Source organism: Tamandua tetradactyla, chromosome 8 (genome assembly GCF_023851605.1).
Source record: "Tamandua tetradactyla isolate mTamTet1 chromosome 8, mTamTet1.pri, whole genome shotgun sequence".
In the NCBI taxonomy this organism is placed as follows: Eukaryota; Metazoa; Chordata; class Mammalia; order Pilosa; family Myrmecophagidae; genus Tamandua; species Tamandua tetradactyla.
This window is the reverse complement of record NC_135334.1, coordinates 75883657-75955745: the sequence shown is the minus strand read 5'-3', so window position 1 is coordinate 75955745 and position 72089 is coordinate 75883657. Positions and strand designations below refer to the sequence as shown.

At 35.9% G+C, this 72089-nt stretch overlaps 2 protein-coding genes and 2 pseudogenes across 2 annotated transcripts; 2 read left to right on the top strand and 2 right to left on the bottom strand.

Moving 5' to 3' along the window:
- Positions 1-12505: 12505 nt before the first annotated feature.
- LOC143643503 (olfactory receptor 52B4-like) lies at positions 12506-13450 on the bottom strand. Its single transcript, XM_077112124.1, has one exon. The coding sequence runs from the start codon at positions 13448-13450 to the stop codon at positions 12506-12508; it is 945 nt and encodes a 314-aa protein (XP_076968239.1).
- An 11262-nt stretch (positions 13451-24712) lies between these two features.
- LOC143645145 (olfactory receptor 52B4-like) lies at positions 24713-25489 on the bottom strand. Its single transcript, XM_077114725.1, has one exon. It carries the CDS (start codon positions 25487-25489, stop codon positions 24713-24715), a length of 777 nt encoding a protein of 258 aa, XP_076970840.1.
- Positions 25490-36161: 10672 nt separating this feature from the next.
- On the top strand, positions 36162-37121 carry LOC143643502 (olfactory receptor 51F1-like; annotated as a pseudogene).
- A 16098-nt stretch (positions 37122-53219) lies between these two features.
- On the top strand, positions 53220-54164 carry LOC143643501 (olfactory receptor 52B4-like; annotated as a pseudogene).
- Positions 54165-72089: the final 17925 nt, after the last annotated feature.

Below are 72089 nucleotides of genomic sequence, written 5' to 3'. Positions count from 1 at the left end.
ATTTAGGTTGGATCATATAATGTGCGAATAAATCTGATAAAAATGAACAGACAAAAACAAGTGCTAGAAAAAAGTGAAGAGATGTGCCTATTCACTGTTGGTAGGGAAGCTGAAAGGCACAGCCCCTCAAGAGGGCAGAGCAGTGGCTCCACAAAAGGCTAAGAGTGGGGTTGTCATATGATCCTGCAACCCCGTTGCTAAGTATAAACAGGAAAAACTGAGGGTGGGGACATGAATGGACATTTGCACACTGGTGTTTATGGCGGTAGGGTTCCAGGTGGATGGAGGTGGCCTAAGAGTTCAGCAACTGGGATGGAAGAGGGAATTGTGGTGTTTACATACAGTGAACTACTGAGTGGCTGCACGAAGGAATGAATTTGGGAGGCATCCAACTAGGTGAATGAAATTTAAAGACAGTATGCTGAATGAAATGGCAGAAATAAAAAGACAAATATTATCATGCTTCATATATGGATTTACTATAATATACAAACTCAAAGAATGGAAGCCAAGAACATGGGTTATCAGGTTGGGTCCTACTGTAGAGTGTCCTACATATTAAGCTCTTACAGTAGTCACATATATTCAGGAGCTGTAACTGGTATTTGTAAATGCTTAGATACTGAACTATTTATGCATAAGCTGGTTGGTCTCTGAAACTTCAGGTATGTATATGATACCTGAGAATCTGAGTTAGAGCACTGAAGCTATGAAATTCAGCATTACTCCACATAGCAGTTGTTTAAAAAGTTGAACAAGTGATCAGACTTTGACTAAAGATATGCATGAGGCTTATCCGGATAGGACTAAGGTAAATAAGAATACTGGGTAAAGGCTGTTATAGCACATATTTTAAAACTTCAACTTCTGCATGACACCAAAGGGAGACTTGCTTATTTGGTTCAAAATTTATATTTTGGGAAACTAGCATTGCCTAATTTAACTTGTATGGTCAGTTAGTTGACCACCATAATTACATGGAATCTTGGATACAGCATGAGATCTTGTTGGTTTGTACAGTTTAGTGTGATGCCCTGATATAGCCCAGATAATTTTGCCAGAGAATAAAAAAAATATTTGCAAACTTCCTTTAGAAGACAGGGGAGAAAGAAGGAAATATTAAACTTCCCCATCTGGGGAGTTCCTGATATTCTCACAAGCAGTGGGGACAACTAATTCAATAGTTGAGCCCTTGATCTTGGGGTTTTCCCTATGAAACTTATTCTTGCAAAGGAGAAGCTAAGCCTACTTATAAATATGCTTAAAAGTCATTCCCAGAGAATCTCTTTTGTAGCTAAGATGTAGCCTCTCTCTCTAAGCCAATTTGGAAGGTGAACTCACTTCCCTCCCCAGTGTGTGAGACATGACTCCCAGGAGTATAAATCTCCCTGGCAATTTGAGACAGGATCCAGGAATGAGCCAGGACCCAGCATCTGGATTGGAAAGTCTTCTTTACCAAAAGGGAGAAGAGTGAAAAGAGACCAAGTAAAGTTTTAGTGGCTGAGAGATTTCAAACAGAGTCAAGAGGTTATCCTGTAGTTTATTCGAATGCATTATATAGATATCCTTTTTAGTTTAGGGTGTATTGGAGTGGCTAGAGAGAAGTATTTGAAACAGTTGAACTGGGTTCCAGTAGCCTTGATTCTTGAAGATGATTGTTTAACTATATTGCTTTTATACTGCAACAGTGTGGTTGTGAAAACCTTGTGTCTGTTGCTTTTTGTCCAAGGTATGGAAAGATGCGTTAAAAAAAAAAAACAAGGACAAAAGATAAATAAATAATAGCAGAGGATAAAGGGTAAGGAATTGGGTAAATTGAAATGCCATTGGTCAATGAGAGAAAGGGGTAAAGGGTTTGAGAAGCATAAGTTTTTTCTTTTTTCTTTTTATTTCTTTTTCTGGAATGATGTAGATGTCCTGAAAATGATCAGGATAGTGAATACACAAGTATGTGATGATATCATGAGCCACTGATTTTATACTATGGATGGTCTGTATCATGTGATGATTTCTCAATAAAAATATTCATAAAAAACTCTATAAATCTCATCTGATATTTCTAATAACTGGGTAATTTTCTCTTCTGTTACTTTCTGTTGCTCAATTATCATAAGTTGTTGCCTCTTAAGTTATAGTAATTTTATTCTATGTCTTATATTGTAATAAAACAATTTTGTAGAGAATTAGATAATATGTCCTCCCTTTCCTTTGTTAGCCAAGTAAGAGTAGCAGCTGATAACTTAAATCCATGTGTACTTGAGCTGCCTCAAGACACATGATAGTTTTCCTCAGATTCAGTCTAGCTCTTCAATTCCCCATATTCCAAAGGCAGGAACCAACAGAAATTTTGATGAGAACCTAGAGGTTTTCTTCCCTAAATCCAAAATGTAACTGTAGAAGGTTCAGTTTTTCACTTCAGATGTCTTTGAATTTAGATCTTTATACTTCTATTTTGGATTGCTAAAGCTGCCAGAATATACACCAGAAATTGGTTGGCTCTATCAAAGCCATAGATATTAGATTACAAATATATAGTTCTAAGGCTATAAAAGTGTCCAAACTAAGGCATCCAGATAAATAGACATGACTCTGAAGTAAGACTGATGACATCCAGGGTCCCTCTGTTATATAGGAAGGCACATGGTAATGCCTGTGGGTCCTACTCTCCTGGATTGGATTCAAAATGGCTCTTCCACCTCCTGTGGGTCCTTCTGGCTTCTCCTGGGCATTTTCTTTCTCTGACTATCTCCAAAATATCTCCCCCTTAAAGGAATCCAGAAGATGGATTAAGATCCACCTTAAGGGTAAGGTCATATCTCCATGGAAAAAATCTGATCAAAATGTCAAATCCAACAATAGTCCTGTTCCCACAAGGTTATATTAAAAGAACATGGCTTTTTTGGAGTACATAATAGATTCAAACCAGCACATTCCACTCTCCAAAATACATGTTCTTCCATATGCAAAATACATTCATTCCATCACAAAATCACAAAAAACCCTTATATCATTTCGCTAAAATACAAAGTAAAAACAGTATCGAGTTTCATCAAAATCAACTACAGTCTTGGTTTGTCCTAAGACAAAATTCTCCTCTGGCTGTGGACATGTGAAACTTAGAACAAGTTATCTGCTGCCACTATACAAAGGAAGGAAAGTCATAGGACAAATGTTCATTGCCATAGGGAGATATTGAAAGTAAAACAGGGGTCACTGGACCCAAATTGTTTCAAACACCTGCAGGGCATACTTCACTTGGTTTTAAGGGCTGAGATTCATCTATAGAATGATATTTAACCTCAGCGCTTGAACAAGGGCTTATACAGCACCCCAGCTCACTCCAAACACTGGGTGGAGGGTTTTAACATATCCAAGCACAGGGAGACAACCTTGCTCTTGGCTCCATTCTCTTCAAGCATTATTACAACACCTAGACACTCTGCCATCTATGGGCCCTACACTTAAGCCCTTCAGAATAATGGGGTGGTGGCCAGGCTCTCCCCAATCCCAATGGAATGTGCTCCACTTTCTCTGAGGCCTGGGTTACCAAAACCATTTAGATCTACCTTGAGTATAGGGTCAAATCTCCATGGAAACAATCTAATCAAAAGGTCCCACCCTACAACAGATCTGCCCCCACAACATTGGAATGAAAGAACATAGGCTGGGTGGGCAATGATGGCTCAGAGGCAGAGTTCTCGCCTGCCATCCCAAAGACCCAGGCTCAAATTCTGGTGCCTTCCCGTGCAAAAAAGTATTTAAAATAAAAAAATAACATAGGGTTTCTGGGGGTAAATAACAGATTCAAACGAGCATAGATCAACATTATGCAGCTACATAATTTGAAAAATTATATAAAGGGGAGCTTGGTCATATATTTTAGACATTTCACAACCCTGGTAGATATTTCTTTCCAAAGATTCACAGGAATGCCAGAGGTTTCAAAACAACTTTTAGACACTGTCATCATCATTGCCAGCATCAAGCACAGTTCCAGAAATAAGTAAATGTTCCTTAGTTTAAGAAAAAAAATAGCAATATATTTGAGGGCCCTCAAGTTTTCAATATTTTACTCCAGTCCTATATGGTCAATAAAAAGCATGGCTTGTTCTCTTTCCCCCACCAAAGACCTTCTGACTTCTGCCTCAGCCGGAGACTCTGTGACTTCTGCATAGCCATGCCCAGAATCAAGAAATAGTTCTGGGAGAGAAAAGAAGTCTGGTGATTTTCAAATTACTTTTGAATCGTTCTACTTTCTCTTGAATTCTAATTAATTTAGCTTTTGTTCTTTCACACCTCTCCCGTGTTTTCATATATGAGATTTTTTCTTTCATGAGACTGCCTAATGCGTGTCTTAAAAATATAAAAAACAAATATAAAAGCAAATCAGTAAAAGATTGACTGAAGAGAATAAATATCTTTACTTTGGGGGCAAGAAATATTTCTCTTTTCAATCAGGAGCAAAAAAAGGGTTAAATATTTTTTAAATATGTTTGAGATGTATTTAATTATAGCTTTTAAGAATTCCCCACCTAATTTTAATATTTACATTATGCAAAATAAAGTAGTTTGAAACTCTTGTGTCCCCAGAAAAGACCATGTTCTTTTAATCTATTCCTGTTGTTGGAGAACTATTGCAGCAGGAATTATTTATTAGATTATTTCAACTGATATGAAACCATCTAACTCAGCGTGTCTTAATCCTCTTGCTAGAATCCTTTAAAGAAGGATAAAGCAAATACAGAATCTAAGAGAGATGAAATTCAGAGAAGTACACAGAAGAAGACAGAAGCTGAAGAAGAGGGCACAGATGGAAAAGTCAGGATTTGAAGGCAACAAAACCTAGGAGAGAAGGGCCGTCAGACATTGCCATGTTCCTAGTCATGTAGCTGAGGAGTCCAGATTGCCAGCAGCCTTTCTTTATAGAAGCATTGTCCTGTTCTGCCTTAATGGGGGCATTTTTGTCATCTTAGAACTGTAAATTTGTAAGCAAATAAATCTCCAGTTTAAAAGCCAACCCATTTCTGGTATATTGCATTCCTGCAGCTATAGCAAAACAAAATACAAAGTGAAATACTTTCCTTTGAATCTCACCTGAACTGAGAATACACAGAAGAAAGGAACCAATTTACCCTAGCATTTTCAAAGCACAGATTATACAGATTATACAGCTGGACCTAATAAATTTTGGCTCAACACTTTCCTTTCTGTGTAATTTTCTGTAAACCTAAAGCTGCTTTTAAAAATAAAGTCTATTAAAAAGAAGATAGGGACAATCAAAGGAAAAGCCTCAAAGGAAAAAACTAAGCTTACTTATAATTATGCCTAACAGTCACCCTAGAGAACTTCTTTTGTTGCTCAGATGTGGCCTCTCTAAGCCAACTCTATAAATAAACTCACTATTATCCTGCCGGTATGGGACAGGACTCCCAAGGGAGTAAATTCCCTGGCAATGTGGAACATGACTACCAGGGATGAGCCTGGCCCTGGCACTGCAGAAGTGAGAAAGCCCTCTTGACCAAAATGGGGCAAAGAAATTAAACAAAATAAAGTTTCCGTGGTCAAGAGATGTCAAATAGAAATGAGAAGTTCTCCTGGAGGTAATTCTTAGGCATTATATAGATACTGCTTTTTAGTTTCTATTGTATTCGAATAGCTAGAAGCAAATACCTGAAACTGTTGAACTGTAATCCAGTAGGCTTGATTCTTGAAAATGACTGTGTAACTATACAGCTTTTATGGTGTGTATTAGTTTGCAAGCTGTTGGAATGCAATGTACCAGAAGTGGAACAACTTTTGAAAAGGGGAATTTAATAAGTTACAAGTTTACAGTTCTAAGGAAGTAAAAAATTCCAAATTTAGGTATCAATACGAGATTACCTTCACTCAAGAAAGACTGATTGGTCTGGAACACCTTTGCCAACTGGGAATTCATATGGCTGGCAACTGCTGGTCCCTTGCTCCCAGGCTCCATTGCTTTCAGTCTCTGTCCATATGGAGGTTTCTCACTCTGCTTCTCCAGGGTTGGCTTTCATCCCTTACCTCCCCATGGCGCTCTCCAGGTTCTGGCTTGCTTGACATTTCATGATGACATCTGCTGGGGTCCAAGCATCTCAAAACATCTGTGTCTGTTCTCCACATGTCCAAATCTGTGTCAGCTCTGATGTGAATTTCTGTCACCTTTGAAGCTTCTGTCATTTCCATCCGCTCAGTCATATCTGAGGTTTCTCCAAAATATTCCTTCTTTTAAATGATTCCAGTAAACAAATCAAGACACACCTAGAATGGGTGAAGTCACATTTCCACCTAAAGCAAAAGGTCACAATCACAATTGGGTGTGTCACATCCCCAAGGAAATAATTTAATCAAAAGATTCCAACTAGAGTTTGAATTGGGATTAAAAGAAACAGTTGATCCCATAAGATTGGATCACAATTGAAATATGGCTTTTCTGGGGTACATAATACTTTCAAACCGGCATATGGTGTGACCATACGATTATGAAAACCTTCTGGCTGACACTCTCTTTATCCAATGTATGGGCAGATGAATAAGAAAATAAAGACAAAAATAAATAATGTGGGAGCATAAGGATATGGAATGTTTTGGATGTTCTTTTTATTTTTTTTTTTAATTTGTTCGAGTAATGGAAATGTTCCAAAATAGATTGTGGTGATGAATGCACAATTATATGAAGACACTTTGAACTATTGATTGTAAACTTTGAATGATTATATGGCATGTGAATATATTTCAATAAAATTGCATAAAAAATTTGGAGGGACACTCAAAGGAAAGACTGATGGTTTTAATGTAGGTCCTCCTGTATAACTAAAATTAAAGGATAGATCAAATGAGGAAATGTCTGCAATGAATATTACTACTTCAGAAAACTGGATGAAGAAGTGAAATGTATTATATGTTAAACATGGAATGTTTGGGTACATTACAATAAATCCTAAAATTGTCATAAATCACAGCAAGTAAAAATTAGTGTCAATATAGTACAACTTTCATTAAATTTAATAAAACACTCAGAAATGTACATGAAAGTAACAGGCCATAAGAATTTGAATAAATTTTTGTTTCAAATATATAAAAAAAATTAAAGTACATTGATAAAATGGAATTATACCGTAAACAGGAATCACAATTTCAGCATTTCCAAAATTATCCACATAAGAACTTCATGTTTGCTCTTTAGGAAAAAAATGTTATTTGCTTTATGTAGTAGATAATATTAGATGTTACATGCCTTGTTTTCCCAGCTACTTTGACAATTACCAGAGCTAGTGTTGGCTTAGACAATGAAAGTTTATAGGCTCATGGTTTTTGGAGGCTGGAAGGCTTGCTTCTTCCCAGGGTCAGTAGCATTCTCACTGGCCCGCAATCCTTGGGCTCCGTGGCTTTACTGTCACATGGGGAATGCCCTTTCCATTCTCTTCTGGGTTCCACTGACTTTCTATTTCACTCTTCCATATTGCTTTCTCTTATAAGCCTCCAGTTACACAATTAAGTACTAACCTCATTTCATTGGGCACACCCTAACTAAAAATTACATCTTCAAAAGCTCCAAATTACCATGTGTTCTCATGTACAGAATGGATTAAGATTAAAAACATGCTATTTTTTTCTGCTGAGCTGCATAATTCAACCTACCATGTAATAGGTATAAGAAAAACAGCTTTTATATAATGCTGACATAGCTGTTCTTTCCGCTTCCCCTCTCTCACACAAAGACACACACAAACATTGTTAATAAAATGTTAGTAACAATGATATATCAGAGTGGAATAAATGAGTGATTTTGTAATAATTTTATTTCCACTAGGTTATATTGATTGATTTTTTCAAAGTGAACATGATTTATCCAAATAATTAAATGTATTTTTTAAATATTTTATTTTAAAAATTGTCAAGCATGCAGAAAATGTGAAAGAATTACACAACAATCCAGCACAACCCCATCACCTAGACACTTCCATTAACAGATCCTCCACTTCCTTTTTCTCCCACCTACTAATCTTTCCATTCATCCTTCAATCCACATCATCTTTGATGCATCAAAAACAATTTAAATATTTAACCTTTAATCCTTCTATAGTGCATTGAACTGCAGACCCCCAAAAGGTATAGATATGTCTACATCTTAACCCCTGAAACCTGTGACTCTGACCTTATTTTGAAAAAGACTCTTTGCATATGTATTAAGCTTAAAATCCCTAGATAAAATCATCCTGGATTGACCAGGTGGATCCTAAATCTAATGACAAGTGTCATTAGAAGAGACACACAGTTGAGTGACACATGGGAAGAAGGAGTAGGCCTGTGAACACAGAGACAGAGATTAGAGTCATGTAGTCATAAACCAAAGAACACATGGAGCCACCAGAAATTTGAAGAATCAAGAACGCATCCTCTCCTAAAGGCATCGGAGGGAGTATGGCAATTCCAACAAGTTGATTTCAGATTTTTGGCTTACAGAACAGTGAGAGGGTGAGAGAATAAATTTCTGTTGTTTAAAGCCTCCAGGTTTTTCTTATGGCAATCCAAGGAAATTACAGACATCAGTCCACTTTTGTAAAAAAATGTGGTAAGACTGAACTGCATCTTGAAAGATGACTAGAGATTCACATTTAAGTCAAAGGGAAAAAAACCCAGGCACATCAGCAAAACTTTCCATGAACAAAAAGGGATGAGCGTGAAAGAATATGTGCTATGTTTGATTAAGAGATCTGATAGAAGGTGAAATAGAAAATGTTTCTGAAAAGGTAGCTTTTAGCAAGTTGCCCAATATGGCCTTGTTTGCATGGTGGAGGGGGGTAACCTTGAGACACTCCTTCCTTACACATGCAAGTAGTAAGAGTCTCCCATTCCAGAGCATCTTTCCTGAAACCTACACTGTTTTTCCAGACATAGGACACACCAGGCATCAGCATACCAGCTCATTAAAAGCTTTCCCCAGTAGGGGCTTCCAGGGAAGATGGAAGACTAAGGAAATAAAGGACATATCATTCCAACCAGAATTAATATAAACCTGCCCAAAACTCTTCCAAAAATTTGAAAGAGGAAGGAATGCCACCTAACTCATTCCAGTCACCATCCCCTTAATTGCAAAGCCAGATTAAAAATACTATAAATAAAAAAATTACACCAATCTTATAAATAAAGAAGCAAAAATTCTCAACAAAATACTTACAAATAGAATCCAACAGAACATTAAAAGAATTATACACCATTCAAATGGATTTTTTTCCAGGTATGCAAGGGTGGATCAACACAAGAAAATCACTTAGTGTAATACACCATATAAATATAGGATCATGTCATCTGCAAATAATAGGGGAAAAAAGACATGAGCATCTCAATTGATACAGAAAAGGCATTTGACCAAGTCGAACATACTTTCTTGATAAAAACCCTTCAAATATAGGAATAGAAAGAAACTTCCTCAACATAATAAAAGGTATATATGAAAAACCAACACTTAATATAATACTCCATGGTGGAAAACTGGAAGCTTTCCTTCTAAGATTTGGAAAGTCAAGGATACCCACACTCATTCAACAATGTGCTAATAGTTCCAGCTAGAGCTATTAGGCAAGAAAAGAAATAAAAGGCATCCAAATTGGAAAAGAAGAAGTAAAACTTATACTATTTGCAGATGACATGATTCTATATTTAGAAAGTCCCTAAAAACTACAACAAAGGTACTAGAGCTAATAAACAAGTTCAGTAAAGTAGCAGGATACAAGATCAATATGAAAAAATAAGTTGTGTTTGATACACTAGTAATGAGCAACCAAAGGAGGAAATCAAGAAAAAGTTCCATTTACAATAGTAACTAAAACAATCAAATATGTAGAACATATTTAACCAAAGATATAAAGGACATGCATATAGAACACCAAAAACAATTATAAAAAAAAATAAAAGAAGTAAAATTAATGGAAGGACATTCCATGGTCAAGGATTGGAAGATCATTTAGACATCACTTCTACCCAAACTGATTTACAGATTCCATGCAATGCCAATAAAAAATTCAACAGCCTACTTTGCAGAAATGAAAAAGCCAATCATAAATTATTTGAAGGGTAATAGGCCTCAGATAGCCAAAAACATCTTTCAAAAGAAGTACAAAGTTGGGGTACTCAAACTTTCTTATTTTAAAACACATTATAAAGTTAAAGTTGTCAAAACAGCATGATACTGGCATAATAATAATGGATAAATCATGTTCACTTGAAAAAATCAATCAATATAGCCTAATGCAAAGTATGGACTATCACTAAAGGTATTATTTCAGTACACCCTGTTCATTTGTAACAAAGGAAACACACCAAGGCTAAGTGTCAATAAAAGATGAAAATAAGGGGTATAGGAATTATCTTTCAGGAGCAATGAAAATGTTCTAATGATTGTGGTTATTATCACACAATTTTTTTACTCTACTGAAAGCCATTGGTTGTACACTTTGGATGGAGTTCATGGTGCGTGAATAAATCATTTTTTATTTAAAAAGAGCCAAGTCCAGGTTGATACCTTGCTTGCAGCCATCTAAGAGACCCCGAAACAGAGGACCAGTCACATGGTGCCCTGATTCCTGACCCTCAGAAATGGTGAAATAATAAATGCGCCTTGTTTCACGTCGTGGGGAAAAAGTTTTCACCAGCAACTGCTATCATATGATTTATTCATTCAATTATCTTCTGATTCATTCATGCATTCATTCATTCACATAACAAATGTGTCAGGAGTTCTTAAGAACTGTCAGGAACTCTTCTAGGAGCTGCAGAATACAACAGTGAAGAGCTCACAGAGAAGGGTTTTTCTCACTAAACTTATACTTACTTAAAAGAATATGGAAAATAAGATAGAAGACAAAGCTGATATTTAACCACTCCGTATAAGATTTTGCTGTCACCATCACCATCATCAATATTATGTTTTAGAAGAAATATAAATGTATTGAAAGCACAGAGTGCCAGAATGCCAGTGGAGAGATGTCAAAGGAAACACAATCTTAAATAGAATGGCTAGAGAAGGTATCACTGAAGATGTGCTAATTGGACAGTGACCTGAAAGAGGAAAGGGACCAAGTCATGCAAGTCACCAACTCTTTGATGAGAAAATTAAGAGTCTGAATGCTACTTTAATGGTATCATTCTAAAAATGGAAGACTTGGAGAATGATGAAATTGTTCTGGAATTAAATAGCCATGATGGTTACATAATTTTGTTATGTACTGAAAACCAACAAATTGTATACTTTAAAAAGGTATTATATTTCAAGGCAGTTTTTGTAATAAAGTAAAATAGTAGGATGAAAATATACAACATCTAGGTGTTTGTAGGAGGTTAAAAGGCACAAGAAATCACCCCAGTAAGAATATTTAAGTGATATAGTAAATGAGAGAAAGATAGTAACTATGCATGTGCCTAAACAAGTGGAAGAATAAATTTGTGTTTAAATGATAAAGGTTTGACTGTTGGAGAAAGAAGATGGAGGTAATAACAGGAGTTTTGTTTCTGACATATCACATTTAATATCCTATTGAACATAAAAGGAAGTTATACAGAAAATCAGAAGGTTAAGCCTAAGGAACAAAGGAGAGTCTGGAGATTAAAATTGGAAAGTCGTAACAGACTGATGTGTCTAAAGCTATAAGAAAACACGAGATCAGCGAGTGATTGTAGATAAGTGTAGAGGTTCAAGAACTGAACCCTAAGGACTTCCAGAGTTAAAAGAAGTCAGGAGATGAGGAAAACCCATCAAAGGGGTCGGAGGGGCAACCAGTAGATCATAGGAGCTCAGGAAGTGTGTGAGTAAACATTTTCAAGGGAGAGAGACTAGCTGAATATATCAAAATGTTGCTATTATATTGAATATGGTGAGTATGAATTTTTATTATTAACAATTTAAAGATCTTTAGGACTTTCACAAGAACAGTTGCAGTGAGATTTGGCAGGTGAAAGCCAAAATAGACAGGGATCTAGAGAAAAATAAGGAGAAAATTAAAACGTATGAGTGAAAAAACCATTCTAGGTGCTTTGTTCTTACATGAAATGAAGAGAAATGAAGCAGTACCTCAAGGGCTAATTTTTAATTTTGTTTTTGTTTTGCTATGAAACAGATGGGAATGATCCTGTAACAAGCAAAAGGGTAAAGATATAGAGATCATATGGGAGAATGGATGGAAAACTGTTTTAAACTTTATGGAATGAGTAGAAAAGTACAGTCCTTCAAAGCATAAAACACATCAGGCAAGAATAACAGTTCAGCATTTATCCAGAAAACACCACTGTGTCCATTTCTTCTCATTCCAACCCCCCAGTCTAGGGATAAGGGGAGGCTTAGATAAGGACACTTCTTGTTCCCAAGTCTATGAAGTAAGAGCAAATTAAACCCCCAAGGATATCTAAGCATCACCATCTCTTAAAGTTAAAGTCAACCCATGCATAGATAGAATTACTAAGAAAACAATGTCAGCTTCAAACCTCGAGGTTATTTCTGCTTTGTGCACAACACATGAACTATCTGGTCCCGAATCTGTTTGGTCTTGATTCCATAAATGATGGGATTTAACATAGGTGGAGCCAGAACGCAGACATCGGCTAGCAGCACATGGATATGGGGTGAGATGTGGCGTCCAAACCGCTGAGTAAGGGTTGTAAAGATTCCAGGCCCATAAAAGAGGATGATGACACAGACATGAGAGCCACAAGTATTGAAAGCTTTGTGGCGGGCATCATGGGAAGGGATTCGAAAGACAGCACAGAGGATCAGTACATAAGAAATAAAAATTAGCACAATATCTAAGGCCACTGTTGACATCAGAACAAAAAACCCATACCAGATGTTTACTTGGATATCATCACAGGAAACACGGGCCAAAACAATGTGTTGACAACCAGTGTTCATGAGGACATTACTTTTGCAGAAAGTCAATCTTTTCAAAAGAAATATTATGGGGAAAATTGTACCAAAACTTCTCAGAAAGATCATGGCTCCAATTTTCCCAATTAGCGTGCTTGAAAGAATTGTGGTGTATCTCAGTGGATAGCATATGGCAATGTAGCGGTCAAACGCCATCACCAGCAAGATCCCTGACTCAGAGATGAAGGAGGAATGGATGAAGAAGAGCTGAGTGATGCAGCGATCCAGGGAGATCTCCCCAGCGTGGAACCAGAAGATGGCCAGGGCCTGAGGCACCGTGGACGTTGAGAGAACAACGTCTGCTCCGGCCAGCATGCAGAGGAAGAGGAACATGGGTTCATGGAGACTGCGCTTTGTGAGGATAATGGAGATGAGCAGGCTGTTCCCAAGCAGGGCAATGACATAGGAAATGAAGAAGGGGACAGAAATCCACAAGTGCTGGTCCTCTAGGCCAGGGATGCCAAGCAAGTAGAAGACTGTGTGGCTGATGCCAGTGTGGTTTAAGGTAGTCATGTCTCATGAGAATGACCTGGAACCTTACTTGCTATTCACAGAGAAGGAGGAAACTACACTCCTTCTTTGAGTGTAGGACTACACTCAAAGGTTTCTTTGCTGTCACCAGGAACATTTGATACTTACTAAACTCATTCCGTTCTGAAGATGCCAGGAACTTCAATACATAAAAATGAATAAGATATGTTTTTTTCAGAATGAAATCTTAGTCTATTGAACAAAATAGGTAATTATACAACTATCTAAATAAAATGATTAATTTAACATAGTGAAACTAGAATATTTTAATACAGTCACACAGTAGAAGGTTTAATTTACCATTTCTATTATTGAATGGTTTTTAAGAACAATGTAATATTTGAACTCAGCTTTGGAAATAGAGTAAGATGTCATTGGGCTAAGGGAATTCCAACTAGAAAATAGAGTGAATTCAGTAAGGAATTTAAGGAGAAATGTTTAACATACATTTGCAAAGTACGTTTAAAATAGCTTTCAGTTCTGTGAAGTTGTGGCACTGCAAATTTGGAACAACTTGAGAAAAGATGGCAACAAAAGTAGATTGACTATGCATACAAATTAAAGAGTACAAATTTCATCCAGTGAACATAAAGGGTCAGTCATGGTATGTACTGGAAATGAAAGCATTTTGGATATATTAATCTTGCATCTGAGAAGATGGACAGAATGAGAAAGCATGGCAAAAGGGAAATCTGATGCAGCAATTGAGTGTTTACATTACAAAAATATATTAATATATTCCTGGATTACTATCACAGAAATACAGGATTATGAAAGCTCCCTTCTTAGAGTATCTTCTCAATCTTAGACATTGATGTAAAAGTGTAATTTATGGGATGACATTAATTTCTTCTAACAACTCATAATCACCTATTTTTAGAATAGGAATTTGAGACTCAATAATCTTTTCACATCTCAAGAACAGACATGGGATTTGAAACTTCTCTAAATTGACCATACATAATTTCCTAATTTTTTGAACAACTGTAATTGAAAAGCCTTCTGACTGGAGACAGGAGGAGCAAGTTAGAGTAAACAACAAAGAAAGCCCCAAGACAGGAAGCCTCCCCTATCCCTTTACCACAGAATAAAAGCAAGAATAATACTACAAACATTTTGTCATTATTTATGATTAAACCCCACCAGTTTGGGTATTTAGATTCATGTCAATGTGTCTTTAAGCAACAATGGTAAAATATTAATAAAGAACTAAAGCACTTGTAAAACTGCCCCCATATTCATGCCAACTGAGGGCTGAGAGGGTGGGAAAGGGCTCTGTTGCCTGAGGTACTGCAGAATGAGGGGCCAGGTGCTAACACGGAAGGAGGGCAGGTGGGCCCAGCACTAATGACTGGGACAGACGGCAGGGGAAGGAGATAAACTAGATTCCAGAGGAGGCCCAACTGCTTTAGTGGCCAGAGGCAAGGAACAATTATTCCCCTGAAGAGACAAGAAACAATTTATAAAAGAAAACCTGTTTCAGTCTCAGGGTCAACCTCTAGGTCCTATTCTCCCCACCTGGGTGCTGAACTTGGCATCTATTCTTAGATGTGCTGGGTTCAGAACCCAAGTAGTGAGCTCAGAGATCCAAAAGTGAAGCACAGGTGAACTATTATCCATAAATTTCCATTACTTCTGTGTCAGACTCAGGACCTAGCATACATTAAACTCACATAATCCCTTTTCCTCCTCCCCCAGCTTCTATTATCCTAACCTCTAAATATAGCCTCTAGAGTAATAACCCCATTCCTATTTTCATTTCCATATTTCCCTTTAATTAATGGCTAAAACTGAGCTGAAAACACAAACATACAGCAGGCAGGCCAGGGGAGGCTTTGGGGATGTGGGTGACATGAACAGCAACTACTGCTAGGTCAGTCTCAGTCTGTGACCACACAACCACTATGAGAATATATAGTCCCCTGAGGAAAGCCATCCTGCTGCAAAAGATGGAAAAAATCTAAATAAATGCAATAGCACCATGGGAAACTACCTTTGTGCACAATTCTGAAAATGTAATAACAGGAAAAGCAGATGACCAAGCAAAATCGGGCACTAAAAGTGCAGCTAAGGAAGACATTGGATATATTCAAAGTGGCAAAGAGGGTTTTTTTGGGAAAAGAAAATAATAGATGCTAAGGATTTTGATAATTGGGGGCTGCTCTATACATGAAGTTGCATGAACTACAGCTGCTGCTTGTGCAGCTCAAGATCATCTTAAAAATTTTCTCAATTTCTACATGAAGATTTCCTCAGCCTTGATCTAGGCCATTTCAGCCCCTTCAAGAAACTGCCCCTTTGCCCCTGATGTGCTGCTGAGCTAATTACCCCAACTCAGGGCACTTCTCACCACCTGCCCAGGACATCAACAATGCACATTCATCCCCCACCAAGTTACTCCTTTCCTTCTGCACTCACACAGAATTCATTCATCAGACACCTATCTCAGGCACTTGACCTTATCTGATTTTCTGGCAATACTTCCTGATCTGATTGTGAACTTTTAAGGTCTGAATACAGTCTTTTCATTATTTGTGCATTCCCCAGTCTGGCACACTGAAGCCCAATGTAATTCCTCCAAACAGATAATGAAAAAAAATTAATAACATCTATTGCATGGAAAGGATGAAGGATCAAACTAGCAGAGCCACAAGTATCTCCTAATTACCTACCTTAAGCCCCTTGTAAGCCCAGAACTCTTAGTCTATCCCCTGAAATTTCATCACACATCTAAGAAGCCTCAGTCACCTGTCTCAAAAGGAGTCCTCAAGAGCTAGTGTGGGATGAGTCACAGGAGAACTGTGAGTGACAGGCAGCATGCAGCAGAGGTTTTATGCATTTGCCTAAAGACCACAGAGAGAGCTAGTGCCCAAGGGTCCCAGACTTAAAGCCCTTGGGCCAACTCATTATGTCTCTTCAGTCCTACCCATCCCACTCCCTGGTCCCCAACTCCATTCCTGGATTACAAGTACACATGTATTATTTCCAATAAATAAAATGCTAGCATTGCTATACAATATACAGTACTTCTATTTTAATGAAAATTAGAAAATGTCATTTTTATTTTTACCACTGCATATACTTAAAAATCAATATTTGAATTCAAATATTATTTTAATAAACAATTTTCTAAAACAGGTTTATATTTGAAGAAAAATCACATAGTACAGAATTCCCAGGGACACCACCCATTCCTTTCTCCTATAATATCCTATTTATTTGGTGCAATTCCTATAATTAATGAACTGACATTGATAGGTTCTGTATTCACTACGGTTCTTTAGAGAAACAGAATCAGCAGGAGATATATATAAATGCAAAATTTATAAAAGTGTCTTACATAACTGTGGTGATGTAGGGCAGGCCACAAGCTGTCAGCTCCAGTGAAGGGCCTCAATGATTCTCAGGAGAGGCTGGCTAGCTGAAGCAGGAAGAGTGATTGTCTCTTCTGAATTCTCTTTTAAAGCCTTCTGATGATTAAATTCTGTGTCAGTCCTTGCAGAAGACACTCCCCTTAGCTGATTACAAATGCAACCAGCTGTGGATTCAGCCAACTTGATCATGATTTAAGTCCATGAAATGTCCTCATAGCAACAGACAGGCCAGCACTTGCCTAACAAGACAACCAGGCACCACCACCTGGCCACGTTGATACCTGAACATGACCATGACAGGTTCTTAGTAACTGAAGTCCATACTGTTTGGGATGTTAGGTAGAATTCCTTGGGTGATGAGGTACAAACACCACTAGCCAACTGGGAAGGCATGACAGGATAGCTTTGTTGGAAAAGCTTAGGGGCTTTTGCCTTTATTGTGACCAGTATGGGTTGGACTTTCCAGCAGATAATGGGGATTGAAAGTTTCAAACTATACAAAGAGAAAAGCAGAAGGGGCAAGGGTAGTTCTTACCATCCCAGCCATATGGAAATACAGGCCTTCCTAGTAAAATTATGTGGCACAAAAAGGCATATAGGGCCCTGAAGAGAAGCAGCAGCATGGACCATTTCAAGAAAAAGCTGCAGGGGCCATTCAGAGATGCTAAGGGTAGCTCTTATCACCCAAACCATGCAGGCCCTGTTAGCTGTGGTTATATACAGGGTAGGTCTAGCTGGGGTGGAGGCTCAAAATGGAAATTTAGAACTAAGCCAGGCTGGATGACAAAGCACCTGACAAAGCAGATATAATTTCTTTTATGAAATCTCACATATCTTATCCAGATATCTTTTTTTTTTACCTGAAGTTCTTTTTCTGTTCCAGGCTTCCATCTAAGGTAGCACATTATATTAACTTGTCACCTCTTCTTCAGCTCTTCTTGGTGTGACCATTTTTTAGCCTTTCCCTGCCTTTTGACTTTGATGCTTTGGGGGAAGTACCAAGTAGAGAAAAAGTCTTTTTGGAGTTTAAGAAGCCATGTATGTTTAAAATATCCCTCATGTAGTAGTTAGATTCAGTTGTCAACTTGTCCAGGTGAAGGCATATGGCTCTATTGCTACAGATATGAGCCAAGGGTACCTGAATCTCAACTGTTGTTGATTACATCTGCAGTTGGCTACGAGGCATGCCTGCTGCAATGAATGACGTTTGATTTAATTGGCTGGTGCTTAAATGAGAGAGCTCAATGTAGCACAGCCTAAGCAGCTCGGTATACCTCATTTCATCACTTGCCACTCAGCCCAGGCCTTTGGAGGTGCAGGAAGGCATCACCCCAGGGAAAGGTTAGAACCCAGAGGCCTGGAGACCACCCTGTGCCTTCCCACGTAAGAAAGAACCTCAGTTAAAAGTTAGCTGCCTTTCCTCTGAAGAACTAACGAAATAAATCCCCTTTTAGTAAAAACCAATCCATCTCTGGTGTGTTGCATTCTGGCAGCTAGCGAACTAGAACACCTCAATTTGGATTCTTTGGATTTTGTTCTCACAACAAGACTGATGTAATGGGTTTTGGGGAAGGAAATCTACAGAGGTCAAGTGCCATTTTTTTCTCATCACCAAAGGCACATATCCTGCCAACATGACTCTCACTGTGGACGTTACCTGTAGTCACAAGGCCAAGAGCCAATCACCCTTCTGCACTGTAAAGTTACTCCTGTCCCCACTTTCCAGAGTGTCCCCTTCGGAAAGAAGTTGCTACGCATAGCCCCACTGAAGGAGTGGGGCGTTCATCTCCATCTCCTGGAGGATGGAGTACCTACATAAGTTACTTTGAATTCTTCTGCACAGAATATTTGTCCCTAATACCACCTCTATTTATTTATTCAGTAACTGTTCATATCAGTATGAAATCATGGACATTTATTTTATTGATTGGCTTATAATTCAATACTAATCTAATTTTTTAGTCAAATTTGTTCCCCCTTTTGCCCTTGGTAGCACTTTCAGTTGTCTTTTATGTCCCTTTGACATAACCCCATCATTGTGGGTGGTTTTGTTCTTTGAGCACACCCTTATTCTGGCACTTCAAAATGCGTCATGCTCACATTTTATATATCCTGCCCCAGTCCTGGAAGCAGAGACTTCTCCAGTGAGCCCTGCCCTTTCACTGGAGAATGGTCCTGGCAATCAAAATCTGGACAGAAGGTGTGCTTGTTGCTCCTAAGTTATTATTGCTTGCTCTACCCTCTCAACTGACAGAGCAAGGAAATACATGGGTGTATGTTAACCCATGTATATGCACCTGTATACGCAATTGTCAGTATTTCATTAGGCCAAGTATAAGGTAATACTGATTAACCTATGATGTTTCCATCTCTAATTCATTGCCACATGGCTCGTTTGAGCCTATTCCCCTTGTTAGTAGCAAAAAAACAAGTTCTCTGGCCTGGCATAGCATCACATCACACACACACAGAAATTAGGATAGTCACATATGTTGAATACAGGTTAAAATAGCAGAGCATTATATAGACAGGTGTAGTCTTCTGAAAACTGTAGACTGGATCCCCTGGGCTATTCTGGGGAAAAAATAACTACTTTTGTTCTACTGCTTTGCTTAAAAAAAAGTCCAATTTTGAAAGAGCATAGCATGGCTGTGTTTTCTTGTCTTGTTGGCTGAGGCTTTTAACTAGTAGTTCTTGAAAAATGCTGTTGAACTCAAAATAGAATGAGAAATTAAAAATATCTTTTTAGTCTGGATTTTTTCTGCCCTGCCTAAATTTTAAAGGTATAAGCATGGATTGCCAATTTCACTTGATGCAAACAAAACTTTTCGTACATGATATATATATAATAACTTATTGTTACTGTATTAGTCCCGGTTCGAAACACTTGCTAGGCCAGTTACAGACAGTGACATTTCACCTGAGAACTGTATCACTTTTACTGATATTGTAGTTATTAAATGTGTAATAAGTTTACACATGTTCCCTGTCTTGTTACCATTTTGATTTTTGTTGAGACTCCTCCTGCTTGGTAAATGCAAGGATGATTCTGGCCATGTACAATTGAAAACGGAGGCATCCTTGAGTTTTAAAGCATTTGAACAAACTGAAAAATGCAACATACCACATATTGAAGTGAAGGAAAGAAGTATGTGTGTTTGTGTTTGTTTAAGTAATTGCTTTCAAAATGGTAAAAAAAAATTCATGTTGATTAAAGGGAAAAAAGCTCCAAATTGTTTTATAGGTTTTAAAGTTCTGCTGTGTGTTTAATTCCCTTGTGTAACCATTTGTCACCACAGGGCCAGATTCCGGTTTTTAATGTCCATTTTACTTGCCTGGAATTTTAAAGCTCTTCTGACTCACCACTCACAAGAAATTTTCTGGGACCTGTGTCATGCAGAGGTTGCGCGAATATATTTTTTAAAAGGAGTGAACAAAACTGCTTCCATCTGAATTGGGCTTTTAAAATTAGTAGCAACAAATGGGTAATTGGAGCTGAAGGGATACAGACCGTGCAACAGGACTAGATACAAAAAACTCAAAAATGGACAGCACAATATTACCTAATTGTAATGTAATTATGTTAAAACACTGAAAGAAGCTGCATCTGAGCCATAGTTTTGTTTGTTTGTTTGTTTGTTTGTGTTTTTTGTTTTTTTCTTTTCTTTTTCCTTTTTTCTTTTTTATATATTTTTAATTTTTTATTTTTATTATTATTTTTATTTTTTTCTCTATATTATCATTCTACATCTTTTTCTGTTTTGCTAGTTCTTTTCCTAAATCGATGCAAATGTACTAAGAAATGATGATCATACATCTATGTGATGATATTAAGAATTACTGATTGCATATGTAGAATGGAATGATTTCTAAATGTTGTGTTAGTTAATTTTTTTTAATTAATAAAAAAAAATTAGTAGCAACACTTACTTTAAAAAAAACTTTGAAGTTTGTGACTTTCCAAGTTCCTTCCAGAACCCTCAGGCCTCCATGTTCAGTTAAGGCAAAAAGGGAATGCATCTCTTCTGTTTGTCAAAGGTTTTTGAGAGTCTTACTTCTGAATAAAACAATGCGACATTTCATTTTGAATTTTTCACTGAAATTTTCTTGAGTATACAGCTAGAAGTATGTAGTAAGGAATGTCTCCTTAACCTGCTGGGAACCCTAGTGCTCCGTCATATTAACTGACAGCATTTTGTGGACATTGAGTTAATGGGTTTAATTGCCTCGCTACAATCAAGACTTTGGAACAGGTCTCCTTTTGTGCTGTGTTGTAACAGTTAACTCTACTTTGCGCACTCTTTCTCCTTAAGTCCTGACAGAATTTCTTACAGAGCATTTATTTAAAAAAAAAATCTTAGGAGAAAAAAAAGGCCAAAAAAAGGAAAACCTTATGATATTATAAATTGACACAGAAAAAAAATTTGACTCACTCCAATACTCATTCATAATCAAAACACCAAACTAGGAACAAGGGGAAATTTCCTCAACTTGAAAATAGAGCTTTTACAAAAGATAACTCTTGCTAAGATCATAATCAACTGTGAAATACCTATGCATTTCCCTCAAGTTCAAGGCAGCACAAGGAGGCCCACTCTCACCACTCCTTTTCAAGATATTACCGAAAGTTCTAGCCAGCACAATAAAGTAAGAGAAAGAAATAAAACACATACAGATAAAAGAAAGAGAAATAAAATTATTCTGATTTGCAGATGGCATTATTGTCTATGTAGAAACTGCCAAGGAATTAACCAAAACAAAATCAAGGCAAACCCCTAGAATTAATAAGCGTCTTCAGCAAAGTCTTAGGACACAAAATTAATGCACAAAAGATCAAGCACACTTCTATATACTAACAACAAATGTGGGAATAGGACTTTAAAACACTATTCCATTTATAATCACTGCAAAGAAAATAAACTAGTTAGGTATAAATCTATCAAAACATGTAGTGAACCTGTATTCTTTTTTACAATTTATATGGAATACTAAAATACCTAAATTATATAAAACAATTTTGAGAAAGAAATTATGTAGGAGGAGTCACCCTACCAGATAGTAAGGCTTCCTATATAGCTACAATAATCAAAGCAGTATGGTGTTGGCAGCAGACAAATGGAACAAAAGAGAGAACTCAGAAATACACCCCCACATAGCTACCCAACTAATTCTTGACGAATGCAGAAAAACCATTCCATGGAAGAAGGATAGCTTTTACAACAAATGATGCTGAAACAACTGGACCTCTGTAGGCCAAAAAATTAAAATTAAAAAAACAATTGAAACTCAATCTAACCTCATACCTTATTACAAAAATTAACTTACAATGGATCACATACATGAGTGTAAAATATAAAAGTATAAAACTTTTAGGAAAAAAACAAACAGCAGAAAATCCTGAGGACCTAGAAGCCAAGAAAAGAATTTTCAGACTTGACAACAAAAGCATGATCTATAAAAAGAAAATTGATAAACTGGTCCTAGTTTATCTCTAACAAAGACCCTCTGAAGAGGATGAAATGACAAACTACACACTGCAATATTTTATTTGCAAGCTCATATTTAACCAAGGACTTGGATCGGGAATACATAAAGAACTCTCAAAACACAACAGTTTAAAACACTCTATTAAAAAATGGGCAAAAAATGATGAACAGAGATTTCACTGAAGAGAACATACACATGGCAAACATAGACATGCAAGATCTTCAATATCATTAACTATTAAAAAATGCAAAATAAGTCACAATGAAAATCCACGGACAACTGTCAGAAAGGCTGAAAGAGAAAATAGCAGTTCACACCACATAGTGAGGGTGCAGAGAAACTGGATAACTCCTGCATTGCCTGAAGATATACGCAATGGTATAATCAATGAGGATAACAGGCACTTTCTTATAAAATAAACTTTTCATATGACCAAAATTGCACTCTTCAACATTTACTCTAGAAAACCAAGAACCGTTCTTTTTAATTAATTAATACACCAACACCTGTGTATTAATGTTCAAAACAGCTTTATTTATAATGGCAAAGATCTGGAAACAGTCAATTTAACATGTGAATATTTAAAGAAACTGTGGTACAATCTTACCATGCAAATATTACCCAGAAATGAATTATTGATGCATACAACAACTTGGAAGGATCTCAAGGGAATATGCTGAGTAAAATAAAGCTAGTCTCTAAAGGTTACATACCGTATGATTCCATTTATATAACATTCATGAAATAAACTAGTAAAGATGAAAAACTGATTGGTCATTGCCAGAGAGTAGAGATAGGGGAGAGGGAGTTGGATACGGCCATGAAAAGATGTAACACTAGGGAAGCTTGTGGTGATGGGACAGTTCTGTAACTTAATGTGGTGGTGGTTACACCAATCTATGCTTGTGATAAAAGTACATAGAACTACAGATATGCACACACACAAAAGAGTGCATATAAAACTGTTGATATCTCAGAATGATATATGGATCACAACAAAGTCAATTTTCTTACCTTGATTACAGTACTATAATTAGCAGGATACAAGATCAACATGAAAAAATAAGTAGTGTTTGATACACTAGTAATGAGGAATCAGAGGAGGAAATCAAGAAAAAATTCCATTTACAAATGCAACTAAAAGAATCAAATATCTAGAACAAATTTAACCAAACTCTTTCCAAAAATTTGAAAGAGGTGGGAATGCCACCTAACTCATTCCATGAAGCCACCATAAACAATCCAATTTAAAAATGAACACAAGAGTTGAGTAAAAACATTTCCAAAGAATACAAATGGTTAAAAATTACATGAAACCATGCTCAACATCACTAGCTATTAGGGAAATGTAACCCCAAACCACAATGAGTTATCATTTCACACCTACTTGAATGGCCACTATTAATAAAAACAAGCAAACAGAAAGCTCACATGTTAGAGAAGATGTAGAGAAATAGGAACACTTACTCATTCTTAGTGAGAATGTAGAATTGTACAGATGCTGTGGAAGACAATTTAGTAGATCCTCAAGAAGCTAAGTATAGAATTGCCATATAACCCAGCAGTTCATCACCTAGGTATATACTCAGAAGAACTGAAAGCAGGGACACTAACACACATTTGCACACTGCTGTTCATAGCAGCATTATTCACATCAGCCAAAAGATGAAAACAGTAAAGTGTCCATCAATTGACGAATGGATGAATAGAATGTTGTAATAAATACTATTGAATATTATTCAGCTGTAAGAAGAAATAAAGTACTGATGCATGTAACAACATGGATGAACCTTGAGGACATTATGTTGAGTAAAATAAGCCAAACACAAAAGGAAAATATTGTATGAGCTCACTAATATGAACGAATTATAATGAACAGCCTCATGGAATTAATATCCACAATACAGATTAGCAGGAGTTGGAATGAGCATAGAGAATGGAGAGCTCATACTTAATTTGTGCAGAATTTTTATTAAAATGGATTGTAAATGTTTGGAAATGGATAGAGCTCATGATAGCACATTATTGTGAATGTAACTAACAGCAATGAATTGTGTGTGTGATTGTATTTGAAAGGGCAAGTGGAAGTTTACAGTCATGTCAGTCACCAGAACTAATCCAGAGGATGAAACATGGGACTTTAATATCACAGTGAATACATTTAAGTATGATGAATGTGGTTAATAATACAAACATAAGAATGTTCTTCCATGAACTAGAACATATGTATATCACTATGACAAGAAGTTAATAATAGGGTGGTCTATGGAGAAAAATAAACCTAATGCAAACTATGGACTATCACTAAAGGTAATATTTCAGTATACCGTCTTCAGATTTTACTTGAATATCATCACAGGAAACATGGGCCGAAACAATGTGTTTACAACCAGTGTTCATAAAAGAGGATGATGACACAGACATGAGAGCCACAAGTATTGAAAGCTTTGTGGCGGGCATAATGGGAAGGGATTCGAAAGACAGCACAGAGGATCAGTACATAAGAAATAAAAATTAGCACAATATCTAAGGCCACTGTTGACATCAGAACAAAAAACCCATACCAGATGTTTACTTGGATATCATCACAGGAAACATGGGCCAAAACAATGTGTTGACAACCAGTGTTCATGAGGACATTAATTTTGCAGAAAGTCAATCTTTTCAAAAGAAATATTTTGGGGAAAATTGTACCAAAACTTCTCAGAAAGATCATGGCTCCAATTGTCCCAATTAGCGTGCTTGAAAGAATTGTGGTGTATCTCAACGGATAGCATATGGCAATGTAGCGGTCAAACGCCATCACCAGCAAGATCCCTGACTCAGAGATGAAGGTGGAATGGAAGAAGAAGAGCTGAGTGACGCAGCGATCCAGAGAGATCTCCCCAGCGTGGAACCAGAAGATGGCCAGGGCCTGAAGCACCGTGGACATAGAGAGAACAACGTCTGCTCCGGCCAGCATGCAGAGGAAGAGGAACATGGGTTCATGGAGACTGCGCTTTGTGAGGATAATGGAGATGAGCAGGCTGTTCCCAAGCAGGGCAAAGATATAGGAAATGAAGAAAGGCATGGAAATCCACACATGCTGGTTCTCTTGGCCAGGGATGCCGAGCAAGCAGAAGACCGTGTGGCTGACCCCAGTGTGGTTTAAGGTTGTCATGCCTCATGCGAATGACCTGGAACCTTACTTGCTATTCACACAGGTGGAGGAAAATTAGGACTACACTCAAAAGTTTTCTTTGCTGTCTCCAGGAACTTTTGATACTTACTGAACTCATCCCATTCTGAAGATGCCAGGAACTCCAATACATAAAAATGAATAAGATATGGTTTGTTTTCAGAATGAAATCTTACTCTAATGAACAAAATAGGTAATTATACAACTAACTAAATAAAATGATTAAGTTAACATAGTGAAACTAGAATATTTTAATACAGACACGCCATAGAATGTTTAATTTACCATTTCTATTATTGAATGCTTTTAAGAACAATGTAATATTTGAACTTAGACCTGGAAAAAGCATAAGATGTCATTGGGCTAAGGGGATTTCAACTAGAAAATAGGGTGAACTTATTTAGGAATTTAAGGAGAAATGTTTAACATACATGTGCAAAGTACATTTAAAATAGCTTTCAGTTCTGTGAAGTTGTGGCACTGCAAATTTAGAACAACTTGAGAAAAGATGGCAACAAAAGCAGATTGACAGTGCATACAAATTAAAGAGTGTAAATTTCATCCAGTGAACATAAAGGATCAGTCATGGTATGTACTGGAAATGAAAGCGTTTTGGATATATTAATCTGGCATCTGAGAAGATGGACAGAATGAGAAACCATGGCAAATAGTGAACTCTGATGCAACAGTTGAGTGTTTACCTTACAATCAGTTCTGTTGCACATTCTGTTCTCCTTCAGCACCAAATGCCCAATATCTACCTCTTTCTATCTTCGGGTGATCTGTGTTCTTATTGTTAATGAAGAAAGTTCATTCATTAATGTTAGTTCATGTTAGTGAGACCATAAAATGTTTGTCTTAGCTAATTTCACTCAGAATAATATCCTCAAGTTTCATCCATGTTGTTACATTCTTCATGACTTCATTCTGTCTTACAGTTGCATAACATTCCATCATGTGTGTGTACCACAGCTTGTTTAGGCACTCATCCACTGATGGACATTTGAGCAGTTTCCATCTCTTGGCAATCATGAATAATCCTGCTAGAAACATGAGTGTCCAAATATACATTTGTGTCTTTGCTTTCAGTTCTTTTGAATATATACCTACTAATGGGATTGCTGAATCATATGGCAATTCAATACTTAGCTTCCTGAGAAACCAACAAACTGCCTTCCACAGCATTTGCACCATTCTACATTCCCACCAACAGTGAATCAGTGTGCCTCTTTCTCCACATCCTTTCTAGCACCTGCTGTTTCCTATTGTTGATTTTTTTTTTTTTTGATAATGGCTATTCTCATGGGTGTGAGCTGATATCTCATTGTGGTTTTGATTGCATTTCCCTGATAGCCAGCGAAGTTAGAGCATCTTTTCATGTCTTTTAGCCATCTGTATTCTTCTGAAAAAATGTCTATTCGTGTATTTTGCCCATTTTTAAACTGGGTTGTTTATCTTTTTGCGGTTGAATTGTAGATTCTTTATATATTCTGGATATTAAATGCTTATCTGATATGTGGTTTCCAAATATTGTCTCCCATTGTGTAGGCTGCCTTTTTACTTTCTTGACAAAGTTCTTTGAAGCAAAAAAGTGTTTAATTTTGAGGAGATCCCATTTATCTAATCTTTTCTTATTGCTCACACTTTGGGTGTAAGGTCTAGGAAACCACCTCCTATCACAAGATTATTAAGATATTTCCCTATATTTTCTTTGAAAACTTGTATGATCTTAGCTCTGATGTCTTAGGCCTTTGATCCATTTTGAGTTTATTTTTGTATACGGTGTGAGATATGGGTCCTTTTTTATTCTTTTGCATATAGAAATCCATTTCTTCAAGGACCATATTGAAGAAGCTGCTCTGCCCCAGTTGGGTTGGCTTGAATACTTTATCAAAGATCAATTGTCTATAGATGAGAGAATCTATTTCTGAATATTCAATTCAATTTCATTAGTTAGTGTATCTATCTTTATGCTAATATCATGTTTTTTTGACCACTGTAGCTTTGCATACTCTTTAAAGTCAGGTAGTGTGAGTCTTTCCACTTCTTTTTTCTTTCTCAAGATATTTTTAGCTATTCAGGCCACCCTGCCCTTCCAAATAAATTTTTTCTTTGTTTGTTTCTGCCAATAAATTATTGGGATTTTAATTAGTATTGCATTTAATCTGTAAATCAATTTTGATAGAATTGATATCTTGATTATATTTTGTCATCCAATCCATGGACTTGGTATGTCCTTCCATTTATTAAGGTCCTCCATGATTTCTTTTAGCAATTTCTTATAGTTTTCTCTATACAGGTCTTTCATATCCTTAGTTAAGATTATGCCTAAATATTTGATTCTTTTGGTTGCTATTGTAAATGGAATATTTTTCTTGACTTTGTCCTCAGATTGTATATTATCAATGTATAGAAACACTACTGATTTTGGGTGTTGATCTTGTAGCATTCCACTTTGTTGTACTCATTTATTAGTTCTAGTAACCTTGCTGAAGATTTTTCAAGATTTTGACAAATAGTGTCATGTCATCTGCAAACAGTGACATGTTTCCTTTCTTTTCTTCTTCCTTTCCAATTTGGATGCCTCTTATTTCTTTTTCTTGTTTAATTGCTCTGGCTAAAACTTCAGAACAATGTTGAATAACAATGGTTAACAGTGGGCATCCTTGTCTTGTTCCTGATCTTGGAGGAAATGCTTTCAGTCTTTTGCCATTGAGTATGATGTTAGCTGTGGGCTTTTCATATATTCCCTTTATCATGTTGAGGAAGCTGCCTTTGATTCCTATACTTTGAAGTGTTTCGATAAAGAAAGGATGTTGAATTTTTCAAATGCCTTTTCTGCATCGATTAAGATGATCATGTATTTTTTTCACTTGGATTTATTGATGTGGTGTATTACATTAATCAATTTTCTTTGTTGAATCAGCTTTGCATACCTGGAATAAATCTCATTTGGTCATGGTGTATTTCTTTTAATGTGCAGCTGAATTCAATTTGCAAGTATTTTGTATAAGATTTTTGCATCTATGCTCATTAAAAATATTGGTCTATAATTTTCTTTTCTTTGGCTTTGGTATTAGGGTGATTTCAGCTTCAAAGAATGAGGTAGAAAGCATTACCTCCTCTTCAATTTTTTTTGAAGAGTTTGAGCTGAATTGGTACTAATTCTTTCTTGAATGCTTAGTACAATTCACAAGTAAAGCCATGTGGTCCTGGACTTTTCTTTTTTAGGAACTTCTTGATTATTGATTCAATATCTTTACTTGTGATTGGTTCATTGAGATCATCCATTTCTTCTAGAGTCAATGTTAGTTGTTCATGCCTTTCCAGGAAATTGTCCATTTTCAATATTTTCTCATTTCTTAGCATATAATTGCTCATAGTACCCTCTTTATTACCTTATTTATTTCTGAGAGGTCAGTGGTTATGTCCCCTCTCTCATTTCTGATTTTATTTATTTGCATTTTTTTTGTCAGCTTAGTTAAGGGTCCATCAAATTTATTGATTTTCTCAAAGAACCATCTTCATTTTTTCTTGATTCTCTTTATTGTTTTCATATTCTCAATTTCATTTATTTCTACTCTAATCTTTGCTGTTGTTTTCTTCCTTTTTGCTTTGGGACTAGTTTTCTGTTTGTTCTCTAGTTCTCCCAGGTGAACAGTTAATTCTTTGATTTTTGCTCTTTCTTCTTTTTTAATATAGGCATTTACAGCAATAAATTTCCCTCTCAGCACCACCTTTGCTGCATCCTATAAGTTTTTCTATGTGGTGCTTTCATTTTCATTTGCCTCAATGTATTTACTGATTTCTCCTGTAATTTCTTCCTTGACCCCCTGGTTTTTTAAAATTTGTTGTCTAGCCTCCATATATTTGTGAATTTTCTGTCCCTATTCCTGTTACTAATTTCCAATTTCATTCCATTATGATCCAAGCAAGCACTTTGTATAATTTCAGCCTTTCTAAATTTATTGAGACTTGCTTTGTGACCCAGCATATGGCTTATTCTTGAGAATGATCCATAGGCACTTGAGAAAAATGTGCACCTTGCTATTGTGGGGTGTAATGTCCCATAAATGTCTGTTAAGTCTAGTTCATTTATCATATCATTCAAAATCTCTCTTTCTTTGTTGGACCTCTCTCTAGACGTTCCATCTTTTAGTGAAATTGGTGAAGTGAAGTCTCCAACTATTACTACAGAGTTGTCTACTTTTCCCATCAATGTTGTCACTTTTTGCATCATGTATTTTAGGGCATTCTGGCTTGGTGCATGAATATTTATGATTGTTGTGTCTTATTGATGAATTGTTCCTTTTTAAATATACAGATTCCTTCTTTGTCTCTTAATTGTTTTACATTTGAAGTCTAATTTGTCAGATACTAGTATAGTTACCCCTGCTGTTTTCTGGTTGTTGTGTGTGTGAAATATCTTTTTCCTATCTTTGACTTTCAATTTGTTTTTGTCCTTGGGTCTAAAGTGAGTCTATATAGATAGTATATAGATGGATCCTATTTTTTAATCCATTATGATAGTCTGTGTCTTTTGCTTGGGGAGTTTAATCCATTAACATTTCATGTTATTAATGTAAAGGCAGTACTTCTACCATTTTGTCTTTTGGATTCCATATGTCATATCTAATTTTTTTCTCTTTTTATCTTTACTGATAGTCTTCATTTGTACACTATTCTCCAACCTCTCTCCTATAGTACTCCCTTTATTATTTCTTGTAGAGGAGGTCTCTTAGTCAAAAACTCTCCCAGTGAGTGTTTTGCAGAAAATATTTTAAAATCCCCCACATTTTTGAATCACAGTTTTGCTGACTATACAATTTGAGGTTGGCAGTTTTTCTCTTTCAGAATCTTAAATATATCATACCACTGCCTTCTTGCCTCCATGGTTTATACTGAGAATTCCACACATAATCTTATCAAGTTTCTCTTGTATGTGATGGATTGTTTTTCTTTTCCTCCTTTCAGAATTCTCTCTTTGTCTTTGGCATTTAACAATCTGATGAAAAGCATCTTGGAGTAGGTTTATTTGGATCTATACTGTTTGGGCCACATGGTACTCATCTAATCCATAATTTTTTGTCTTTCATAAGAGATGGAAAATTTTCATTGATTATTTACTCCATTAGACTTTCTGCCCCCTTTCCCTTTTCTTCTCCTTCTGGGATGCCCATGACATGCATATTCATGTTATTCATGTTTTCATTCAATTCCCTGAGACCTGTTTGTATTTTTCCATTCTTCTCTCTATCTGTTCTTTTATGTGTAGGATTTCATATGTCCTGTCTTCTAGTTCACTAATCCTTTTTTCTGCCTCTTCAAATCTGTTCTTGTAGGTCTCCATCATTTTCTACATCTCTAATATTATGTCTTTCATTCCCATAAGTTTTGCTATTTGTTTTTTCAAACTTTTGAGTTCTTTATGTTTTCCCAATGCCTTCTTTATATCCTTCAACTCTTTGGCATATTTTCCCTTGATTATTGATTTGATTTTTGATGTGATTTTGCATGTCTGTTCAAACATCCTAAATTAGTTGTTACAACTCCTATATCTCATTTGAAATATATTGGTTTGTTCCTTTGACTGGGCCATATCTTCAATTTTCCTACTATGATTTGTTATTTTTTGTAGGCACCTAGGCATTTGGTTTCCTTAATTATTTTGAAGATCATTTTCACTTTTTTTACCTAGGGTTTTCTTACTGATTGGCTTTGCTTTCTATCTGTTCTTTGGCATTCAGTTCAACTTATTCTAGATCTCTAGTATAGTTTCTGTTTAACTGATCAGAGTTCACAGCTCTTGTTTTCTTGTTCTTGCCCTACTTATATGGAACCTTTTGGAGGGGAGGGTCTCCTCAGATATGATTGAGCCCAATCAGATTTTCCCACACTAGACAGGCTCATGTCTTGGAAGGAAAGTGTAACCACTATCAAATTTCCCTGAGAATGAGACCCAGCCAGTTGTCAGACATTCCTATAAAGCCTCTAGTCTCTATGTTTTTCCTATCTTGCCCAGCCCATGGTACTTTTTGGCCTGCAGCTTCCCTCTAGCATAAAATGATATGGCTACTTTAATTCTCAGCAGCCTTTCCCTTCCAGTGGTATAGTTGATATAGAGATTGCATCTGTAAAACAAGGGCCCCACAGGCTCACTGGAAGCTGGGGGAGCCAAGAAAACATTCTCCCGTAGGGCCTTCAGAGGGAACACTTCCTGCCAACACCTTGACTTTAGACATCTAACCTCTAGAACTGTGGGAGAAAAAATTTCTGTAGTTTTCAATCATGCGTGTTTTGGTATTTTGTTACAGCTGCCTTAGAAAGTTAATGCACATTCATGAACACGTATGCTATGTGGAATAATTGTTACATTAATTTTCTATCATATAACAACTTGAGGGATAGCAATTATTATTTTAATTTGATAGATAAGGAAAGTGAGGTTTAAAGTGAACCAATACTTAAGGTGAAGTGTACAGCAAATGAGCGACTGAGCTACAATTAAAACACAAGTTTAACTTCCAACTATTAATATTATATTACTCAGCTAAGGGAGGAATTAGAATACATTTTAAAATAAATTAATTATAACAAATATATGAATAAATGTATATTCTGTACCTGGAAGAATAATTTCATTTTAGGATAATAAGTGAAAAATATTTGAAGACTTCAGAGGAATTTACAAAGGCATGGGGTTTGATAGAGTCTTGCAACTTTTGGTGAACAAACATTATAGCGTTGGAGATGAGGATATGAAAATTAGCACTGAGGATGCTGAGAGTGATGCTGGTCATTTTGGAAACATTGATAGTAGGAAATGGGGTTAGTGGTCCAGTTAGTTATGATGGGTCAGATGATAACCCTAATGTTAGGAATTGTATCGTATATGGCAGCCCCATGATCCACATATCTCCTAGAAGATAAGCTTGAAGCATGCAGGTGAGTGGGGTCTTCTTGTCCAAACTTGTCATGCAAAATATTAATACTGAGTCTCAGTCTGCTATACCTGAAGTAACTACCTCTATTCTCTCTTTTGAGGCTGGAGTTCCCAAAGCTAGAAGATGAAAAAAAGAACATAGAGGTGAGATTTCTGACTACAGATTATAGCACTCCCATCTGACAGATGAATGGAAGTCTCAATCTTTGGGTTCCAGTTTTCTATGTGCTGTCTTATGTAAAAACCATCATGGAAAAGATTTGGAATTCTCTAGTTTCTGGAAAACTTGCTTCTGGAAGGAAGCTCAGCTATAATAGCTATATAGAAATGAAAGAAAAGCTATATAAGGAACAAGTTACTGATTTTATTGGTATATAGGCTCTCTATCGCCAATGTGAGGTTTCTCAATAAAGCAAAATATTAATGTTTAGATGTGGATCTTCTCCTATGAATCTAGTATTGTGAAGTCTACAAAGCAGTTTTCATCCATAACTCAACTGCCATATTGACAAGAATGGCCAAATTCTCTCAAATTTCCAGCCCTTAAGCTTATTACAATAGGAAAACATCAAGTAAGCAAGCAAGAATACACACACAACAGCATTCATTACTCACCCACAGTGACCCTGGCTTTTAGCAAAATTAAGCTCAATAAATACATCAGGAGCTGACTCACTCCTTGGAGAAAAACATCTGAGCAGCTGAATAGGGAAGGACCTGGAAATAGGCATATCATTTTCCCTAAAGTTCAAATTGGTAATGTAGAAACAAGAGGCTGGAGACAAGGCTGGAAATTTCTACCTTTCTTTATTTCACAGATTTTTTCCAGTGAACTTGATTTACTTTCTTATTCCCAGCATACTGATAATCCTTGGAGGTGGAGATTGATTTCTATCTCTCTATTGCCCAGGGTCTAGACCAATATCCCCACTTTCCATACCTATGTATGATTTGATTTCTTTTGTTTTACATTTCGTGTTCTAGTGGACCACTGCTCACTTGAGATAGTAGTTAAAACCCTACTGATATTTCATAGCCCTTCTCTGTTGTTATAGATGGAGAGAGAAGGATATCCCTTTTTCTCTATCCACGGTCCCAGAGAGATTCACATTCTGTTGATGGCCCCACAGCTAAGTTCTGCTTTTTTATAAAATCCATGATTCCAAAACTGTAGTCTGCTTTCTCTCTGCTGGCAAAGACAGAAAAGGCTCCCCTATCCACATGAAGCTGGTAAGAAGGTAGAGAATGTTATTCATTTTATCTCTCTTGTGCACTGATTGTTGCCTATTTACAAATACATAGATGGGATTACAGAAAAGTTAGATACATTACCATTCACCCTGCTATTAGGGATTCATATAACACAGCTATCTGCTCCATACTGATTTGTAGTTAATTATTTTAATGCATTTTTCTCAGATTGAATTGAAACTCAGGGAACTAGTGATTAAACTGGAACTAGGGATTGATAACATAAAGAGAATGGTAACTGCGCTAGTTTGAAAAGATGTATGTCCCCTAGAAAAGAATTGTTTTCATCTAAATCCAATTTCGTAAAGGCAGAATAATCCCTATTCAATACTGTATGTTTGAAACTGTAATTAGATCATCTCCCTGGAGCTGTGATTTAATCACGAGTGGTTGTTAAACTGGATTAGGTGATGACATGTCTCCACCCATTTGGGTGGGTCTTGAGAAGTTTCCTGGAGTCCTATAAAAGAGGAAGCATTTTGGAGAATGAGAGCCTCAGAGAGAGCAGAGCAGAACGACATAGCCACAAGAAGCAGAGAGTCCACCAGCCAGCGACCTTTGGAGATGAAGAAGGAAAATACCTCCTGGGGAACTTTATGAAACAGGAAGCCAGGAGAAGAAGCTAGCAGATGACGCTGTGCTCGCCATATGCCCTTCCAGATGAGAGAGGAACCCTGACTGTGTTCACCATGTGCCTTTCCAGATGAAAGAGACTCTGACAGTGTTCGCCATGTACCCTTCCACTTGAGAGACAAACCCTGAACTTCATCGGCCTTCTTGAACCAAGGTGTCTTTCTCTGCACGGATTTGATTGGATATTTCTATAGACTTATTTTAATTGGGACATTTTCTTAGCCTTAGAAAAGTAAACTAGCAACTTATTAAATTCCCCTTCTTAAAAGCCTTTCTGTTTCTGGTATATCGCATTCTGGTAGCTAACAAACTAGAACAGTAATAGACTTATTATAGGATATTTATTCTCAGGAAATAAATACCAAACACTGCCACCCATATTTTAAAACTCTTGATTATAGAATACAAATAGTAACAATACTTATTATTTTCGTTATTATGTAATGCTCTCTTCCTAGAATTAAATTGTAACAATTTAAACACATTATTGCATGAAAATTTATAAAATTTGTTTTCAACATTGCTTTATAATATTTTCATGTGTTACTGAGTCAACTCTTCCTTACATTATCTACAACATGTACTGTAGATCTTCATCTTGTCTGCAAACTAGAATACAACACTTCATACTTCTTGAACAACAGTAAACTTCCCCCAAATGTTTCACAAACAACAGTTGGTATTGAGAGATAGTTCTCTCACACGCCCCTTCATGAACAGATCCACTTGCAACTAACTCTCTAGTGTATAGTGGAATTAATTATTCTATTTTTGAGAGATAATAACTTTTATGCTCTGTATTCAATCACCTACTACATACTTTAAAAAGTTTTCTATACCAATCAATTCCTCTCTCATATATTTTCAACCTCTTTCTATCTACTGCCTCTGTAAGCTCAGTATATACATACATTTCTCTAAGACTCTTCACCTTGGCAAAAATCTTCCATCTAACTTACAGTCTCCTCTAGTCATGACCACGTTCTCTACTTTCCTTCACTGCCAAGTTTCTAGAAATAATATGCACTTTACTACCACTACTGATTTTTCCATTCATTCCTCAAGCAGATTCTTGGTTTCCAGGCCAAACTTCAATTGTTTTTCCAGAATCATTAATATGCCCACTTAGCTGCATTTGATACTTGACTTCTCAATTAATTTGACATTCTTATTCATTTACCATCTAGTTGTAACACTAGACTTTCTTGGTTTTTACCTTTCTTGTAAACCTGTCTAGTGTCACCTTTTTTAGTGTCTATATTCTTTTCTTAGATTTTCTATATAGTTCTATTTTCACTGATTTTCACTTGTAATTCTGCTCTCTGACATTTATTCACCTATTCTGTTGCATTAAAATAAATTTACCCAACTCCCAAATTGATATTACAGAAAAAAATCTGTACCTGGAGACTCACGTGGCCACTGGAGACTCATAGATTTCTTCAGTTGGATTTCGCTTAGTCGTTTCACACAGACATATTCAAAAGTGAATACCTTGATTTTTCTTAACTAAGTCTCTAGTCATAGGATCTTGTGGTCTAATGAAGGAGCTTAAAATTCCGGCAATATAAAAAATAATCATCAAATGTTTTATAGTTACATGTATGTAAATTCCCTGAATTTAAGGTTGAAACTTCATGTGTGTTTGGTAAAAATCCTGATTATTAATGGTAGATGTATATTAGAGATTGATTTAGAGTTTTCTCGATGATAGAAGACCCCTCTAGAATCTTAGATGCTTCTCCTAAATGAAAGAGAAGATTTCTAGGTATTTTTAATAATAAAGTAATTTATTATTTCTGTAGGATGTGAACATTGTGAGGACAAATGCTGGAGCCCCAGGACAACATGGAGATCTTAATCAATTCGACGTCTAACTTTCCAACGTTCTTGTTGACCGGCATTCCTGGACTACAGTCTGTCCATGCCTGGATCTCCATTCCCTTCTGTTGTCTCTATGCCACTGCCATCTCAGGGAATGCCATGATCCTGTTTGTCATCATGACCCAGCAGAGTCTCCATGAGCCCATGTACTATTTCCTCTCGCTGCTGTCAGCTGCAGACCTGGGCTTGACTGTTTCTACAATGTCAACAACTTTAGGCATCTTCTGGTTTGATTCAAGTGAAATCAGTTTAGATACTTGCATTATCCAGATGTTTTTTCTTCATGGATTCACCTTCATGGAGTCTGGGGTGCTGGTGGCCATGGCCTTTGACTGATATGTGGCCATCTGTGATCCCCTGAGGTACACCACCATCCTCACTAATTCCAGAATCATTCAGATGTGTACCTTGATGATGATGCATACTGTGCTATTAATAGTACCACTACTTTTGCTCCTTAAGCAGCTGTCTTTCTGTAGAGATCATGTTCTTTCCCACTCTTACTGTTACCATCCAGATGTACTTAAATTAGCATGTTCAGATACTCAGGCCAACAGCATCTGTGGTTTAATTAATCTCATCCTGACCGCAGGGATAGATACATCATGCATTGTCCTGTCTTACCTCCTGATTATTCGCTCTGTCCTCAATATCACCTTCCCTGAAGAGCGGCACAAGGTGTTTAGCACCTGTGTCTCCCACATTGGAGCAGATGCTATTTTCTATATCCCTATGATGAGCCTGTCCTTGCTGCATCACTATGGTCACTCAGCCCCCAAGCTAGTCCATTCCACGATGGCTAACATATACCTGCTTCTGCCCCCTGTACTCAATCCCATAATCTACAGTGTAAAATCCAAACAGATCCGCAAAGCTGTACTCAATCTGCTTCTTACAAAGTAAACAGATGATTAAGCTTCAGACAAATCTGATGAGTGACTTTCACTATTTAAAAAAAGCAGTCCTGCTAGGTTTTTGCCTATCAGATATTTTTTTTTCATTTTTTTCATTTATTCAAGAAACATTTAGTAAGCAACTATTATATATATTATCTCATTGACATAAGTATGATATGCTACACCAAGGACTTGATAATCCAATAAGGAAACAAGAAAATAAAAATGAAATAATAAAATTAATACTAATTAATAAATTAACATTTATTGACTACTTATTTTATGATAGGCATTATACTAACTTCTTTTCATTCATATTCAACTTAGTCTTCAAATAGCTCAATAACATATTTAATATTATTCATTGTATTTTACAGATTAGGAATATAGAAACATTGATGCTACCTAAGGTCACACACACAGCTAACATGAGGAAGGTTTGAGATTTGAATCCAGGCTTTCTGAGTCTTACATGTTTTTCACCAGTATAGTAAATCCTCTACCAACAGCATTCTAGGAGAAATTTTTAAGATCAGAACTAAGAGAAGAATCTCATGAATCCATATTCCATGTCTCAGAAAGTGTTAGTAGCCTTCTTACTATACATTTTAGCTTAGTTTTTCATGGATAACAAATAATACAAAAGGTGGGGATAGATTCATGGCATGTAAGCCATAGGTCAGTATCCATGCTGGACAGTCCAAAATTTCAGGAATTAGAGGCATTTGCTAATCCGTCATAGATAAAGAAACTTCAGTGAGTGGAAATGATAACGAAGCATTGTCCAAAGTAGGTTAGGTCAAGGATTGTAAATATCTTTTTGTAAAATGGTCTTTCTGGAATCTACTGAAATCCATGAATACCCCCTCAGAAAAAATTCAGAGAAACACTCATAATATTTCCACAAAATTCAGAGTTTACAAGGATGCCAGGAAAGACCTTCATGGCTCTCTAACCACCCAAAGTACCAAGGTAAAGAACCCAAGTTCCTTGACCCATAAATAGTTATACAAAGTTAAACCCAAGTAATTTAGTCCCTGAAAAAGAGGGCTAACTCAGCGGTAACTATCAGTTTTAGACACAGGCAGAAGCTCAAAAATCAGTTGCAAAAAAATGGAAGAGAAAATTCAGAGGAAAATGGACATGGTAACTAAGGGAAGTGTATTAGTTAGGGTTCTCTAGAGAAACAGAACCAACAGGGAACACTTGCAAATATAAAATTTATGAAAGTGTCTCACGTGACCGTAGGAACGCAGAGTCCAAAATCCACAGGGCAGGCTGCGAAGCCGATGACTCCAATGGATGGCCTGGACGAACTCCACAGGAGAGGCTCACCAGCCAAAGCAGGAATGCAACCTGTCTCCTCTGAGTCCTCCTTAAAAGCCTTCCCATGATTGGATTTAGCATCACTAATTGCAGAAGACACTCCCCTTTGGCTGATTACAAATGGAATCAGCTGTGGATGTAGCTGATGTAATCATGACCTAATCCTATGAAATGTCCTCATTGCAACAGACAGGCCAGCGCTTGCCCAATCAGATGAACAGGTACTATAACTTGGCCAAGTTGACACCTGTCCCTAACCATGACAGGAAGTAATATCAATTTTGTTGTAGTCGGAAAAGTGGTGATAAATGGAGGAATTTTTCATGTCCCCCCACACAAACAGTGGGGGTATTGGTGTATAGAGCCAGTTCACAGCAGCTTGCAAGAGCACATTTTGTGTACTTCTGCCAATTCCTTGGCATATGGAAATCTTGCAATCAGCCATAATGGCAATATTTACACTGTGAGGATTGGCACACACTATACATAAGAACTTTTTTAAAAACAAAAAGAAGAGATTTCATTTGCCAATACATCACTGACTGGAGGGTCTACTTTATGTTTTGCCCTGTATGAAAGAGTAGAAATTAAAAGATCAATAAATCATTTTCACCTGCACTCAAGGATTCTAATGTATAATTTATGAGATGACAACATAAGCAAAAAATTTCAATAATGTGTTCTATGGTTAGGAGCACAGAAATAGAATTTTACTTATTTCGATTGTTATCCTGAGTTAGAAGAATATCTGAACGTGAAGGTAAGACAAGAGTATATTGGAAGAAACTCTGTGGAATAATGTAAGAAGTATTAAAGCACAGTTTTAGTCTTAGTGGAAATATATCTTCCTGAGTTTTAAATCCATGGGCCATACCTGCATAATAGGCAGGGAGTATAAGAAAATACAGTTTTCTCCTTCTGTTTATTCTGTTTTCTCCAAGATGAATTTAAATTACAGTATTTGTGGAATTGCTTAAAGAATATCTTTTGCTCACACAATTTTATTACGTAAAGTTATTGATTTGTAGATATGTTTTAAAAATGTGCTTGTATTTCTTGAATTTTGAATGTGGAAAGCTTTTACTCTGGTAGTTCTACAAAGCTTTTAACTCTTGGTACTTCAAGAATATAGAACACATTAGATTAACGTAGAGGAAATTTTACTTTGAGAAGCTCAATGTGTTGCAGCCTTACAAAGAACCTGCTCGAGAAAAGACTCCGGATATCTGAGTGAGAAGCTCTACCTGGAACCGAAGAAGAGCTGAGAAATGAAAGGTGTTCTTGTACATACGTGCAGACTTTTGTATGGCACAAGCAAAACTTGAAAATTTTTATTTAACTTGAGTTGTATTATGCTGTCTATAATAATGTCCAGGATATTACACATGCATGTTATTAAGTATAATTAATTTCAAAGAATAGGTGCGTGCTTAGCTTGGCATGTAGAATGGTCTTCAGATAAATTTTCTAAATTAATGGTCTGGTAAATAGCACTGTAATCAGGTCAATTTATGCAAGAATAAAATAGTTAAGAGCTGTATTAGTCAGTGTTCTTCTGAGGGGGAAAAAAACCAACAGGAAGTATATACTAAGGGATTTGTTATAGAAATTGGATCTCAGAAGTATGGGGAGTGGTAAATCCGAATTCCATAGGACACTGTGAATCTGTTTCATGGTCTAGAAAGAAAAGTCTAACAGATATATGGTGTGCCATTGGAAACTGCTGAATACCCCAGAAAAGCTTTGTTCTTTAATCCTGATTCTGTATTGTTGGGTGGAATCTTTCAGATTAAGCTGTTTCCATTGGAGCTGTGTCTCCACCCATTCCAAGTAGGTCCCTTACTAGAATCCTTTAAGAGGGAATCATTTTTGAAAAAGTTTCAGAGCTGACAGAGATGTTTGGAGACGCAGAAAGAAAATGCCCCTGGGAATGCTGTTTGAAACCAGAAGCCAAAGGACCATGAGATGCCAGCCACGTGCCTTCCCAGCTGGCAGAGAAACCCCAAGCATCATTAGACCTTTCTTGATTCAAGTTATCTTTCTCTGCATGGCTTAGTTTGGTCATTTTTTATGGCCTTGAAACTGAAAACTTCTTACTTAATGAATTCCTTTTATAAATGCCAATCCATTTCTAGTCTATTGCATTCTGGCAGCTTTCAAACCAAAACATGGTATTTGAATTAGGATTTGTTGTGAAGAAATGAGAAATTATAGAAATAACTAGAAAGTGAGAGTAAAAGGGCAATGTAACATCATCCTCACTTATAGCTTGTAAACTTAATGTGTGGAATTTCTATTATTTAAAATAGGGAGTATATGAGTAAATAAATTGTAAGGAATGGAGGAGATAAAACTTCAGATACTAATATACATGCTTGAGGTGGTCTATGATTTACATACATAATTTGATATATGTTTCTGGTGCATAGAAGATTGGTCAAGGATAAGTTTAAACATTTTAGGGTAAGAAAAAATGAGTTTGCTGGCAAAGATCTTTAGGGGATATGAGGTTTCCAAGAAAACTGAAATACAATTGAAAATATAGAGAAATTTTTAAAAGTAGAGAAATAGTCAAGATAAATTTTCAAGTAGTTCCTAAAGTAACATGGGTAGTCAGTTTAGGTAATTTTGTATAAAAAGCAGATACCTATGGAGCAGCTTCTGAAGGTACATGGGAAGTTCCAGGGAAGCTTCAAATATGACTTGAGCAATCATTACATCATTTGCATAGGTACCTATACTCCAAAGTCTAAACTTAATATTTAAGTTGCCTTGTTTGCTTTAAAAGGTATCACATTATTTTATTTATCCATACATTGACAAGCAACTCATGAAATGAACTTGACTAACTAATGAATAATAAATATTTTATTGGTCAGGAGTCAAGATGTACATAAACGGAAAAACACAAAAATTGTTTCTCTCTCAATTTTCTCCCTCTATGTGTTATTTTATAAAGTGTATGTCATGATTATTAATAGCACAGACTCAAGAACCATGTCTTCTCAGATTCAAACCTGTGCTTCACCACTTTATGCTGTTGTACCCATGAGCAATGTGTCCAAACTTCTAAACTTTAGGTTGTTCCTGTATAATTCAGTTGTTAACCTCTATAACAACAATCTCTCTCTCTCTGTGTTGTTGTAAAATAATCCCAGTGAAGAACTTCGGGCAAAGCCTTCCAAATAATACATAATCTGTTCATAGTAAATATATATTCTTACCTAAATAATTTCTGTAAGACCTTCATGTCAGGAATAATGTTAAAATTACAGGGGACAAATATGATGGAATATAGATATTTTTTTCTTGATTTTAACAACACTGGAAGATTACATAATCCTACACTAGGTTTGATGGTAGCACATTAAGAAAGAAATTAATATCCAGTTTCATGGGAAAGAGAATAATTTTCTTTTGAGTAAGCACATATAATGTGTCAGATAAAGCCAGCTTTTACAAAAGTGAATTCATAGTGTTTTCTTTTTTAACTCTTAGATACTCTTTTGGAAACAAATATGCCCTCTGCTTAACAGGAAGGGGGACTATAACCTTGCTTAATTAGCTGCACTCAATCATTACCCAATTACTATGAAGCAATCAGTCAATTCTTCTCTTAAACTCAATCCTTATTATTGGTGGTTAAAGAACATAGAAGAGATTAATATATCATGAGACAATTCACAGATACTCAATAAATATCTACCATGAGCAAAGCACTTTACCAAGCAAAGATGAACACAAATAAACTGTTCCTTCATGGGGAGACACCAAGTAGATCTCATGATTAGTTGAAGGATGAATCATATAAAGTCAAAAAGTTGGGAAAGACTACAAAATTGTAAATGATAAATATCAATTATTTTTCTGTGTAAAGTAGAAGTATATGAAATTTAAATAAATTTTTATTTTTAGACATCTAGGTTATACAAAAGAATTCCATTCCTGTAAACCATAATATCGAAATTCCGTAACTCCACTTCTCCCGCTTTCCTCCTGAAGGCAGTCTGTGCACGTGAAGGGCCCATGCCCGCTTTTCCATTCCCTTCATCTACCTCTATTTAACTGCCCTTTCTGGGAGTGCCTTGATCCTCTTTGCAGTCTTCATTGAACCAAGCCTCCACGAACCCAAATACTATTTCCTCTCCATGTTGTCCACCTCTGAACTAGGCTTATGCATCCCCACACTGGTGATGGTACTGGAACTATTTTGGTTCAGTACACAGGGGATCAGCTCTGCTTGCTTATCACAGATGTTCTTCCCTTACCTCTTCACTGTTACAGTCCTCAGTGCTCTTAGTTATGATCTTTGACTATTTCATGGCCATTTCTAATCCTCTTAGAAATGCCTCCATCCTAACTGAACTTAAAATAGCACAAATTGGTGTATCAGTCTTCAGGAAAAGACATTAATATGAATCCTTCAGTGATAATTAAATGACTGTCCTTCTGCCACAGCTACATGCTCTGGCTCTCCCTCTGTGCTCATTGCTCTATGCTGTGCCAGCAGACAGAAGAAGATTATTCTAAATACAGTCTCCACAAAATTACACATTTATTAGTTTACTAATTTATTTAGTCAGTCATTGAATATTTATATATGACTACTACAGAAAATAAATAAATCATGTTCTTGAAGAGCACATACTCTTGTGAACTGTTCTGACCATGCTTTCCTAGCAAATAATCCAGAATCTCAAATTTATCAAGTCCAAAACCAAATTGACTTTTTTTACCTTCTAAATCTGATCCTACTGTGAATGAGTGAAATTATACCTGGTAATGAATGGTAAGGTGATTAAATAACCACCACCACCACCCTTTGAAGAAACCTACCCAAGGGTTCCTCGAACTCCTGATAACATGTTTTTCTGTTTAAATTTCTATTTCATCAAAACTGAATTTTCTGACCATCTTTTTTTTTATTTTTTTTAATTTTTTTTCTCTCTATTATCATTTTTTCTTTTTCTGTTGTCTTTTTATTTCTTTTTCTAAATCGATGCAAATGTACTAAGAAATGATGAATATGCATCTATGTGATGATATGAAGAATTACTGGCCATCTTTTTGATGCCAACCTTCTTTTAGCCAAAGAAATCTGGTTTATTGATGTCCCCTTTGAACTTTCTCTCTAGCTTCATTATTCAAAAGAGTAACACATAAAAGATGTAACTTCTTTGATGTCACACTTTATATTATTTCTCATTTGCTTCTATACTGTTTTATGTTTCCAGAATCTCTTTCTACTCTACATGTTCTAGTTTGCTAGCTGCCGGAATGCAATGTACCAGAAACAGAACGGTTTTTAAAAAGGGGAAATTAATGAGTTGCTAATTTACAGTTCTAAGGTGGAGATAATGTTCCAATTACAACAAGTCTATAGAAATGTCCAATCAAAGGTATCCAGATAAAGATACCTTGGTTCAAGAAGGCTGATGAAGTTCAGGGTCTCTCTCACATCCGAGAAGGCACACAGTGAACACAGTTAGAGTTTCTCTCTCATCTGCAGAGGCACATGGTGAACATGGTCAGGGTTCCTCTCTCATCTGGAAGGGCACATGGCGAACATGGTGTCATCTGCTAGCTTCTTCTCCTGGCTTCCTGTTTCATGAAGCTCCCCAGGAGACATTTTCCTTCTTCATCTCCAAAGGTCACTGGCTGGTGGACTCTGCTTCTCGTGGCTACATCTTTCTGCTCTGCTCTCTCTGAATCTCTCATTCTCCAAGATGTTTCCTCTTTTATAGGACTCCAGTAAACCAATCAAGACCCATCCAAATGGGTGGAAACATGTTGTCACCTAATCCATCTTAACAACCACTCTTGATTAAATCACATCTTCAGGGATTTGATCTGATTACAGTTTCAAACACACAGTATTGAACAGGGATTATTCTGCCATTTTACAAAATGGGATTTTCATTAAAACATGACTTTTCTAGGGGAAATAAATCCTTTCAAACCAGCACAAGACATTTTCCCTTAGGACCAGACAGATTCACAGGGAAATTTTACCAAACTCTCCAAGAAAAATTAACACCAGTATTGCTCAAACTCTTCCAAAAAATTGAATAGGAGAGAACACTACCTAATTTATTCTGTGAGACCAATATCACTGTCATACTAAATCCAGATGAAGATATAAGAAAATAATATTATTGCAATACCCCTCATGAATATAGATGCCAAAAACTTGATAAATGCTAGCAAACTGAATCCAGCAGACAAAAAAATGATTATACACCATGATCAACTGGGATTTATCCAGTTAATATACTGCACCTCATATAAGAATGAAAGAAAAAACTTGCAGAATCATCTGAATTGATACAATTCATTGGGAAAATCTAGGGCCCTTTCTTGATAAAAAAAAAAAATTAAACACTTAGAAACATAAGAATAGAAGGAAACTTCCTCAACATTATAAAGGGCATGTAACAGTTGGTACACAGCTAACATCAGGCTCGAAGGTAAAGTACCAAAATCTTTCTTTCTAATATCAAGAATATGATAACCACTGTCACCAGTATCATTCAACATTGTACTGGAAGTTCTAGAAAAACCATTTAGGCAAGAGAAAGAAATAAAAGGCATCCAAATTGAAAAGGGAGAAATGAAACATTACCTACATTCCCTATTTACAAATGATATAATCCTATACACAGAAATTCCTGAAAATACACAATAAAGCTACTAAAATTGATAAACAAATTCATTAAAGGGGCAGGTACAAGATCAGCATGCAAAAATAAGTGTTGTCTTTCTATATACCAGTAATGAGCAATCTGAAGAAGAAATCAAAACAAAATTCTATTTACAATAGCAACTAAAAGACTCAAATATCTAGGAATAAATCTAACCAAGGATGTAAAGGACTTGTATACAGAAAACTACAGAATGTTGCTAAAAGAGAGTAAATGTACCTCAATCAAAATTCAAAAAACCAATCATTAAAATATATAGAATGAGAATGGGAACTGAACAGACAAAGCCTTCTTGAAAAAGAAGAACATGCTTGGAGGACTCACACTTCCAAATTTTAAAACTTATTATAAACCCATGATAAACAAAATAGCATGGCACTGGCACAAGGACAGACATATAGACCAATGGAATATAATTGAAAATTCAGAAATGAACTCTATGTTTATGGCCAACAGATTTTTGACAAGGGTACATCATGGTCAGAGTCATGTGTCAACTTGGCCAGATGATGGTGCCTGATTGTCTTGTCTGGCAAGCACTGGCCCGTCTGTTGCTATGAGGAAATTTCATGGACTTAAATCATGATCATGTTGACTGCATTTACAGCTGATTGCATTTTTAATCAGCTAAGGAACAGGTGTGTCTTCTGAATGAATGATGCTTAATCTAATCAAAAGAAGGCTTTTAAGGAGGGTTCAGAAGATGTAGTAACTCTTCCTGCTTTCACCAGCCAGCATCTCTTGAGAGTTCATTGAGGACCTTCATTGGAGCTGCCAGCTTGTGGCCTACCCGCCAGACCTTGGACTCTACATCTCCACAGTTGCATAAGGTAATTTTATAAATATTATATTTACAGAAATCTCCTTCTGATTCTGTTAATACAGAGAACACAAGCTAATAAAGTTGCCAAGACCACTTGGTGGTGAAAGAACTGTCTCTTCAAAAAATGGTCTTAGGAGATCTCATGCTCATAAGGAAAAGAATAAAGGTGAGACCCTACGTACTACAATATACAAAAATAAATTCAAAATGGATCAAAGGCCTAAATATAGGAACCAAAAGAATAAAACCCCTACATAAAAATATAGAGAAGCATTTTCAGAACCTTGTAATAGGCAATAATAGTTTCTTAGACTTCACATTTGAAGCAAAACCAACAAAAGAAAAACATAGAAAACTGGAATGTCATCAAAACTAAAAATATTTGTGCAGGTACTTTATCAGGACACTAAAAAGATAATCTACACAATGGGAAAAATATTTGGATCACATATCTGATAAGGTTTACATCCATAATATATAAAAATATCCTAGAGCTCTATAGCAAAAAGACAAACCCATTAAAAAATGGGCAAAAGGCTTCAATTGACATGTCTCCAAATAAGGAATACAAATGACTAAAAAGCAGATGGAAAGGTATTATAACATCTTTAGATAGCAGAAAATTGCAAATCAAAACAAAAATGACATACCATATCTTACCCTATATGGGCTACTATTAAGTACAAGTCTTAGAGAAGATGGAGAGAAATAGAAGCACTCATTCATTGTTGGTAGGAAGATAAACTGGTGAAGCTACTGTAGAAGACAGTTTAGAAGATCCTCAGAAAGCTAAGTATGGAAACAACATATGACCTGGCAATCTCACTGTGCTGGTTTAAAACTATTATGTATCCAGAAAAAACATGTTCTTCTAATCTAATCTTACGGGAGTAGACTTATTATGGGTGGGATCTTTTGATTAGACTATGTTAATGGGATGTGACCCTGCCCATACAAGTTCTGTCTTAATTAGTTTCCTAGATTCCTTGAAAGAGCCAGCACAGGAGTTTGACAGCCATTTGAAGCCCCAGACAGAAATACCTCCGATGCTAAGCAAGGATGCACAGAAATAACCAGAAACTGGAGAGAGTCAAAAGAAGTTAAGACATGAAATCCATAGTTTGTCCCAGAGAAACTAAGTGACCCACAGGTGCTTAGAGAGAAAGCCAGTGAAATCAGAACCTGAAAGCAATGAACCAGAGCAAGGAGCTCACATGCCAGCCATGAGCCTTCCCAGCTGACCGAGGTACCTAGATGCCATCTGCCTTTCCCCCAAGAAGGTATCCTCTACTTAATGTCTTAATTTGGCATTTTCATAGCCTTAAAATTATAACTTGTAACATAATAAATCCCCTCTATAACAACCAATCCATTTCTGGTATGCTACATTCCAGCAGCTTTAGGAAACCAAAACATCCACTAATGATCAGTACTCCAAGTACCTGAAAGCAGGAACTTTAACAGATATTTGCACATTAAAGTTCAGAGCAGCATGATTCATATTTGTCAAAAGATGGAGGTGACTCAAGTGTCCATCAACTGATGAATGGATAAGCAAAATTTGGTATAAAAATACAATATAAAATTATTTGACTGTACAAAGAAATGAAGTCTTGATACAGGAGACAACATGGATGAACCTTGAAGACATCATGCTGAGAAAAATAAGCCAGACACAAAAGGGCATATATAAATGATCTCACTGATACAAAATAATTAAAATAAACAAATGCATAGAGTCAGAAACTAGAATATAGATTACCAGGGGCTTGGGTGTCATTAGGGAATGGGGAGTTAACACTTAAATTGTATAGAGTTTCTATTTAGGTTGATGGAAAGGTTTGGTTATGGATGGTCATGTTGGTAGCACAATACTGGGAATATAATAGCTCATGGATATATTTGAATGTAGCTAAATGGGGAAATTTTGTTTTACATATTTTAACAAAATAAAAATTATAAACAAAAACTACAGCAATGTAAAACATAAACATTTAACCTTAATGCAAACCATGGACTATTTTAAAATGTTCTTTCATCAATTGTAGCAAATCTGTCAAAAAACTAATGCAAGGTGTTTCTCATAGAATAATAGGTGGTATTTGTGAACTCTGTATTTTAAGCACAATTTTTCTTTAAAACTACAACTTCTTTAATAAAAAAGAAAATATTCCAGCTGAGATTACCAACAGATTAGCTAATGTATATGTAAAGATTAGTGACAGTGAAGACATAGCCAGGAAAACTCTCCAAAATGAAACAGATTGAGAAAAATGAACTAGTATCAGTAATATGTGAGCCCAACAAATGCATAATTGGAGTTCCTGAAGGAAAGGAGTATGAAGCAACTGTACAGGAAAAAAAAATTTAAAGAAAAATGGCCTGAAAATTGCTAAATTCTATAAAAGGTTATTTATTCACAGATCTAAAATGTTGAACAAACCCCAAGAAGAAATAAAAATGAACGTATTGTGTTTATAATATATGTACAGGTAAAATATATAAATACAATAACACAAAGGTCAGGAGAAACAAAATGGAAATATACTTTTGTAAAATTCTTATACTATATGTGAAGTGTTAGAATAGTACTTGAAGCTAAACTGGGATAAATTAAATATGTATACTATAAACCACTAAAGCAACCTTTAAAAGACAAAGGGTATAGTTAATAAGTCAAATAATAAAATTGAATCTTAATCTACAAAAAAGCGTGAAATATGGGACAAAGAGGAAAGTCATTGTGAAATGGTAGATATAAACCAAAAAACATTAATAACCACACTCCACATAAATATCTCTATTAAAAAGTATAGGCTTTGAGATTTCATTTCAAAAAAACATTTTAAATATGCTGCAAACAAAAATGTATTAAATAGAAAGACAAAAATAGATTTAAAAAATAAAATTAGTGGCAAAGATATTCAATGTTAGCATTAATCTAAAGAAATCCACAGAACATTGAAGACATTATGTTGAGTAGAATACACTAGATATTAAAAGGACATATATGCATGATTCAGCTGATACAAAATAATTAGAATAAGCAAATGTGTAGTATCAGAAACTAAAATATAGGTTACCAGGGGCTGGGTTCTGGGTAGGGAATGGGGGGGTTAATGCTTAAATTGAAAAGAGTTTATACTTGCATTGATGGAAATGTTTTGGGCATGGGTAGTGGTGATAGTAGCACAACACTGTGAATGTATTTAACAGCTTTGAATTATATATTTGAATGTGATTAAAAGGGGAAATTTTAAGTTAAGTTAGGTGTATATGTTATTAGAAAACATTTGTTAAAAAAAAAAACCTAGAACTTGACAACACACACAGTGAAACAATGTAAACTGTGGACTATAGTTAATAGCACAGTTATAAAAATATTCATTTGAAACAACGGTATCACACTAATGCAAGTTGTTAACAATGGAGAGATACATGAGAGCGCTATATTTTATGCAACTTTTAAAATAAATTTACAACTTCTTCAATAAAATTTATATTAATATAGCAAAGGAAGCTTTTGGCTATATTAACAACAGCTAAAGTAGATTTTAAAGCATAGAACATTAATAGAGATAAAGAGAACAACCCCACAATATAATGAGTAAAATATCAAGGGAACATAACAATCCTCAACATTTATGCACCTAGCAATAGTAGTTCAAAGTGCAAAAATTGTTAGAATGCAAAGAAGAAATAGACAAGTGTATAATTATAATCAAAGATTTCAACAACCTTCTCGCAGTAATGAACAGCACAATTAGAGGGAACAGCAGTAAGGATATAGAAGACGTGGACAACACTATCAACCAACTTGACCTAATTGGCATATAAAAACAATCAGATCAACAACAGCAGAATAGAAATTCTATTCACACATAAATGAAGTTACAAAGATAGACCATATTGTGGATCATAAAACATGCTGTAATAATATAAAAAGGATTACAGTACAAAGTATGCTCTATACCCAAAATGGAATTAAATTAAAAATCAATAAAAGAAAAATCTGGATAATTTTTGTGATAATTTGGAAATTAAATAATGAACTTATGGGTAACCCATATGTCAAAGGAAAAGGCAAAATGAAAATTATGAAATATTTTAATTAAATAAAAATGAAAACGTGACATATCAAAATTTATGGAACTCACCTAAAGCAGTACTTATAGGGAAATTTCTATTCATAAAGACTTTTATTAGAAAAGAAGAAGAGTCTCAGGTTCCAACCTTAGAAAATTAAAGCCCCAAATAACAAATAAAGGAAAAATATAAAAAAACACACTTTACAAAATAGAAACAGAAAAAAAGTGAGTTAAAATCAAAGAAAACAAAGCTGGCTATTTGAAAAGATAAAACTGATGAATCTCCAATATCTTTAACTTGTATCCAGGGGCTTTTGTACACTCACTTATTAGTTCTAGGAGTTTAATTTTGTAGATCCTGAATTTTTTTAATAAAATAGTATTATTTCTTCATTTTTGATCTGCAGGACATTTATTTCCTTTTCTTATCTTATTACACTGGCTAAAACTTCCAGCACTATATTGAATAAGAGCTGTGAAGGTAGAAATCCTTGCTCTTTTTCTAATCTTTGACGGAAAGCATTCAGTCTTCCACCATTAAGAATAATAGTAACTATAAGATTTGTCTAGACATTCTTTATCAAGTTGAGTGAGTTCATCTCTATTTCTATTTTTCTAAGAGTTTTTTTTATCATGAATGGATATTGAATTTTACCAAACACCTTTTCTGCATCAACTGATATTATCATATGAGTTATCTTTTTTAACCTTTTAATATTATGAATTACACTCCTTGATATTTGAATATTTACCCAGCCTTGCCTCCTTGGATTAAAGCTTTCTTGGTTATGGTGAATAATCTTTCTGCGTATTGCTGCATTTCTACTTGCAAATACCGTGTGAAAGGGTTTTGTGTCTATATTCATGGGAAACAGCATATCTAGCTCTTCTAATAATTGATCAGAGACAGGTTGTAATAGTTAATTTCATTTATCGGGTTGAGTAGGTAATATTATCCAGTTATTTGGTCAAGCAAGTACTGGCCTCACTATTACTGTGGATTTAGATCATTAGTCATTGCATAGTTCATTGCATCTATGCCTGATTACATTATAACAGAATTGAATTCCCCATCTTGCAGAGTGTGTGCTGTCAGACTGAGAACATTGATTGGGAAGGAAGGGTGTCCTAAAACTTGGATATGGACAAGTATTTTAAATCCTCCTCAAATTTTCCAGTCATGGTTTACTCTGGTTCTGTTCACTGACATCTCTTGACTGTGTGTGTGTGTTTTTCTTGTGTTTGTGTGTGTGTGTTTTTCTCTTAAAAGTCACCTACAGACATTAGAGAAAGACAGATTTTCTCTTTTGCTAAACCTTTAACATGGGTATTAAATCAATCCGGTAAGGATTTGAGTGAGGTTTGGGTCTTGTTTTTGTTCTAATGTTACCTTTTCTATAAAGGTAAGATTTTGCCTGAGTCTTTTTATCAATGTCTTCCCCACCTTCAGCTTTATGTCTTCAATTTTTGCCTATCATGGAGAAGGCTCTTGGTCCTACCTTGGAGTAAACTACCATCAGTTGTTACTCATTGCTAGTTAGCCTGCTGGTGAAGGGCAGTGAGGGTCTAGTTCATCCTCTGTGTTAAGTAGGTTCCAGTTCCTGTTTCTGAAATATGGGGACTTCTCAGCGATTCTACCATTCCTACAGTTGGTGGAGACCTGTAATTGTTAGGTCCAAGGTTGTCTTTCTGCCAGTGACAATTCAACAACTGACAGAAATTTTTTCTTGCCCCCTCAAATCAGCAGCCATAGGATTTACCTATGCCCTGAGTGTGACAGGAATTAATGCACTTCCCCCAGAGGCTTAGGAATTTTATTCCACAGGGAAGACAGGCAGAAACATATGGGTGGAGATTTGAGCCTTTCCCACAGATGTTGCTTCCCTCTTTCCCAAACTTATATCATGTGAGAAGCTTTCTCAGGACTTACACCTTCCCCTAAATCATCCTCTTATGCACGTGTAGTGGTCAACAGAGAAAAGACTGCAAGTGGGTAAGCAGTTGAAAATATTGTTTTAGAAATGTTGAGAGGGGTCAAGTCTAGAGACATAACATTTGAGGATCATGAGCATGAAAGATGTTATGACATTATTAGATTTATCCTGGCAGGAATGAGAAGTGAAATGCTTAGAAAATTCTAAATTTTAAAATATCATGTATATGAATAGCATTGTGTAAAGTACATTTTACTGATAAAGATATTATGTGTCGTAAATTCGTAAAATCTCAAAATCCCAGTTCTATTCCTTAGAGTTGTGACAAGATACTTAACCTCAAATTCCTATTCTGAAAAATAGGCAGTGATACCACCTACTGCCTGTGTTGTTAGAAGCATTTATTGATGTTCCATAGGTAGCATTTTAGATCAGTCTCTAATATTGACATTTAAGATAGCTCCCTAATTCTAGTTCAATTTGATAATCCATCAATTCACAAATTTATCTTACTAGAGCAAACACCTAAATGCTTTGTCACTTGCATTTTTTACTGTTTCTCTACCTTCCAATCTGTCTTCCACTTAGCTGCCAGAGTAATATATCAAAAATGTTTTCTAATATCTAAACTCATTTTTGCTTAACATATCATCACTGATTAAGTACAGCTTCATTAATTTGTATCTGATCAAGTCTATTTTGCTGACATCTTTTCTCCAATTGACCAAATTTGCAATGCCACATGCATGCAGAAGAGAAAGCTTTTAAACATAATTGCCATTTGCATGCCAACTATTTCTTCTTAACCTGCCAAATTACTTTGTTCCATTTGCTAATTGTTACTCCTCCACCTATTGACATCCTATACTATTTTCAAAAGCAAGTTCAAATGTCAACTTATCCTAAAAAATGTCACAAATACAAACTGAAATACTTCCTCCATTTTGTTCCCCAATAAGGTTTATTATGTATCATTAAATAAGATGTTGACTTAGACCTTTATTCAGCTAAAGAAAATAAAATGATTATCTTCTTTATGAGACCAAGTAAGACGGCATTCAAAAGACAAACCATATCTTCATCATTTTTATATATAACATAACTCAGGCCATCCTCAGTATGGAACAGGGTCAGGTCAAAAGCCATTGGTGACATCAGAGAAAATCTTAGAGATAATCTCAATTCTCTGTGTTTGTAAACAGGATGTTATATCCATAAAAGATCACTCTAGGTATGACTCCCATAAATCACACTGATGTCAGCCACACAGTCTTCCGCTTGCTGGGCATCCCTGGCCTAGAGGACCAGCACCTGTGGATTTCCATCCCCTTCCTCATTTCCTATGTCATCTCTCTGCTTGGGAACAGCCTGCTCATCTTTATTATCCTCACAAGGCACAGTCCTCATGAACCCATGTATCTCTTCCTCTGCATGTTGGCTGGAGCAGATATTGTCCTTTCCAAATGCAGAGATCCTCAAGCCTTGGTCATCTTCTGGTTCCATGCTGAAGAGATCTCCCTGGATTGCTGCATCACTCAGGTCTTCTTTCTCACTTCTACTTTCATCTTTGAGTGAGGGATCTTGGTGGTCATGGCATTTGACCGGTACATTGCCATATGCTATCCACTGAGATACACCACTATTCTTTCACCCACTCTAATTGGGAAAATTGGAGTGATGATCTTTTTGAGAAGTTATGGGACAGTTTTTCCTACAATATATTTTCTGAAAAGATTGACATTCTGCAAAAGTAACATTCTCCCAAACACCACTTGTAAGCACATTGTCTTGGCCAAAATTTCCTGTGATAACATTCGAGTAAACATCTGGCATGGGTTATTTGTCCTAATATCAACCTTGTTCTTAGATGTTTTATAAATTTTTGTTTCCTATATGCTGATTCTTCCTGCTGTTTTCCGCATGCCTTCCCAAGAGGCTCACCATAAGGCTTTCAATACTTGTGTCTCCCATGTCTGTGTCATTGCCCTCTTTTATGGGCCTGGAATCTTCTCAGTCATCACTCAAAGATTTGGACACCACATCTCACTCCATATTCATGTCCTTCTTGCCAGTGTCTATAATTTGGCTCCACCTATGCTGAATCCCATTATTTATGGGATCAAGACTAAACAGATATGGGACCTAGTGCTTCAAATGATGTTTCCAAAGCAGAAATAATTGTAATCATGGACTAACATCATATTTTCTCAGCAACTCTCTCCCTACTTTATGTGAACTTAATCATCATGATGCGGATGGGTTCAACTGAGATACCAGTGAAATGAGTTCATGTATCAGTGTCTCTAAAGAAAATGTGATAGTTGCAAAACTGTGTGAATATACTAAAAACTACTGAATTGTACACATAAAAGGGTAAATTTTATGGTATTTGAATTAAATCTCAATTTCTAGAAAAAAATACATATAGTAATTTTGATATCCTGGAGTTATGTTCTCCAGAAAAACATCTTAACCTTAATCCATTCCTATGGGTGGTAAAGCCATTGAAAATAGAACCTTTCAATGAGTTTACTTCAATTAAGATGTGGTCCAACTGAATCAGGATGGGTTTTAATCCTATTACTAGGGGGTCTTACAGAAAAGGCCAAAGGCAAAAAGGCACAGGGCTCAGCCAGGAGCAAAAAGTCAAGAGAGCCCACAAAAGGAAGGAGAAGATAGTATCATGTGCATAGCAATATGACAAATCCCCAAGGATGGCAGGCAGCCAACCCCAGAATGCCAGTCTTAAGAAAGCCTCACCTTACTAATACCTCAGTTTGGGATTTATCCCAGCCTCAAGACCTTGAGCCAATAAGTTCCCATTGCAAAAGTCATCCCATTGCATGGTATTTGTTTTGGCAGCCCAGAAACTGAAAAAAAAAAAAAAAATAGGAAAAAATGAACCAGAGATAGCAGACTTCCTGGATAATATTGAACTGTTCATTTCTTGTGTACTTTAGGCTTTGAATACCTCTACTTGTTCATTCCACTCATTAGGACATTTCGCCAGCCAGTCTCAGCTTTATCCTCTGTCTTCAAATTTTTGTTATTTAGAATAGTAATTACAAAAATTCCCCATATCATATAATCCATACACACTCACCTTGAATATAACTTTAACATACATCGATATATGTAAGTATATTATACGTATTTTAATTTTCTTTTGCAAAATGTAAATTATATTAAATGTTTATTAATGTTTGTTTGTAAGACTTTTATTTATGTTGCCAATTATTTGTCATAAAATATTTTTAAAAAGTCCAAATACAGTGCATCCACATAGTAGTATACTAAGAAATTATTAAATAAAAATTACATTAATGAATAACAAATGTTTTTTAAAGAATACACTAGAATAAATTAATTAGTTATGGCCTGTTCATAACCTGTGGCATAAAAGAGCAGGGAAAAATAAGAGCATGGGTCTATGTGTTTGATGATGGAAATATATTGTCCAGGCATTTGTGAGAGAAATGCATTCAAGATCATTTCGTTAAACATGAGGTACTTTTTAGAAATATTTTTATCTATACATTTGTGCTAAAATTATATTAGTGGTGATATGTATGAAATATAATACACAAGATGTTTTCGTAATAATTTTAGTGTGAATTGTGTAATATTTATACAGTGAATATGATTTACTCAGAGAAGAATGTATGACAATATTTTTAAGAGGAAAAATTTAACACTATTGATTAATATTGCCATTAGTATAGGAATGCTAAAGATGAATTATCCTAATTTTTGCTTGTCTGAAAGTATTTCTAGTTTGTCTTTAATTTTTTTTTGGGTGGGGGGGTGCAGGGTCTGGGAATTGAACCCGGGTCTCCCGCATGAAAGACGGGCATTCTAACCACTGAACTACCCATGCACCCTGTCTTCATTTATAAAGTGATAATTTCATATATAGAATATTAAGTTGGCAGACTAATTCCCAGCAATTTGAAAATTTCTTTCTATTGCCTTTGCTTCTATCTTTTCTATTGAGAACTCACCTGAAAGTTTTATTGTTATTCCTTTGAATTTAATGTGCTTTTTTTTTATGGCTTTAACACTTATGTTTTGTCTTCTTGCTTTTTAAACACATTCATTATCATATTTTCATGTGTGGTTGTCTTTCCATATATCCTCTTAGGATTTTCTGAACTTTTTGAATATGTGAATTTATGTCTTTCATCAGTTTTGGAATATTTTCAGGCATCATACACTCTAATATTATTTTTCCCTAGTTTCTCCTCTCTTGTGGAAACTCAGTAATTCTTATATATTTTCAGTGTGTTTATTATGTTTTATCTTCATTTTCTCCCATTCTTTTTTTCACTCTCAGTTCAATTTCTATTACTCTTATGAGTTCATCATTCAGCTCCTTAATCTGTCTTCTGCCTTGTAAAATCTGATGTTTAGCTCATCCACTAAATGTTTATTTTCAAATAGTTACATTTCTCAGTTCTATAATATCCATATGATTTGTTTCCTAAATGCTTGTTTCCTTCTGAAATTCTCCAAACACTAAGCCTCTTGATTATATTTTGCTCTTTAACATATTCATTAAAATTTTATAAATCTTTGGGATGGTATACAGGACAAAGTATAATTAATGCAAGCTAGGGTCTATAGTCAATAGTAACATTGTAATATGCTTCCACTAAACATAGCAAAAGCATTATGCCAAAACTTAATGTCAACAAGGGGGGGTTATGAGGGATATGGATTCTTAGCAGAGGAAAAGGAAATGTCTTCATATAGATTATGGTGACAAAGGTATTATTGCTATTATTTAGGTTGGATCATATAATGTGTGAAAAACTCTGATAAAAATGAACAGAGAAAAACAAGTGCTAGGAAAAAAGTGAAGAGATGTGCCTATTCACTGTTGGTAGGTAAACTGAGAGGCACAGCCCCTCAAGAGGACAGAGCAGTGGCTCCACAGGAGGCTAAGGGTGGGGTTGTCATACGATCCTGCAACCCCATTGCTAGGTATATACAGGAAAAACTGAGGGTGGGGAAAAACTGAGGGTGGGGACACGAATGGACGTTTGCACAGCAGTGTTTCTGGCGGGAGTGTTCTCAGCGGATGGAGGGGGCCTAAGAGTATAGCGACTGGGATGGAAGAGGGAACTGTGGTGTTTACATACAATGAAGTACTGAGTGGCTGCAAGAAGGAATGCATTTGTGAGGTATCCAACTAGGTGAATGAAATTTAAAGACAGTATGCTGAATGAAATAGCAGCAATAAAAAGACAAATATTATCATGCCTCATATATGGATTTGCTATAATATACAAACTCAAAGAATAGAAGCCAAGAACATTGGTTATCAGGTTTGGTCCTACTGTAGAGTGTCCTAGATTTTAAGCTCTTACAAGTAGTCACAAATATTCAGGAGCTGTAACTCTTATCTGTAAATTCTTAGATACTGAGCTATTTATGTATAACCTAGTTGGTCTCTGAAACTTCAGGTATGTATGTGAAACCTGAGAGTCTGAGTTAGAGCACTGAAGCTATGAAATTCAGCATTACTCCACATAGCAGTTGTTTAAAAAGTTGAACAAGTGATCAAACTTTGACTAGAGATATGAATGCGGTTTATCTGGATAGGACTAAGGTAAATAAGAATACTGGGTAAAGGATGTTATAGTACATATTTTAAAACTTCAATTCTACATGAGACCAAAGGGAGACTTGCTTATTTGGTTCAAAATTTATATTTTGGGAAGCTAGCATTACCTAATTTAACTTGTATGATCAGTTTAGTTGACCACCATAATTTGATGGAATCGTGGATATAGCATGAGATCTTGAGCCTGAGATCTTGTTGGTTTGTACAATTTAGTGTGATGCCCTGATATAGCCCAGATAATTTTGCCAGAGAATAAAAAAAGTATTTGCAAACTTCCCTTAGAGGACTGGGGAGAAAAGAGGAAATATTAAACTTCCCCATCTGGGGAGTTCCTGATATTCTCACAAGCAGTGGGGACAACTAATTCAATAGCTGAGCCCTTGATCTTGGGGTTCCCCTATGAAACTTATTCTTGCAAAGGAGAAGCTCAGCTTACTTATAAATATGCCTAAAAGTCATTCCCAGAGTACCTCTTTTGTAGCTATGATGTAGCCTCTCTCTCTAAGCCAATTTGGAAGGTGAACTGCCTGCCCTTCCATTATGTGTAACTTGACCCCCGGAGTATAAATCTCCCTGGAAATTTGAGACAGGACTCCAGGGATGAGCCAGGACCCAGCTTCTGGACTGAGAAAGCCCTCTTAACCAAAAGCGAGAGGAGAGAAAAGAGACCAAATAAAGTTTCAGTGGCTGAGAGATTTCGAACAGAGTCAAGAGGTTATCCTGTAGTTTATTTGAATGTGTTATATAGACATCCCTTTTTAGTTTAGGGTATATTGGAGTGGCTAGAGAGAAGTATCTGAAACAGTTGAACTGGGTTCCAGTAGCCTTGATTCGTGAATGATTGTTTAACTGTATAGCCTTTATACTGCAACAGTGTTTGTGATTGTGAAAACGTTGTGTCTGGTGCTCTTTTTTTCCAAGGTATGGAGAGATGAGTAAAAAAAAATAAGGACAAAAGATAAATAAATAATAGGAGAGGATAAAGGGAGGAATTGGGTAAATTGAAATAACATCGGTCAATGAGAGAAAGGGGTAAATGGTATGAGAAGTATAAGTTTTTTCTCTTTTCTTTTTATTTCTTTTTCTGGAATGATGCAAATGTCCTAAAAATGATCATAATAGTGAATACACAAGTATAGATGATATCATGAGCCATTGATTTTATACTATGGATGGTCTGTATCATGTGATGATTTCTCAATGAAAAAATTTTTTAAAAATTCTATAAATCCTGCGTGATATTCCTAATAGCTGGGTTATTTTCTCTTCTGTTGTTTCTGTTGATCAATTATCATAAGTCGTTGCCTCTTAATTTATAGTAATTTTATTCTATATCTTATATTGTAATAAAATAATTTTGCAAAGAATTAGATCATATGTCCTCTCTTTCCTTTGTTAGGCAAGTAAGAGTAGCAGCTGATAACTTAAATCCATGTGTACTTGAGCTGCCTCAAGGCAGGTGATAGTTTTCCTCAGACTCAGTCTGTCTCTTCAATTTCCCTTTTCCAAAGGCAAGAACCTTCAGAAATTTTGATTGAGAACTTAGAGGGCTTTTCTCCCCTAAATCCAAATGTAACTGTAGAAGTTTCAGTTCTTCACTTCAGATGTCTTTGAATTTATGTCTTTAGACTTCTATTTTGGATTGCTAAGGCTGTCAGAAAACAAATCACCAGAAATTGGTTGGCTTTATCAAAGCCATAGATATTAGATTACAAATATATGGTTCTAAGGCCATAAAAATGTCCAAATTAAGGCATTCAGATAAATAGACATGACTCTGAAGAAAGGCTGATGACATCCAGGGTTCCTCTGTCATATGGGAAGGCACATGTTGGTCCTACTCTCCTGGGTTGGATTCAAAATGGTCCCTTTAACTCCTGTGGGTCCTTTTGGCATCTCCTGGGCATTTTCTTTCTCTACCTGTCTCCAAAATATCCCTCCCTTAAAGGACTCTAGCAGGTGGATTAAGATCCACCTTAAGGGTAAGGTCGTATCTCCATGGAAACAATCTAATCAAAATGTCACACCCAACAATAGTTCCGTCTCCACAAGATTATATTTAAAGAACACAGCTTTTCGGGAGTAAATGACAGATTCAAACCAGCACATTCCACCCTCTTGACCCCCAAAATACATGTTCTTCCATATACAAAATACATTCATTCCATCAAAACATCACAAAAAATCTTATACCATTTCAGTAAAATACAAATAAAATACAAAGTAAAAAACAGTATCAAGTTTCATCAAAATCAACTACAGTCTTGGTTTGGCCTAAGATAAAATTCTCCTCTGGCTGAGGACATATGAAATTTAGAACAAGTTATCTGCTGTCAATATACAAAGGAAGGACAGTCGTAGGACAAGTGTTCATTGCAATAGGGAGATAGTGAAAGGAAAACAGGGGCACTGGACCCAAATAGTTCCAAAAACATGCAGGGCATACTTCACTAGGTTTTAAGGTCTGAGATTCATCTATAGAATGATGTTTTAGCCTCAGGGCATGAGAGAGTGGCAGTTCCACTTTCTCCAAGGACTTATTACAGCACCCCTGCTCTCTCCAAACACTGAGTGGAGGATTTTAACATATCCAAGCACAGGGAGACAACCTTGCTCTAAGCTCCATCCTCTTCAAGCATAGTCACAACACCTAGACCCTCTGCCATCTCTGGGCCTTACACTTAACCCCTTCAGAATAATGGGGTGGTGGCCAGGGTCTCCCCAATCCCAGTGGAATGTGCTCCACTCTCTCTGAGGCCTGGGGCACCAATACCATTCCTGAACAATGAGACAGAAGGCCCACCCTCTGCCTATGGGGCAAATCCACCCTCTCCATCTGCATGGATGGGTTTGCTTTGCTGGCCTGAGATTTCTTACTTCTGATCTCAGCTACCATAGTTCCGCCTTTTAAGTTATTTTTTCTTCCATTTGTACATTTTATGTCCTTTTTCTTCTGGATTGGCCATGCTTCCATTCATACAGATCTCACAAAAAATTTGTTGGCTTGGTATGCAGCATACAGGGATCACAGCCATCAGACAATGGAACTTTCCACAAATCTTCCTGGATAACAGCATCTCCAATATTAGCTTTTTCTGAAATGACTGACTGGAAACATATTGGATTAAATCATCACAGAAGGCACTGGTCTCTGGGATCTCACTTTCTGAAAGTTCAGAATTTAGAAACTATCCCTTTCTGGTTTCTCTGAACTCAGAAGTTCAGTTCTCAGTTTATCTCTTTCTTGTCACATTTTTTATTGACTGCAAGGATAAGCCAGGCTGCATTTTCCATATTTAGTTTGGAAATTTCTTCAGCCAAGTATCCTAGTTATCGCTTTCAAATTCTTCCACTCATCCAACAACAATACTCAATTTTACCAAATTCTCTGCCATTTTAAAGGAGATAGTCATCTTCCTTCTAGTATGCAACACATTTATCATTTCTGTCTAAGGCCTGATTCAAAGTAACTTTAGCATCCATATTTCTGCCAACAATCTCTTGAAAGCAATCTAGGCCCTTTTGATCAAGTGCCACACAATCCTTTCAAAATCTTCCCCTTGTCCACTATAAAGCTATGCTAACATTTTTGGTATTTGCAAATTGCAGCACCCCACTTTTCTGGTACCAAAATCTACTTTGGTTTGCTAAAATTGAACACACCAGAAATTGTTTGGCTTTTTCAAATGAGATTTATTAGGTTACAAATTTATAGTTCTAAAGTAATAAAAATTTTCAAATTAAGGCATCCAGACAAATAGGCATGACTCTAAAGTAAGGCTGATGGTGTTCGGAGTTCTTCTCTCACATGGGAAGACATGTGGTGACATCTGTTGGACTTTCTCTCCTGGATTGGTTTTTAAACGGCTGAATCAGCCCCTGTGGGCCCATCTGGATTCTTCTAGAGCATTTCATTTCTTGAGCTCTTTCCAAAATGTCTTCCCTTTAAAGGACTCCAGCAAGCAGATTTAGACCCACCTTTAGTATGGGGTCACGTGTCCATGGAAAGAATCCAATCAAAAGGTCCCACCCTGCAACAGATCTGCCCCCACCACATTGGAATAAAAGAACATAGGCTGGGTGGGCAATGATGGCTCAGAGGCAGAGTTCTTGCCTGCCATGCCAAAGACCCACGCTCAAATTCTGGTGCCTTCCCGTGCAAAAAATAAATAAATAAAACAATAACACAGGCTTTTCCGGAGGTAAATAACAGATTCAAACCAGCATAGATCAACATTATGCAGCTGTATAATTTGAAAAATTATATAAAGGGAAGGTTGGCCATATATTTTAGGTATTCCATAACCTTGATCGATATTTCTCTTCTAAGTTTCACAGGAATGCCAGAGGTTTCATACCAACTTTTAGACACTGTTATCATCATTGCCAGCATCAAGTATAGTTCCAGAAATAAGGAAATGTCCCTTAGTTTAAGAAAAAAAGTAGCAACATATTTGAGGGCCCTCAAGTTTTCAATATTTTACTCCAGTCCTATACAGCCAATAAAAAGCATCGCTTGTTCTCTTTGTCCCACGAAAGACCGTGTGACTTCTGCCTCAGCCAAAGACCCTGTGACTTCTGCCTAGCCTTGCCCAGAATCAATAAACAGTTCCGGGGGAAGAAAAGTCTGGTGATTTTCAAATTACTTTTGAATGGTTCTACTCTCTCTTGAATTTTAATTAATTTAGCTTTTGTTCTTTCACACCTCTCCTGTGTTTTCATATATGACATTTTTTCTTTCATGAGACTGCCTAATGCCTGCCTTAAAAATGTAAAAACAAATATAAAAGTAAATCAGTAAATGATTGACTGAAAAGAACAAATATTTTTACTTTGGGGGCAAGAAATATTTCTACCTTTCCAATCAGGAGCAAAAAAAAGGTTAAATATTTTTAAAATATGTTTGAGATGTATTTAATTATAGCTTTAAAGAATTTCCTCACCTAATTTTAATATTTACATTATGCAAAATAAAGTAGTTTGAAACTTCTATTCCCCAGAAAAGACCATGTTCTTTTAATCGATTCCTGTTGTTGGAAACCTATTGTAGCAGGAATTTTTTGTTAGATAATTTCAATGGAGATGAAACCCAGCCCATCTAACTCAGAGTGTGTCTTAATCTTCTTGCTAGAGTTCTTAAAGAAGGATAAAGCAAAGACAGAATCTAAGAGAGATGAAATTCAGAGAAGCACACAGAAAAAGACAGAAGCTGAAGAAGAGGGTACAGATGGAAAAGCCAGAAGTTGAAGCCAACAAAACCTAGGAGAGAAGGGCCAGCAGACATTGCCATGTTCCTGGCCGTGTAGCCAAGCAGTCCAGATTGACAGCAGCCTTTCTTCATAGAAGCATTGTCCTGTTAATGCCTTAATGGGGGCATTTTCGTGGTCTTGGAACTGTAAATTTGTAAACAAACAAATCTCCATTTTAAAAGCCAACTCATTCCTGGTATACTGCATTCCTGCAGCTATAGCAAAACAAAACACAAAGTGAAATACTTTCCTTTGAGTCTTACCTGAACTGAGGATACACAGAAAAAAGGAACCAATTTACCTTAGCATTTTCAAAGCACAGATTATCCTGCTGGCCCTAATAAATTTTGGCTCAACATTATATTTTGTCTCTTGTGTTACATTATTTCCTATATTCCATCAAGAAAATGTCATTAATTAATATCAATTATTTCAAAGAGTGTGGGTCTTATAGCTATATGTTCTTCTTTAAAAACGTTAACACCCAACATTTTTAATAATGTCAGAAATATCCTGATTCTTTTTCACTGCTGTCAGAGTGAATCTAGTTATTTCTGTGATTATTTGTTAGCAACCTACAACTTAAGAGAGTATATTGGTACAATGCCCTACACCTTATATGATAGAACTTATATTACACAGAAAACCCTGGTGCAATTTGTATATTCAAGTTGCCAATGATAATTTTTGATTGTCATGATTTTCATCCTCTCAACAGCATTTGAAAACGGCTGACCCATCTCTCTTCTTGACCTCTCTATTTTGCTTCCATGGCAACAATTTCTTCATAAACCTCACCAAAAATTTCCCAAGCATCTGCCAGATCAAAAAATAAATAAATCAATCTCTTCCATTCTTAGCCTTTATACATTAGGCCCTACATGATTGCCCTCTTGTTTACTTTCTAACTCCATCTCCTACCTCTCCCATAAAAACTCTGCTACAACCATAACTTTCTGGTCATCTAACTTCCTGTGTAGTTAGAGTTAGTTGTCAACTTGGCCAGGTGAAGGCACTTAGTTTTGTTGCTGTGGTCTTGGGCCAATGGTACCTGAACCTCATCTGTTGTTAATCACATCTGCAGTCGGCTAGGAGGTGGGCCTACTACAATGAATGACATTTGACTTAATTGGCTGGTGCTTTAATGAGAGATCCCAATGTAGCACAGCTGGGCATTCCTCACCTCAGCACTTGCAGCTCAGCCCAGGCCTTTGGAGGTGCAGAAAGAAATCACCCCAGGGAAAGTTCTCGGAACCCAGAGGCCTGGAGAGAAGGCCAGCAGAGACCATCCTGTGGTTTCCCACGTAAGAAAGAACCTCAGTGGAAAGTTAGCTGCCTTTGCTCTGAAGAAACTAACAAAATAAATCCCCTTTTATTAAAAGCCAATGTGTCTCTGTTGTGTTGCATTCCAGTAGCTAGCAAACTAGTACACTCCCGAATATCATTCCACAATAGACTCTATAAAATTTTCCTTTTCCAGTACCCACATGCTCTCTCTGCCCAGAAAAAGTGCTTGAAAAAATCTAATATTCATTCATAATAAAAATTCCCAGCATACAAGGAATGAAGTCGAACATCCTCAAGTTGATAAACAACATCTATTAAAAAATCTATAGCTAACATCATATTTCATGATGAGATATTAGATGCTTTTATTCTAAGATGAGAATAAACAAGTATGTCCCTCTCAACAATCCTATTCAGCATTGTGCTGGAAGCCCTGGCTATTTCAATAAGACGAGAAAAAAAAAGAAATTGTATATAGATTGAAAAGGAAGAAATAAAATCGCCTGTGTTCACAGATAATGATTGTGGAGAAAATCACAAAGAAATGTTGCCTGTGTAGGAAAATCGCAAATCTTCTGGAATGAATAAACAACTATAACAAGATATCAGAACACAAGGTGAACTAAAAAAGTCAATTTCTTTCCTATATACGAACAAGGATCAAACAGAATTTAAAATGGGAAACATAACACAATGTAAAGTCGCACCAAAAAAAAAAGAGAGAAATACCTAGGTATAAATCTAACAAAATACATGTAAGGTCTTTTATGAGGAAAGCTAAGAAAATTTGATAAAAGAAATCAAAGAATAACTTAATAAATGGAGAAAAATTCTATATTCTTAGATGAAAATTAAATGTTATTAGGACATCAGTTCTCCCCACGTTGATCCATAAATACCTGCTTTACAGGTATTTATACCTATATATACACATATATACTTGTACCTATAATATTAGTTAATATTAATGTATCTGGATTAATTCATTGATTATACAAATGTACCAAACTAATGTAAAATGTTAATGATAGGGGAAAATATGGGAACAGAAGAGATTGTGGAAACACTTTTCTTTTTGTGTAATTTTTCTGTAAACCTAAATCTGCATTTAAAAATAAAGTCTATTAAAAAGAAGATAGGGACAATCAAAGGAAAAGTCTCAAAGGAAAAGGCTAAGCCTACTTATAATTATGCCTAACAGTCGCCCCAGAGAATTTCTTTTGTTGCTCAGATGTGGCCTTTCTAAGCCAACTCTATAAATAAACTCATTATTATCCTGCGGGTATGGGACAGGACTCCCAAGGGAGTAAATTTCCCTGGCAATGTGGAACATGACTACCAGGGATGAGCCTGGCCCTGGCACGGCGGAAGTGAGAAAGCCCTCTTGACTAAAATGGGGGAAAGAAATTAAACAAAATAAAGTTTCAGTGGTGAAGAAATGTCAAATAGAAATAAGAACTTCTCCTGAAGGTTATTCTTAGGCATTATATAGCTATTGCTGTATAGTTTCTATTGTATTCGACTAGCTAGAGGCAAAAACCTGAAACTGTTGAACTGTAATCCAGTAGGCTTGATTCTTGGAAATCTGTGTAACTATACAGCTTTTATGGTGTGTATTAGTTTGCAAGCTGCTGGAATGCAATATACCAGAACTGGAATGGCTTTTGAAAAGGGGAATTTAATAAGTTACAAGTTTACAGTTCTAAGGAAGTAAAAATTTCCAAATTAAGTCACCAACATGGGATTACCTTCACTCAAGAAAGAATGATTGGTCTGGAACACCTTTGCCAACTGGGAATTCATATGGCTGGCAACTGCTGGTCCCTTGCTCCCAGGCTCCATTGCTTTCAGTCTCTGTCCATATGGAGGTTTCTCACTCGGCTTCTCCAGGGCTGGCTTTCATCCCTTACCTCCCCATGGCTCTCTTCAGGTTCTGGCTTGCTTGACATTTCATGATGACATCTGCTGGGGTCCAAGCATCTCAAAACATCTGTGTCTCTGTTCTTCACATGTCCACAGCTGTGTCAGCTGATGTGAATTTCTGTCAGCTATGAAGATTCTGTCATTTCCATCAGCTCAGAAATTTCTGAGGTTATTCCAAAATATTCCCTCCTTTAAATAATTCCAGTAAACAAATCAAGACACACCTAGAATGGGTGAAGTCACATCTCCACCTAAAGCAAAAAACACAACCACAATAGGGTGGGTCAAATCCTCAAGGAAATAATCTAATCAAAAGATTCCAACTAGAGTCTTGAATTGGGATTAAAAGAAACAGTTGCTCCCATAAGATTGTTTCACAATTGAAACATGGCTTTTCTGGGGTACATAATACTTTCAAACAGGTACCTGGTGTGACCATAAGATTATGAAAACATTTTGGCTGACACTCTCTTTATCCAGTGTATGGGCAGATGAATAAGAACATAAAGACAAAAAATAAATAATGTGGAAGCATAAGGATATGGGATGTTTGGGTGTTCTTTTTATTTTTATTTTTTATTTTTTTGAGTAATGAAAAGGTTCCAAAATAGATTGTGGTGATGAATGCACAACTATATGATGACACTGTGAACCACTGATTGTAAACTTTGAATGATTATATGGTATGTGAATATATTTCAATAAAATTGCATAAAAAAGATGGAGGGACACTCAAAGGAAAGACTCATGGTTTTAATGTAGGTCCTCCTGTATAACTAAAATTAAAGGATAGATCAAATGAGGAAATGTCTGCAGTGAATACTATTATTTCAGAAAACTGGGGGAAGAAGAGAAATGCATTATATGTTAAATACGGAATGTTTGGTTACATTACAATAAATCCTTAAATTGTCATAAATCACAGTGAGTAAAAATTGTGTCAATATATTACAACTTTAATGAAATTTAATAAATTACTCAGAAATGTATATGAAAGTAACAGTCCATAAGAATTTGAATAAATTTTTCTTTCAAATATATAACAAAATATTAAAGTACATTGACAACATGGAATTATACCATAAACAGGAATCACAAAACCAACACCTTTATGAATTTCAGCATTTCCCAAATTATCCACATAAGAGTTTCACGTTTACTCTTTAGAAAGAAAAAGTTATTTGCTTTATGTAGTAGCTAATATTAGATGTTACATGCCTTGTTTTCCCAGCTACTTTGACAATTACCAGAGCTAGCATGTTGGCTTAGACAATGAAAGTTTATAGGCTCATGGTTTTTGGAGGATGGAAGGCTTGCTTCTTCCCAGGGTCAGTAGCATTCTCACTGGCCCGCAATCCTTGGGCTCCGTGGCTTTACTGTCACATGGGGAATGCCCTTTCCATTCTCTCTGGGTTCCACTGACTTTTGGTTTCACTCTTCCATATTGCTTTCTCTTATAAGCCTCCAGTTATAGGATTAAGTACTAACCTCATTTCATTGGGCCACACCCTAACTAAAAATTACATCTTCAAAAGCTCCAAATTACCATGTGTTCTCATGTACAGAATGAATTCAGATTAAGAACATGCTTTTTTTTCTGAGCTGCATAATTCAACCTACCATGTAATAGGTATAAGAAAAACAGCATTTATATAATGCTGACCTAGCTGTTCTTTCTGCATCCCCTCTCTCACACACAGACACACACAAACGTTGTTAATAAAATGTTATTAACAATGATATATCAGAGTGGAATAAATGAGTGATTTTGTAATAATTTTATTTCCATTAGGTTCTATTGATTGATTTTTTCAAAGTGAACATGATTTATCCAAATAATTAAATGCATTTTTCAAATATTTTATTTTAAAAATTTTCAAACATGCAGAAAATGTGAAATAACTACACAATAATCCACAATAAAGCCATCACCTAGACACTTCTGTTAACAGATCCTCCACTTCCTTTTTCTTCCACCTACCAATCTTTCTATTCGTCCTTCAATTCACATCATCTTTGATGCATCAAAAAGAATTTAAAAATATTTAACCTTAAATCCTTCTATAGTGCATTGAACTGCAGACCAAAAGATATAGATATGCCTACATCTTAACCCCTGAAACCAGTGACTCTGACATTATTTTGAAAAAGACTCTTTGCATATGTAATTAAGTTTAAAATCCCTAGATAAATCATCCTGGATTGACCAGGTGGACCCTAAATCTAATGACAAGTGTCTTAAGAAGAGACACAGTTGAGCGACAAATGGGGAAAAGGAGAGGCCTGTGAAGACAGAGACAGAGATTAGAGTCATGCAGTCATAAACAGAAGAACACATGGAGCCACCAGAAGCTTGAAGAATCAAGAAAATATTCTCTCCTAGAGGCATCGGAGGGAGTATGGCAATTCCAACAAGTTGATTTCATATTTTGGGCTTACAGAAGAGTGAGAAGGTGAGAGAATAAATTTCTGTTGTTTAAAACCTCCAGGATTTTGTTACGGCAATCCTAGGAAACTATAGAACATCAATTCACTTTTGTAAAAAAATGTGGTAAGTTTGAACTGCATCTTGAAAGATGAATAGAGATTCACATTTAAGTCAAAGGAAAAAAAAAAAGGCACATCAGCAAAACCTTCCATGAAAAAAGGGATGAGAAGTGAAAGAATATGTGTTATGTTTGAATAAGAGATCTTATAGAAGGTGAAATAGAAAATGTTTCTTAAAAGGTAGCTTTTAGCAAGTTGCCAAATATGGCCTTGTTTGCATGGTGGAAGTGGGAAAACTTGAGACACTCCTTCCTTACATATGCAAGTAGTAAGAGTCTCCCATTCCAGAGCATCGTTCCTGAAACCTACACCAATTTTCCTGACATAGGACATACCAGGCATCAGCGTACCAGCTCATTAAAAGCTTTTACCAGTAGTGGCTTCCAGGGAAGATGGAAGACTAGGGAACTAAAGTACATATCATTCCAACCAGAATTAATAGAAACCTGCCCAAAACTCTTCCAAAAATTTGAAAGAGGAAGGAATGCCACCTAACTCATTACATGAGCCACCATCCCCTTAATACCAAAGCCAGATTAAAAATATAATAAATAAAAAATTACCGACCAATCTAATAAATATAGAAGCAAAAATCCTCAACAAAATACTTGCAAATAGAATCCAACAAAACATTAAAAGAATTATACACCATGATCAAATGGATTTTATTCCAAATATGCAAGGGTGGATTACACAAGAAAATCACTTAGTGTGATACACCATATAAATAAATCAAAGGCAAAAAAAAGACATGAACATCTCAATTGATACAGCAAAGGCATTTGACCAATTCCAACATACTTTCTTGATAAAAACGCTTCAAATATAGGAATAGAAAGATACTTCTTCAACATAATAAAAGGTATATATGAAAAACCCACAGTTAATATAATTCTACATGGTGAAAAACTGGGAGCTTTCCCTCTAAGATCTAGAAAAGGCAAGGATACCCACTTCATTCAACAATGTGCTCATAGTTCTAGCTAGAACTATTAGGCAAGAAAAGAAATTAAAGGTATCCAAATTGGAAAGGAAGAAGTAAAACTTATACTATTTGCAGATGACATGATCCTATATTTAGAAAGACCCTAAAAATCTACAACAAAGCTACTAGAGCTAATAAACAAGTTCAGCAAAGTAGCAGGATACAAGATCAACATGAAAAAATAAGTAGTGTTTGATACACTAGTAATGAGCACTCAGAGGAGGAAATCAAGAAAAAATTCCATTTATAATAGCAACTAAAACAATCAAATATCTAGAACAAATTCAACAAATGATACAAAGGATATGTATACAGAAAACTACAAACATTCATAAAAGTAATAAAAGAAGTCAAATTAATGGAAGGACATTTCATGTTCATCGATTGGAATATCATTAAGACATCAATTCTACCCAAACTGATTTACAGATTCAATGCAATTCCAATAAAAATTCCAACAGCTTACTTTGCAGAAATTAAAAGAACAGTCAGAAATTATTTGAAGGATAAGGAGCCACGGAGAGTCAAAAACATCTTTCAAAAGAAGTACAAAATTGGGGTACTCAAACTTCCTTATTTTAAAACATATTATAAATTTACAGTGGTCCAAACAACATGATACTGGCATAAAGATAGATATTCTGACCAATGGAACAGAATTCAGATTCATAAACAAACCCTTGCATCTGTGGCCAATTTATGTTTGACCAGGCTACCAAGTCACCCAACTGGGACTGCATACAGTACCTTCAACAATGTTGTTGGAAGAAATAGATATCCATATGCAGAAAGGATGAAAGATGATTGCTACCTCACACTTTCTACAAAAACTAACTCTTAAATGGATCAAAGAACTAAAATAAGAGTAAGGACCATAAAACTCTTAGGAGAAAATATAGGGAAACATCTTCAAGGTCTTGTGGTAGGGAATGGTTTCTTAGAATTTATATCCAAAGCACAAGCAATGAAAGAATAAATAAATAAATTAAATCTCCCCAAAATTAAATATATCTATACTTCAAAGACTTTCTCAAAACGGTAAAAAGACAATGGACACAGTGGGAGAAAATATTTGGAAACCACATATACAATAAGGGTTTAATATCCAGAATATATAAAGAAATCCTACAAATCAACAAGAAAAAGACAAAAAATACAATTTAAAAATGGACAAAAGAGTTGAGTAAATACATTTCCAAAGGAGAAATAAAAATGGCTCAAAATTACATGAAACCATGCTCAACATCACTAGCTATTAGGGAAATATAACCCAAAACCACAATGAGTTATCATTTCACACCTACTAGAATGGCCACTATTAATAAAAACAAACAAACAGAAAGTTCAAATGTTGGAGAGGACGTAGAGAAATAGGAACACTTACTCATTCTTAGTGAGAATTTAGAATGGTACAGATGCTGTGGAAGACAATTTAGTAGGTCCTCAAGAAGCTACGTATAGAATTACTATATGACACAGCCATTCCTCATCTAGATATGAACTCAGAAGAACTGAAAGCAGGGACACTAACACACATTTGCACATCACTGTTCATAGCAGAATCATTCACATAGGTCAAAAGATGAAAACAACAAAGTGTCCATCAATTGATGAATGGATAAATAAAATGTGGTAATGCATACTATTGAATATTATTCAGCTGTAAGAAGAAATGAAGTACTGATACATGTAACAATAAAAGGTGTATATGAAATAAAAGGTATATGAAAAACCCACAGTTAATTTAATACTTCATGGTGAAAAACTGGAAGTTTTCCTTCTAAGATCTGGAAAAGACAAGGATACCCACTGTCATTTTACACTGTGCTAATAGTTGAAGACATTATGTTGAGTAAAATAAGCCAAACACAAAAGGAAAATATTGTATGAGCTCATTAATATGAACAAATTATAATGAACAGCCTAATGGAATTAATATCCACAATAGAGATTACCAGGACTTGAAATGAGCATAGAGAATGCAGAGCTCATACTTAATTTGTGCAGAATTTTAGTAAAATGGGTTGTAAAAGTTTGGAAATAGATAGAGGTGATGATAGCACATTACTGTGAATGCAATTAACAGTAATGAATTGCGTAAGTGATTATAGTTGAAAGGGCAAGTGGAAGTTTGCAATCATGTATGTCACTAGAACTAATCCAGTGGATGAAACATGGGGCTGTATATCACAGTGAACACAGTTAAGTATGATGAATGTGGTTAATAATACAAATATAAGAATGTTCTTCCATGAACTAGAACATATGTATATCACCATGACAAGAATTTAATAATAGGACGGTCTATGGGAAAAAATAAACCTAATGCAAACTATGGACTATCACTAAAGATAACATTTCAATATTGCCTCTTCATTTGTAACAAAGGAACCACACCAGGGCTAAGTGTCAACAAGAGAGGAAAATAAGGGGTATAGGAATTATCTTTTTGGAGCAATAAAAATGTTCTAAAGTGATTGTGGTTA

Coding starts and splice junctions, on each gene's coding strand:
- LOC143643503 (XM_077112124.1), bottom strand. CDS start 13,450: ATGACTACCTTAAACCACACTGGCATCAGCCACACAGTCTTCTACTTG.
- LOC143645145 (XM_077114725.1), bottom strand. CDS start 25,489: ATGACAACCTTAAACCACACTGGGGTCAGCCACACGGTCTTCTGCTTG.